Source organism: Momordica charantia, assembly GCF_013281855.1.
Source record: "Momordica charantia cultivar OHB3-1 chromosome 9 unlocalized genomic scaffold, Mcharantia_2.0 BLBB01000009.1, whole genome shotgun sequence".
NCBI classification, from domain to species: Eukaryota; Viridiplantae; Streptophyta; class Magnoliopsida; order Cucurbitales; family Cucurbitaceae; genus Momordica; species Momordica charantia.
Genome location: NW_028275167.1, coordinates 22,529,363 through 22,601,451, shown reverse-complemented (window position 1 = coordinate 22,601,451; position 72,089 = coordinate 22,529,363). Strand labels below are relative to the sequence as shown.

The window sequence follows — 72,089 nt, the reverse complement described above, 5'->3', positions numbered from 1 at the left end:
AAAAAATATATATATTTTTACTCTACTTCAGTTTTCGTGCAGTTGCACATTGAACCCCTAAAATCTTTTCACATCACACCTTGCATTTTCGTTCACATTCCCCAATGTTTCATCTTTTCATTTTCCTTCACATTCCACTATCTCCTCTTCTTCTCCTTCCTTTTTCTTCTTCTTTCTTCTTTCTTCTACCTCTTCTTTTTCTTTTTTCAAGTTTCACCCCATCCAGTCCATTTCCTTCTCTGATTTCGTTTCATCCACAACACTGCACCGCACCGGCCACCTCTCAACTTTTCTTTTGTGCGGATCGTCGGTACTTTTTTCCATTCACAACACCTCACCGCACCGGCCACCTCTAAACTTCTCTTTTGTGTGCAATGCGGAGTAGCATCATCGCGGCCTCATCCCTTACCTTCTCTGTCTTCTGCAACAATGAGTAGAAAAAGTTGATAAAAAAGGTCGATTTTCTGACCATACCGACCGATCGAACTGACAGGTGGTCGGTCGATGCTAGATATCTTAGAAAAAAAGTCGGTTTCCATTAGATCGGTTTTCGGTGTCATGGTTGGCCAGAAACATACCGCGACCGACCTATGCTCACCCCTATCAATATTATATTATCAATACTATATTAAAAAGGGAGGATCTAGTAAAAACATTTTTTTGACACTCATGTCATTTTTTAGTTTATTGATTTACAAAATATACCATTAACAATTAATAATAAATAATTTTTTAAAAAATTAATTATTAAATCGTAAATTCATTAATTAAAAATGGTCACTTATAATAAATATATGAATTTTTGTAACATAAATATATATAATTTAAAGAAGGCTGTGATGAAAAAAAAAATTTTTACTACAATTTAAAATTTACCTTTAATTATAATTCATAATAACTATTATATAAATTTATTAATTAATAATTAATTGTCAATAATAATAAATATATAGAATTGAAAGGTAGTTCGCAAAAAGTTTTTCCTACCACGTAAATAGTTTTTCCCTTTGCTTTTTAATTTATTGATTTAAAAAATATATGTCATTTATAATTAATTATAAATATACATCAGAAACATTATAAATAGTGTTTAAAAAAATAATTATAAATAAAAAATTAATTAATTTAATAATTAATTATTGATATTAATAAATATATGAAATTTAAAAGAAATTGAAATGCAAAAAGTTTTTCCTACCACCTAAATACTTTTTCCTTTAATCATAATCTGTAATAATAATAATTATGAATAGTTCATTTCAAATAATAATAATTATTATTATGAATAATAAATTGATTAATTAATAATCAATTGTCCATGATAATAAAAATATTTATATCTATACTACGTTAAAAAGGTAGTATATTGAAAAAAAATTTTTGGACTATTATACCCTTTCTTTAATTTATAAATTTACAAAACATATCATAAAAAATTAATTATAAATATTAAATTAATTAATTTTTTTGTCAATAATAATTAATTAATTAACTGTCAACAATAACAATTATATGGAATGAGTTATTTCACAAATAATGTAATTTAAAAAAGAAATTACAAATTTAAAGTAGATAACAAACTAAAATTTTAAAAAATGTAAATAAAATAATATAACATTGGAACAAGGTACATTCCAACTATGTAGCGAGGGAACTCCTCTGTTTTTAACTTGACGAGCTACTTGAGTTTTAAAAAAAAAAACGCATAAACTCCGGGATTTTCGTAAAAAAAAAGAGGAACGAGTGCCAAGGGACTTGAGTGACTCGCCCTAATCAATAAGCGGCAGAGGGACGAAGAAACTCAATCGGCTATGTTAGATGAGTAAGAGCCAAGGACACACTCGACGAGCAGACGAGGGACGAGTGATAGAAACCGACAAAAACTAGGATGGTTGTAGTCAAAGTCGAGAATCGTAGGCAACATACACAAGTTACATGTGTCCCAACTTAAATATGATTTGGCGGGTGGAATGTGAGTTGGACTAGTAAATTGTGTACAACGTACACGTTTTCACTCGTAAAATATTTAGGTTTTTTTTTGGGTAATTGTATTTGATAGCAAAACTATTTTATACATTTCAAAATATGTCACATTCCTTTTAAAATTTCAAATATAGCACAATATTATAATTTTGGTTTTGTAATTTTCATAATTCTAAATTTGTCCTTTTTTCCAGATCTCTCGTGTGAAGGATCCATGATATCCTCAAAGCCTTCGCTGGCAAGAACACTGTCAAAGTCTCGAGAAAATTCTGATTGCACTTGGAAATCGTCCTTGTTCCAGCGTTTAAGAGCAGTGATGTTCATTTTGTTTGGTCGGCCTTCACAAACCACCTTCTGCCCGACCGTTTCTTCGAGGCAGCCTATGTCATGGGGATTGGGATGGAAGCAACATATTACTGTATGATGAAGGTAATATAGACCGAAAGCAGAACCGACGCGCACCGGAGATGAAGAAGATGACGGAGAAACAGTCGAATTCGGTGGCGGTGGTGGATCATCAAGAATCGGCTCCATCGGTACAGTTGGTCTCAGTGCGGTTGGAGGAGTGATATGAGGCTCCGTGAAGTCAAAATCAATTGATGTTGACACGGAGGGTCAAAATCAAGAATTTTGGAGAAAAAAAATATTATCTGATTCCATATTAGAGTATGAGAAGAAATAATGAATGTATAACTGTTTCGGTTAATTGATGTCACTGAATGTGAAACTGCTCTTTTCTTCCACCTTCTGAGTTTATTCAAAACATATTTTATATATTGTTCACCATGCGCCAATGCTTCACTAAGCTCTTCTCCGCGTTTCTCAAAATATGCAATCGTTCGATAAAACGTTGACTTAACCAATGTAGTGATTGACAACATTCTAGCTCATTTGAAAACACCATTAATATACTACACTAGATTAGTTGTTATCAAACCATATTAAAACCCTTTGTCATGCGACTGTGTCCATTTTTTTACATTTGTATGAAAGAAAAATTCAAGGCAATCTGGACTTAGTTCTTACAACTCTTTCATATATTTTTCAAATTTACGCTTCTTATGTTGACACCCTAGCACAATACACTAAATCTTTTAGATGCTTAGATTTATACTTCTTATTGAAGTTACTTGCCACATGACCAAGACAATAGCGATGATATGCTCTCGATTTACTCCAACTATTTTCCTCATTTTTCACGATCGCCAAAATACCTTTATGTATATCATAAATTAAACAAATATTATCCCGTTGGGTAATCAATGTTCTTAAAATACACAAAAATCACGACAACTAGAAGGATTTTTCCTCTTCAACACTAGCAAAAGCAAGAGGAAACATATGCCCAATAGCATCAATTGATGTGGCTATAAGTAACTTCCTTTTATACTGGCTATACAAGTATCTACCATCTATTTGAATTAATGGTCTACAGTATTTGAACCCTTCAATTGCAAAACTGAAGGACCAAAAAACAAACAAAAAAATAATATTACCAGGATCATCCAATGATATCAAATCCCATACAACAGTCGAGTATCTACGTTGTAATTATTTCAACAATAACAAACAATTATACAATCAACAAAAGAAGATTTATCAAGAAGAATTATTGAACAAAATATTTAACAAACATATATGCAATATGGCAAAAAACTCAAATTAGATAAGTAATGAATTTAAAAGAGAGAAGACAAGAGAGTGAGTGACACCGAGAATTTTTATAGTGGTTCGGAAATTCCTACTCCACTCCCCAAGTCTCCTTCTTGGGTATTTTACTGCAATGACCCTCTTACCGGTGAATCGACCCTATTTTTGTCCTAGGCTAGGCTAAAGAGAAACTCACGATTCTTTTTACTGGCTTAGGACCCAACCAATTTACTTTTCTCACAACCCAAGGTATACCCACACCTTAATACAAAACCAAATTTATGAATAAAGAATGCAAACACACAAGTAGATTAAACAAAAATTTGCACCAAAGTAATGGCTAAAGAGCCAAACTCTAATGTATCTCTCACAAAAAATGAACAAGTTATGTGTAGGAGAGAATGAAGATTTTGCAAACAAATTGAGAGAAGAATTTGAAGAGCGAAAGATTTTGTTTGACAAGTGGTGTGGAGGATGGTGGAATTTGGTGCCTTGAAATAGAATTATGAAGATGAATTATGGTCATTGGATTTAGGGCAACAAGGATGAACGGTGTAGATTAAGATGAAGAATAAGGATAAAGGAATAAAAATAATTATGGTGATTGAAAGAAATTGGTGGAGATTGAGAGTGATTGAGGAGATATAGAGTGATTGAAGAGATTGAGAGAAATTTGTGGAAATGGATGTGTAGAGATTGAAAACGCCACATGTCGTCTTCTCATTTGTTTAATTGTTGGATGTCACGTCAACATAAGTATGTCATCTTGATGCCACATGTCAACTTCTAAGTGGTCCACTTATCCATGTCACCCGCCATGTAGGATTGGTCAAATTGTCCATGTCACTCCCCACAAAGGATTTTTTTTTCCTAACTTGTCTTGAACATAACTCATTCGTTTGAACTCCGATTTTAGTGATTCGAAAGATGTTGATTTTATTTTTTTGAGGTCTACGCTATGGACACTTTGAAATACTTAAATTATTAGTTTGTACTTAGTTTATGATCATCAAAATATTTGGTTTGATTGAAGCCATAAAGCTAACAATCTCCCCTTTTTTATGATGACAAACCACTCAAGAAAACATATTATCAAAGTGACTATATTCTCCCCCTTTGGTTATTATAAAAAAAAAAATTCCATGAAATTTAGCTCCCCCTTAATAAGATAATTATTACAAGGTAAAAAAAAATCTTCCCTTCAACCACACATACAAAAAAAGTTTTCTCCATAACAAACACATTCATACAATTAAATGTGAATGATGTCAAGTGCAAGTCTATTCCTACAAAATGCTTCTTCATTTAATGGCTTAGTAAGAATATCTGCTACTTGTTTTCAGTGTGAACATAATTAAGCACAATATTTCTATTTTGCACATGTTGTCTAAGAAAATGATGTCGGATATCTACATGCTTTGTCCTAGAATGCTGAATGAGATTATTTGTTAAATTAATTGAACTGGTATTATCACAAAAGATAGGAGCATGTTCAAAATTTAAACCACAATCACACAATGTTTGTTTCATCCATAAAACTTGAGAGCAACAGCTAACAATTGCAATATTTTCAGCCCCATTAGTAGATAATGCAATACAATTTTGCTTTTTTACTAAACCAGGATACTAGAGAGCTACCCAAAAACTGGCAAGTTCCACTAGTACTCTTCTTATCAGTTAAGCTACTAGCAAAATCAACATCAGAGTAAGCAATCAATTTAAGAGACACATTATTAGAATATCATAAACCGAAGTCAACAGTTCCAAGCAATTATTTTTTTAAAAAAAAAAAATTAACAGCATGCAAGTGTGATTCTTTAGGACATGATTAAAATCTAGCACACATGTATACACTAAACATAATATCTGGTCTACTTGGAGTTAAGTAAAACAAGGATCCGATCATACCTCTATAAGCTTTTATATCTACATATTTACCTTTTTCATCTTAATCAAGCTCTGTGGTAGTGCTCATCAGAGTCTTTGCTACTTTGACATTATTGAACTTGAATCTCTTGAGTAGATCTTTAGTATACTTTTCTTGATTGATGAAGATTCCCTCTTTAAGTTGTTTGATTTAAAGCCGAAAGAAGAACTTTAGTTCTCCCATCATGCTTATCTCAACTCAGTGTGCATACACTTAGACAATTCTTCACATAATAAAAAGTTAGTGGCACAAAAAATAATGTCATCTACATAAATTTGCACTAACAAAATATCTTTTTATTTTGTTTTAATAAAAAGTGTAGTATCAATAAGTCCTATTTTAAAACCTTGTTCAAGCAAAAATTTACTCAAACGGTCATACCAATCTCTAGGAGCTTGTTTAAGACCATGAAAAAGCTTTCTTTCCTCATAATCTACTCCTTATTAGCTATATCCTTGTACAACTAACCTAGCTTTATTTCTAACAATATTACTAGACTCGTCCATTTTATTTTTAAAAACTCATTTAGTACCAATAACAGGATGATCATTAGGACGAGGGACTAATTTCCCTATTTCTTTCAAACAGATTTAACTCATCTTGCATAGCAATTAACTAGAATTCATCAACTTCAGCTTCGTTAAAAGACATTGGTTCGATTTGAGATACAAAAGCAACATTATTTAATGCATTCAAAGAAGAATGAGTTCTTACCCCTTGGGATACATCACCTATTAACTCCTTTGGATGGTGAGTTGAGAAACTCCAACTGTAAGATGAGTTATGCACTAATTTAAACTACTGAGGCTGAATATATTGATGTTGTTAGCTGTTCCTCTCAAGTTTTATGGATGAAATAAACATTGCATGATTTTTGTTTAAATTTTGAACATGCTTCTATCTTTTGTGATAATACCAGTTCAATTAATTTAACAAATAATCTCATTCAACATTCGAGGACAAAGCATGTAGATATCCGACATCATTTTGTTAGAGAACATGTGCAAAATAGAAATATTATGCTTAATTATGTTCACACTGAAAAAAAAAGTAGCAAATATTCTTACTAAGCCATTAAACGAATAAGTATTTTGTAGAAATAGACTTGCACTTGGCATCATTCACATTTAATTGTATTAATGTGTTTGTTAGGGAGAAAACTTTTTTGTATGTATGTGTGGTTGAGGGGAGGATTTTTTTTTTACCTTGCAATATCTTATTAAGGGGGAGCTAAATTTCATGGATTTTTTTTTTTATAATACCCAAAAAGGGAGAATATAGCCACTTTGAGAATATGTTTTCTTGAGTGGTTTGTCATCATAATGAAAGGGAAGATTGTTAGCTTTATGGCTTCAATCAAATCAAATATTTTGATGATTACAAACCAAGTATAAACTAACAATTTGAGTATTTCAAAGTATCCACAGCATAGATCTCGAAAAGACAAAACCAACGCCTTTCAAATAACTCAAATCGAAGTTCAAACGAACGAGTTATGGTCAAGACAAGTTAGGTGAAAAATCCTATATGGCGAGTGACATAGACAAGTTGACCAATCCTACGTGTCGGGTGACATGGACAAGTGAACCACTCAAAAGTTGGCATGTGGCATCCAGATTATGTACTTATGTTGACGTGGCATCCAATAATCTAACAAATGAGAAGACGACATGTGGCATTTTCAATCTCTACAAATCTATTTCCACAAATTTCTCTCAATCTCTTCAATCACTCTAAATCTCCTCAATCACTCCCAATCTCCACCAATTTCTTTCTCACCATAATTATTTTTTATTCATTTTTCGTTATTTTTCACCTTATTCTACATCGTTAATCCTTGTTGCCCTAAATCCAATGACCATAATTCATCTTCAAAATTCTATTTAAAGGCACAAAATTCCATCACCCTCCACACCACTTATCAAAGCAAAATATTTCTCTCTTCAAATTTTTCTCTCAATTTTTTTTTTTTTTGTAAAATCTTCATTCTCTCATAGACATAACTTGTTCATTTTTGTAAAAGATGCATTAGCGTGTGGCTCTTTAGCCACTACTTTGGTGAAATTTTTTTTGTAATCCACTTGTATTTTTGCATTCTTTATTTTCAAATTGGGTTTTGTATTAAGGTGTGGGTACACCTTAGGTTGTGAGAAAAGTAAATTGGTTGGATCCTGAACTAGTAAAAAGGATCGTGAGTTTCTCTTCAGCATAAGACAAAAAGAGGGTCGATTGGTTTGGTTCTCAATCACAGGAGGGTTGTTGCAGTAAAATACCCAAGAAGGAGACTTGGGGAGTTGAGTAGGAATTTTCGAACCACTATAAAAATTCTCGGTAACACTCAATCTCTTCTCTTCTCCCTTTTAAGTTAAGTACTTATCTAATTTGAATTATTTTGCTATATTCCATATATGTTTGCTTAAATATTTTGTTCAATAATTCTTCTTCTTGATAAATCTTCTTATGTTGATTGTATAATTGTTTGTTATCCTTGAATTTATTTTTGAAGTTTGAAAAAGTGGTAGGCAACCCTATTCACCCCCCGCTAGCGTTAGCATTCGATCCTACCAATTGGTATCAGAGCAGGTAGCTCATTTTTTTCTAAAAAGTTTCATTCTTAAAAAGTCCATCTTTTTCTAAAAGCAGAGAGGAAGTAACTAATCTTTTTTTCATGGCTTTTGGAGATGAAAATGACAACGATGAGGTATGTTTTGAAAATCCTTCATTTGACGAGCTTTTGGATTCTTATAATGAGATTAAAGAAGAATTTGAAAAATCAAGTAGTACATATTTAGCTCTTAAAAAGAAGACTTATGAGAATCATGATTTATTAGTCGAGCATGATAGGTTAAATAAAGAAAATGAGATGTTTAGAAAAGATCTTGCTATGTCTAAGTCAAATTTGCATGCTTTAAAAAAGAAGTATAAATTATTAGAAGTGAAAAATAAAGATATATCATCTACCCTTTTAAAGTTTACAAACAATAAAAAGAACTTAGATATGATGATCGGAAAACAACAAACTATGTTTCATAAAAGTGGTTTAGGCTATAAACCTCATAAAAAACAAAAAATATTTGTAAACTACTTTGTTAAAGAAAGTTCAATGTCTACTATTGTTTGCAACGGATGCAGAAAACTTAGTCATAAAATTTATGCTTGTAAGTTGAGGAAAAATGATGCGTTAAATGAAAAGAGATGGATTCCTGAATTTTTGCTTACTAACCCTTAAGGACCGAAACAGGCTTGGGTACCTAAAGTTATATCTTGATCTTTCTTCTAGGTATGTTTGAGATCAATAAAGAACAAGTGGGTACTTGGATAGTGGGTGTTCAAAGTACATGACGGGAGACCACACAAAATTCACACACCTAGAACAGAAAGATGGAGGATACGTTACCTTTGGTGATAATAAAGGAAGTAAAATCATTGGGCAAAGGTAATATAGGTAATATGGTTCAAACTTTTTGATTGAGAATGTGTTGCTTATTGATGGTTTAAAGCATGATCTTTTAAGCATTAGTCATGTGATAAAAGCTATAAAGTAGTATTCAATGATAGGAATTGCATAATTGAAAATGCTTGTGACGGAAAAATACTGTTTGTAGGAAATAGGGATAGTTTATACTATTGAATTGAATGACTACCCTGTTGTTAATAATAAAGGCTTGTCTGTTATGCATGATGATTTTGGGTTGTGGCATATAAGATTAGGTCATGCTAGCATGTATTTGATTTAAAATATTTCCAAAAAATCTCTTGTTTGAGGTCTTCCAAAATTTAATTTTGAAAAAGACAAAGTTCGAGATGCATGTCAAATGGGTAAACAAACTAAGTCCTCCTATAAACCAAAGAAAATAGTTTCTACTTCTAGGCCTTTGCAACGATTACATATAGATCTATTTTGACCTACTAGAGTTGCAAGTCTAAGTGGAAAACATTATGCTTCCGTTATAATTGATGATTTTTCAAGATTTACTTTGGGTTTTATTTTTATCTCAAAATCTTCATTAGTTTTTCAAAGAAAATTCAGAATGAAAATGGTTTTATGATTTAAAAAATTAAAAGTGATCATGGAGGAGATTGACAATGCAGCTTTTGAAAAGTTTTGTGATGAAAATGGTTTTTCAAACGATTTTTCTTCTCGAAGAACACAGTAACAAAATGATGTTGTAGAAAGGAAAAATTGTTATTTGCAAGAATTAGCTACTTCTTTGTTAAATGAGTATAATTTACCAAAATATTTTTGGGATGAAGATGTTAATACTGCCTCTTATGTGATGAACCGTGTTTTAATAAGGCCAATTTTGATAAAACCCCTTATGAGCTTTTTAATGATAAAACTCCTAATATCAGCTATTTTAAAGTTTTTTGTTGCAAATGTTTTATTTTGAAAAATAAAGAGAAACTTAGAAAGTTTGAGTAAAAAACGGACATTGGCATGTTTTTAGGATATTCTGCATGTAGTAAAGCATATAGAGTTTTTAATAAAAGAACCCTTATAGTTGAGGAGTCCATGAATGTTGTTTTTTATGAATCTCATATTTACGATTCATACAAATCTAGACGTTAAGGGCAAAACATATATTTGTCATAATTGTAAATATGGTATTTAAAAAAATATTAGTCATTGAATATCTACAATATTGACTAATTATAATACTATGCATCAGTGATCATGTACCTACCTTTTTATTAAATGTAATCATTGATATATGCATACACATTAACTGGTTGTAATCACTAATATAAAATTTTGATAAACTGATAAACACAACTTTCACTGCCAACGTAAGCTTAGCTCAATGGTAATTAACAATTATCTCTAATCAAAAGGTTATGAGTTCGAATCCCCCCATCTCACTTATTGTATTAAAAAAACGTAACTTCTATGTATTTGTTGGGAAATTAGACATTCCACACAATTGAGAATAGGTTACTGTGCTGCCACGCCTCTATATCACTGCACCAACATTGTTTTGATCCCCCTGTGATGTCGTTGAGACACTACCCTTGGTGTCTCAACCCTACAGACGCTGTGGCGTTCAACTAGCATGCGAACGCCTCGTTTTTTTCTTTTAATTACAACAGTGTCGAGATATTATGTACAGCATCGAGACGTTGTCCTCTCGGCCATCTTGGCTCCTTCAGCGCCCAAACACGTTTTTCATCCTATCTTCAATTATTCCATTGTCCCAATTCGTCCCGACTCGATCCTAACTTGTTCCGACGTCGATTCGACTCTACCAATTCTAAGAGTATTGTGTTTATTTGTTATTGTTATCAACTTTTAAAATAATGCTTCCAAAGCTAATTCAAAATTTGAAAATTAAAAAGTAGTTAAAAAAAAGCCTTTTGTTGAAAATTTTGGCTAAAATTTCAAATGTATTTTTAATAAATGAGAAAAAATATCGAATTTGGAGAAAATATGCACAATTTTTTAAAATATAAAACGTAACTAATAACAAACTGGTTATTAAACAATGTATAATATATATTGGTTAACTATAATCATTTATATACCTTGATTAAGTATAATCATTAATTAGCTATATAATCAATCATATATCACATGTTATAATTTTTGCTATATTTGCAAATTTGTTGATTTTAATTTGTATCATTTAAAGTAGATTATACTAGAATTTTATTGATACTCAAGTATATTAGGGCTACTTGGCAATACAGCAGTTAATTATAAATATATAACACATTATTATGATTTGCAAATATAGTAAAAAATGGAAGGCCCCATGAAAATGAAAAAATGGCAAAGGTTATACTCTTGAAACTGGCGATTTTCTTACCCTTGCATTTGAAGGATAATACTCATTTATCGAAATATTATGTCACAAATACGCCTCAATATGTTATATCAGTAAAGAGATCAAAGTCATTAATACATTATTTCACTGTCAAAGCGATCATGGCTTAGTACTATTTGATATATATCTTAAGAGGTCGTGAGTTCGATCTTCCATTCTCAGGTGTTGTACTCTAAAAAAATACACTATTTAACTTATATACTTGATAAAATAATTTGCATGTTAATACAAATATTGATATATAAATGATATACTTGATCTATTATATCATTGATATACCTCATATATTATATCACTGATATACCTTATAGGAAAATAATATACACGTTAATATTAATGTTTTTTTAGTACAACATATGAATGTTGATATGCCATTGATATAACTGACTTATTATATACATACATCGTCAATATACCTCATATGTTATATCACTAATGTATTATTTCAATACACGACTATCACACGAACAAATCATTCTTCATCGCATAAGCCCATGACAAGTCATTTCCAGGCCCAATCGTGATATTAATGGATCAGACCTTTTCTCGAAAATAATAAGTATGTTAATATGAATATATGTTGATATACTACCAATATATTTATGATCTATTATATTATTGATATACCGAATATATTATTTATGATTTCAAGATATAAAGATATAGTTACTTCTGAAGATAATATTGAATCATAGAATATGGTTAAAATTATAAATCATTAATTATAGTTAAGCAAAAGTAGTTTATCATATTGTAGGACATCTTCAAAGATTCCCTCTCAATTATCATTTGTTTTTTAGCTCAATTTCTTCCCACCTTTTCTAACAGCTTCTCCACTCTCGTCTTACTTTATTCAATCCATATATTCTTTTATGATCAATTTATTTTCCAATACCTTCTATTTTTCATTTTGTCCCCTTCTGAACAGAGCTAATATAATATGAAAAGATTGTAATAATAATGTCAAAAGTTTTTAACACTAAGCTTAAAATATAAGAATATCTCAAAAGAAGAAAAAAAAAAAAAAAAAGAAAAAGACTAGCTAAAATATAAGAAAACTGATTTTTTTTTTTTAATATAGAAAACTGAGTTCTATATATATTGATTATACCTTTCTAGACTTCCACTAATATATGAAAAATAAAGGATAAAGTTACAAATTTAGCACTCGAAATTCTTTTAGAAGTTATTTTTAATAAATCATTGAACTTTAAAAACTGTCAAATAAATTTTTAAACTTTCAATTTTGTGCTAATAAATCGATTCTCGAATTTTAATAATGTCTAATAGGTCATTTTACTTTTATATGTCTAGAATTGTAGCCTATTCTAGAATCGTGGACTATTCAACGGTGTTTTTAAAATTCACGGACCTATTATATACAAAATTAGGATCCTAATCTTTAAATTTTTTTGTCTAAAGGTTCGTGTATTTAAAAGAAATATATAATAGATTAAGAATTTGTTAGACACAAAATTCAAAGCTCAAAGATTAGTAAGATACTTTTAAATTTAGGAGCTTCCTAGACAAAAATTTAGAGTTTTTTGGACTTTTTTAAATACTTTTTAAAGTTTGGACACCTTGTCTAAACTAATATGGGAAAACAAACAATTTCGATCTTACCACAAAATTGGAGAAGATTATGTAGAGAAAAAAAAAAGTTAATATCGTCTGGGAGAATGAATTAAGTGAATCATGTAAATAGAAATCTTGGATTTGGTCGTTTTATCATGGGTGTTATTGATCCTCGAGGTGGTGCAATGACAAGGACCTTGAACCTTGTGGTATCACCTATCATGAGATCTTGGATTAAATCCTCGATTGATGGTTGTATTACTCGGCCCAACCAACCAGCCCTAATTCATAGGATAAGCCGCACATGATATCAGTTTTGAGAAATTAAAAAAAAAATCATAGGTGTTTATGGTTCTTTGGTTTACATTTTGTACATCACTAATAGATTATTATAAATGTAATGCAATTTATTTGTCATTTTCTGATCAACCAATTAAAATTAAAGGAGAAAACATGACTTTGGGAGAAACTATATCAAACTTGAGAAGACAAAGTAGCCAAAAACTGTGAATCATATTCAAATGTAACTTATTTTATATTAAAGCAAGCATAATAATCTAACGTCGTCATAGTTTTACATGAGAGTCATTATTTATTTTTTACAAATCCCACAAGCCTAAGTAGCACAATAATAATTAAGCAGACACATATATCAGCCCCTGGAAAGATGACTCCAAAATGCAAGACACAACTCTCAAACAACATATGAAATAGGACGTATCAAAATGAAAGCGATGGACGACAACGCTCGAATCGAGACATGAAAGGCTATTTATTTAAGGTGGGATTCGATGTCCTTGGTAATATTATTCATGAGGTCAAGGTACTTGTAAGGATAAGGAGAACCATCGTCAAGTTTCTCATATTCCAAAGTCAAAACTGCCAAGCTATGCTCGGGATCCTTCGGTACAACTTGATATATTCCCTTAAAAGTTTTGTAATGGTTGAACACATCTCCTTCCAGTCCAACTAGAGTTACTGCAAATTTCTCATCATCAAATTCCACTCGCTCTTTGAAAACCTCCGTCTTACCATCTAAACAAGTCACGTTCAAAAACAAAAAGAGATCAAGATTAGGTCATCGTTTGTTAAGACAACTGAAAAGAAAAAAACGATATCGTAACGTGAACGGTAGTCGTTTAAATACATACCGATGGTATAATTCCAGATCTTGATGGAACCATGACCATGACTGTCCCAATCACCTTCATGAACTTGAATTTGTTGGATAATATTTGGGGAAATATTGGGAACATGAAAAGCTTGATCTTTGAAGATTTTGTAGTATTTCTCAGCAGGAGCATTTATTTCTAATTCACTCACAAACTTCCCACAAAGAGACATGCTTTCAACAAAATTACTCTCTCAGATTTTGCTTCACACAAGACACACAACAATACCCAATGCCTTCCCCTTTTTATACACCTCTAATGATATGTGAACTCTTTTAATATATTTTATTATGGTTTTAGAAATTTTGCCATCTTTACAAAGCAAAAAAACTCGGGTAATATATTTACAAATAAGACACATATTTTTGCTCGGAATCGATGTCGTGTGACTTGCACTATAAATCTTTATAAACGATGCTCGTTGCCTCGCTGAGCATGAGTGACTAACAAGACCCTTGCCACTGCACCATCCTCAAGAGACATATTTTTTCTACACATTAAAAATACTCGATATGTTATTTGGGTTTCATCTCAAAATATATTATTTGAGTCCATCCTAGCATACTAATCTATATTATTGTGCATTATATAGAATTATACAAAACTCTTTCCATATCTAAAACAATAATTTTTGCCTATCCATGATTGCTTTATTTCATAATTCAGTGGTATCCATGAGTTGTAAATAGACAAGAAAGCCCAAGGAATTAAATATAATTTAAAAATGAAATCTACACTTCTAAAAATTATTATTTTTAGATAGCTTGAAACATAATTTTATAACTAGTCTCCCTTTAAAATAAATTTGTGTGAATAAAATATTTAATTATTAAAAACATTAATTGTAGTGTTAAGGTGAATGAAAAAATTAAAACACAAACAGAATCCACACACACTTAAAGCTCTAGTGAGTTAAATAATAAATTTAATGATACAGTTTCAAAGATTCATTCTTATAACTTTAATGGATTAATTCATTAATCCACCAACCAATTAGGCTACACACCGCTCTCAACGGTAATTGGCATAATCTTCAACCAAGAGTTTGTGAGTTCAATCCCCCACCCCTATACGTTGTATTAAAAAAAATATAATTTTTTTTTACAATATGGGGTGGAGATTCAAACTCACGATCTTCTAATTGAACATAGCTGGTTTATTTCACCTAGCTACTCTCAAGTTGGTTTTTTTTAATTTTACATCATCAAATATGGTTAAAGATTGAAAGAAAAATTTAAATAATAATTAAAATATATCTAATATTTCCAATAGTTTGTAATAATAGTATGAAACCTTCAAAAGATTCCCTCTCAATTTTCTTTTGTTCTTTTAGCTCAATTTCTCTGCACTTTTCTCTAATTACTTTCCTCACTCTCTACTTGCTTTATTCCATCTGTACATATATATATATATATATATATATATATATTCTTTTATCAATTTGGTTTATTTTACTGTCTGTTTCTCATTTTGTTCCCTTTTGTTACATTCTATTGTGAGGAAGATATAAGATCTAAATAGAGAAGCTATACTAAACCAGCGAAAATAGAAGCAATCAGATTAGGAAAATAAAAATGTAACCTAGAAAAAGAAAACTATAATTCAATGACAAAGGCAATAATATTGGAGTACATCAAAACTGAAGTCGAAATTTTCTATGCTTTGGAATAGCAATTTCCTGACCCCAGTAAGTCATGGAATGACTAAACATCAGTTTCTTTTGTAGCCCACGTGACATCTCGTTCTTTAATTAAATTATATTTCTCTCTTTACCTAACAAAGAAAAAGAAGGACAAGAAAAAAAAATCAAATCAAATTAAAAAATTTAAGTCATCAAATATTATTAAAATAAATCAATAAGCATGCAAAAATAAAATATATAATAAAATAATCTTAGTTCATTCCAAATGTCTGTTAGAAAAAAGGGAGATAGATTAGTGGCATGGAAATTTTAAGGGCCGTTTGGTAACGTTCTTATTTTTTATAAAGAAAAATGAATTGCATGGTTCCAATATATATGAATTCAAATATGATAAAATAATTTTTTTATTTATGTTTTGGAACAAATTGAAAAGGGGAACAAAAAAGAAAATTTTGATTGGATTGTTTTCAAAATTTTATCACAAGTATGAAAATATTACTAAAAGATGAGAACAAAAAATAAAGTTAGTTGCAAAATGTTTAGATTTTTTAAGAAACTTGAAAACGAGAAACAAAAAATAAAAACGTTATCAAATGAGGCCCTAAAATATCGATGGAATACCTGAATTAACATGTTTGAATTGTGATAATATGTAAACAATTTGACATTTAAGATGTGGGGCATCTTACAAAGCCCATCTTGATTCTGGTTTAAAAGATGATTTTCTATATTCTGTTTTACCATGCATTCATAAAATGTTGAGATTTACTTCAAATTTTTTTTCCCAAGTTCTCTGACTTTTTCTTTATAATTTTGTTTTTCAAGAAAATATTTCCACATAATCTAGTCTATTCTTTCTCTTCCCTTGATATTTTCACACCCCCTTTCTTACTAGTTTCTCTATTATGCTTTCTTTTTGTATCTTCCACAATTTTTTTCATCATGTGTTTCTACTTAATTTTAGTAATATTTTTATATGAAATTTATGCCTAGCCACTAACCTTATTGTCTTGTTTGTTTCTATTTTCATGTTCTACATTTTTCTGTATATTTTTGTACTTCTCACCAATTTTTTGTAAAATAATTTATGCATTTTCACATTTTTGCAATTAAGGGGTATGGTGTTGGATCTAAAACTTGAAAATAATTTTTGTTTTCAGAAGCATTGAAAAGCCCATGCACGTGAAAAATGGTCGTTTGATGGAGAAAATTTTGAAAAAACAATCTAAGTAAAATTCTAACAAAATTTTGAAAAACATCGTAACAGTTTTCTGTGTTTCCAAAATTATATTCAAAATTATTTGTATCATTTGTATCTTAACTTTTAATAAACCACCACTCAACCTAGAAACTTTCATCGATGGGATAAATTTAATTCATTTATGGATATCTAACATTTCATAATAGCAACCATGGAAATAAGAATAATCCAATAATAATAATATAATAAATTTATAACAAAATCATGTCAATAATGTTTGGGGGTGGAGTCAAAACAAGAAATGAGCCAAAAATAGACAAGGCCCATTAAGTAATGTGGCATCCTTTTATTTATACCAGTAAGAAACACGTGCCTTGCACGTAGAATGTTGTAGTTCTAAATTAAAGTAAAATAAATAGTGTTTTTTAAGTTTATAATATTATCATTTTAAAGAGAGAAAGTGATTATATATAAATATAAATTCAAGGTATGAAATTGTTATAATAAAAGAAGATGATGAAAGATTAGCATGGAAAGTAAGTACAAATTTGAAGTGTAAGAAAGATGAAAAAGCACCAACGTGTAAGTTTTTTTTTTTCAATGAGTGAACTTTCTTAATTTACCTCTAATTTTCTTGATTATAAATTATTATCATTTTATCTTTGTTAAATTGTGTGACGTTAAATCATTAAGTTTGTTTATTCTAGAATGAAAAATAAAGGTAAGAATGAGAGAAAGAGTAAACTTTAAAAAGTCCAACCTTATGATATTGAGAGGGATAAAAATTGTTTTTTGCCCTAACTTTGTAAAAATAATTACAACATTTCACATATATAAATCAAAAGCATCACTTTAAAAAAAAATAAATAAAAATCAAACTCATAAGCATTCTTGTTATCCAAATTATGAGAATGATCGAATTTTGCTTGCTCTCGATTCCATCGACCATCATCTCGACACATCGTACTCTAGAATTTCTTTCAATCTGAACAATGATAAATTTGGAGAAAGCGAACTGATGTCATCAACTCAGCTTTAATTTGGCTTCTCTTCACTATCAATTATCTTCTCGATCACCCATATGTGCATTGTTGTTGTCGTTGCTAAAGTAAGAGAGTAATCTTCATACCATCACACCACTTAGAAAATTTTCTACTTTGTTCCATCCACCACCTCTTGATTTTTGGTTGACATGAGAAAGAGAGGACACATATTTATATACGGATTGGAAGGGGGTTAGGAAGATGGAAGGATTGGGAGAGGGTATGTGATAATTGGAAGGGGGTTGGGAAGATGAAAGGATTGGGGGAGGGTATGTGGTAGATGAAATGAGTGAAAAAAAAAATAAAGATAAAAATAATGAAAGAATAATTAAGAGAGAGAAGATTAGTAAGAGAAAATAGGGGAATTTAGAGGGGTGAGATAAAATATTTTCAAAGAAAAAAAAAAGAGATAAATGAGGAAGTGGTCGTGGGAATGAGAGAGAAGAAGAAAGTAGGGGAGGTAAATGACAAATTTGCCATCAAACTTTTATAAAAATGAGTTATTGAAGAAGGGTAAAATTGACCTAAAAAGTTTCTCCTCATCCCACATTTTATATATACTATAGATATACCTTTTGTTTTAGGCTTAGCCGTAAGTTAAAGAAACCAAAAAAGGGATGGCGGCACTTTGTGGCATCTAGAGAGAGGTAGAAACTGTTGAGAAAAATGCAGTAGACACTTAAAATGATTAGATAAAATAATCTAAAACTTCTAAGTAACAAGAACGAAAAATAAAGATTAGAGAGGAGAAAATTAAATGCCGGATTTATACTGGTTCACCCAGTGTGGGCTACGTCCAGTTCCTTACTACCGTTACAGGTTCTACTAAAATGTCAGGAAGAATCTCCCAAGAGTTTACAAGCCCCTTAAAATGATTTCTCTTAGTTTTCCCTCATACGGAGAACGCTCACGAATCACTCTATAAGTCTTTCATACTCTCGAACGGATACACAAGTATTTAGCTCTCGAACTCTCTCTTCTTGGAGAATTTCTCACAACTCTCTATTTGTGCACACCAATCAAATGACCCATCTATCTCTATTTATAATAAATGGTCTGACAAAAACTAAAAGGGAAAGGGAAAATAAAAAGATCCAAACTAAATAGGACAAGGAAAAATTTAAATGAATATTTTCTTAATAGGAAAAAGATTTTCTCTTTGGTTTGGCTTTATAATCCCAACAATCTCCCACTTGAGACAAAGCAAGCAATATATATCCTCTGCAATAGTAGCGACTCCTCCCTAGTCGTGGAGAAGTTCAATTGAAGTTGCACACAACTTCAGTTTATCAACAGGGACGACCTTGGTAAACATATCCGCTGGATTCTGACAATTTGAAATCTTTTCAAGCAACAATATTCCATCTTCCAAAGTTGATCTTATAAAATAGTATTTTATCTATGTGTGTTTCGTTCTCGAAAGAAGTACTGGATTCTTTGCTAAATGAATAGCGCTCTGACCGTCACAATGCAAAGTCCATTTTCCCAATCTCCAGCCAAGTAGCCATATCATCTCTTTTCTTGCTTCTGTAACTGCAACGTACTCAGCTTCTATAGTAGAAACTGCTACTATCTTATGCAGTTTGGAGACCAAACTAATTGTAGTATTACCCAACGTAAAAACATACCCTGTTGTACTCTTTCTGCCATCTGTATCCCCTGCCATATCTGCATCTACATATCCCTGTAGTTTAAAATCTGATCTTTTAAAGTGCATATCATAATCAGTCATCTTCCTAAAGTATCTGAATATCTACCTTACAGCCTCTCAATGTTGCTTTCCTGGGTTACTCATATACTGTTGACAACTCCCACTGCATGTGCAATATCAAGTCTTGTGCAAAGCATGACATACATCAAGCTTCCTATAGCTGAAGCATATGGCACTCTAGCCATATGATCTCTCTCCTGCTCAGTAGTCAGTGAGTGCTCTTTAGATAATTTAAAATGACTAGCTAAAGGAGTACTCTCAGGTTTTCCATTTCTCATGTTAAACTTGTTCAACACTTTATTAACATACTCTTTCTATGACAGTGTCAAAATATCATCTTTTCTCTCTCTCCTCATCCCTTATTTGTTTGGCAGCTTGCAAATCTTTCATGTCAAATTCTATAGATAATTCAACTTTTATCTTCAGAATTTCCTCTTTGTTTGGTCCTGCTATCAACATGTCATCAACATATAGCAATAAAATGATGAATGAGTTACCCTGAGTTCTTATGTAACGACAATGATCTGCCTGACACCTCTGAAATCCACTACTACACATAAAACTATTAAACTTCTTATTACCATTGTCTGGGTGCCTGTTTGAGACCATACAGATTTCTTTGAAGTTTGCATACCATTTTCTCTTGCCCCTGTACTGTAAATCTTTGTGGCTGCACCATCTAAATTTATTCCTCCAAATCACCATAAGAAAAAGTTGTTTTTACATCCATTTGTTGTAGAAACAAATCTTTTTCTACAACTATCAATAGAACAGTCCGAATGGTAGTTAGTTTAACTATGGGAGAGAAAATCTCATTAAATTCAATACCTTCATTTTGTTGAAAGCCTTTGACTACAAGTCTTGCCTTGTACCTTTTGCTGCGGTCGGGCTCCTGTTTGATTCTATATACCAATTTATTCTGCAAAGCTTTCTTACCTCTTGGAAACTCAACAAGTTGCCATGTCTGATTAATCATTAGAGAATTCATTTCGTCTTTCATGGCTAACTCCCATTTAATAGAGTCTTCCAGCTGAACCGCCTCTTCATAACATTCAGGTTCACCTCTGTTAGCAAGTAAAATGTAATTCAATGTAGGGGAACACCTCTAAGGTGTCTGATCGTTCTGCTAGATCTTCAAACTGTTGTTGGTGGTGTTCTCTGAACCTCATCAGTTTCCACAACTAGTTTATCAGATTCCACAACCTGTTCATCAGATGCCACAACTGTTTCTTCAGGAGTAATTGTATCATGATCTTCAATTTCTGTTGTTTTAGTCTCATCCTCAGGAGGATTTATATACTGAGTCTTCTCTGTGCTTCCATCTAACTCTGTCTTTCTTAAATCAACTTTATTTTTGTCTTTGTATAAGACGTTCTCATTGAAGATCACGTTCTTGCTTCTTATAACCTTCTTGTTTTGGTCATCCCAAAGTCTATAACATATCTCAACTCCACCATACCTAATAAAGAAACATTTCTTGGATTTGACATCAATTTACTCCTGTCTGCAGCATCAATGTGAAGGTAAGATAAAAAGCCAAAAATCTTTAGATGGGAAATGTTTACCTGTTTACCAATTAAGACTTCTTTTGGCAATTTGAAATCTAGTGATGTGGTCAGGCTCCTATTGATAAGATAGGTCGCACAATTGATTGCCTCTGCCCAGAACATCCTAAGTAATTATGCATGTATTCTCATGCTCCTAGCACGCTCATTAAATTTCCTGTACTTTCTCTCCGCCACACCATTCTATTGTGGTGTTCTTGGAAGAGTCTTTACCATCACAATTTCACTATCTTCACAATATTTCTTGAATTCCCTACTAACGTATTCACCACCATTATTTGACCTCAAGCTTTTGATTTTCAGGCTTGTCTCATTCTCTACCATAGCCTTCCATGTTTTGAAAACAAGAAAACACATCAGACATATGTTTGATAAAATAAGTCCATATTGTCCCTTCGGGGACATCCGATAAAATAAGTCCATACCTTCCTGCTTAAGTCATCTATGAAGGTTACATAGTATCTATAGCCTCCAATGGAAGAAACTTCAGAAGGCCCCCACACATCAGTGCGAACCAACTCCAATTTTGTAGACTTTGGCATTGAACCTGTTTTTGAGAAACTGATACGACTCTGTTTCCCAAATATGCATCCTTCGCAAAACTTGTGTTTCACTGCCTTAAGTCTTTCTAGCTTCCCTATAGAGTGAAGAATATTCATACCTTTTTCACTCATATGTCCCAACCTACTGTGCCACAATTGGGTCTGACTCGAATGATTTACAACAACTATCATATCATTGTTGTTGTCGTTGACATACAAAGTTCCTAACTTTCTTCCTCGAGCGATCACCATGGAACCCTTTGTAACTTTCTAGTTTCCTTGACCGGAGGATACTAGACATCCTTCATTATCCAGCTGCGCCACGGAAATCAGGTTCTTCATCATATTCTGAATGTGACGTAGCTTACGAATCTTCCATATTGAACTGTTCGCCATTTTTTAATTAACGTCACCAATCCCAATGATATCCAAAGGCTCTCTATCAACAAGATACAAATTTCCATGATTTCCTATAACATAGTTCTCAAGAATACCATGTTGTCCTGTAGCGTGAAAATACGCACCCGGATCCACCACTCATGTGTTATGAGTGCCTTCAACTGTAAGAACTAGAGCATCATGTATTTCTTCATCAACAACATTTGCACCAGCTTCTTTCCCCTCAGCTTTCTTTGGGGCTTTGCAGTTCCTCCTCAGATATCCTATCTTACCACAATTCCAACATTCTAGTTTGCTGTTTCTAGACTTGCTTATGTTGTTTCTTGACTTTCCACGTTTGTCGTGGTCTCTGTTATTATTTCTTCCCCTGTCCACATTCAATGTTGTAACAGGGGTAGATGCAATACCAGAATCCTTTATGGGAATCTCATCTCCAAATGCTGCATTTATGATATATGCGAATTTCAATTTCTTTTTTCCACAAGATTTTGAAATAGCTACCTTCATAGGCTCCCAACTGTAAGGTAAGGATCTCAATAACAAGATAGCATTTAATTCATCCGTAAATGTTAAATCGATAGCAACCAATTTGTTAACCAACGTATGAAATTCATTTATATGGACAGCCACAGATGTACCTTCATCCATCTTCAAATTAAAAAATTTAGTTACGAGATACACCTTATTATTTACCAAGGGCTTCTCATATATGTGGAACAGTGCACTCATCAGCCCCATTGTGGTAGTCTCTTTAGCTACGCTGCTCTGCACATTTTTTTGTTAATTTTAGGCAAATCGTACCCAATACCTCTCTGTCCAACTTTTTCCATTTGACTTCTTCCATGTCGATCCCGTTCTGTCGCTTCGTCCGTTATCTATTTTTTTTTCCATAACGGTGGCCCCCACTCACAAAATAAATAGAAGCCAATAAGTGTAAGTAAAATTCTAAGACTTCTATATTTAGAGTACTTGTCGCTTGGTCGTTCCATGGGTGGCTGTTTTTGTGGAATAGCCCCTATACCCTTTTATCGTAGTTGGCTGTAGTCAAGTCTTGTGGCTCTACTATATGGTTAATTTTAACTGTTAAATTTTGGCCTTGGGATATTACTTTTAGTTGGGCCAGTGGAATGATTCTTAGGTTTCTAACCTATTTGGCTTTTGTCCATGGTTCTATACCTCAGGGTTTACTCTTGGGTTTCTAACCTATTTGGCTTTCACCAATGGTTTTATACCCTAAGTTTAGTCGACACCTTTAGGTTTCTAACCTATTTGGCTTCTATCAGTTTTACACCTCGAGTTCAATCAATATCCTTGGGTTTCTAACCTATTTTAGCTTTAGCCAAATGGTTTTATACCCTGGGTTTCATTGATTGGTTTTGTTTGCCTGCTTTCTGTTTTAACCTTGCTGGGCTTGTACGCATGCCTTTCAGCACCTTTGGGATTCTCTCACCCCGGTTTGACTGAATGGGTTCTAGCTTATCGACTTGCTTTTAGGTCTGTCCCAGTTCGAGTTCCTTGACCAGCTGTTAATTAACTTACCCATGCCACCACTTGAGGAGTTTTTTGTTTATAATAAAAATAAATGCTCAAGTAGTAAAAAATAATTAAACCTCATATGTTAAAACTAATCAGAAGCAAGTAATCGTCCTTGGAAACATGAAATCATATGTAATCTGAAACAAATGATATATGCTACCTAACATTTAAGCAATTGTAAAAGATTTAGCCTTAGATTTGTTCAATCATTAAAGAGAAAGAAAAATTGATACTGTCTTGTAATGCGTGTTTGTCGGGTTGTCCTATGATTCCTCAAGATGATGTAGTTGTATTCCCGCGATACTCGTTGCTCTCCTCTGACTCTTGTTCGAGCAGGACTATCATTGGGGTATATTTTTTTAGAGGGTCTTGTTGATCTGATCGGTCTTGAGTTTTGTTGAGATCCCATTTTGAATTGAATAGCTTTTTTGCGCTCATATACTTTTGGGCTCGATTCAATGCTTCTGAGAAAGTTGTGGGGGCCATTTTTCTAAAAGAGAATAATAACTATTTTTCTCTTACACCAAATACGAAAGCAAGTAATGATATTTCATCGGTAAGATCTCTGATTAGTAATATTTCCTCGTTGAAGCGAGCCACATATTCTCCAAGGCTCTCTGTTGATTTTCGTTTTACAGTAAGGAGGTAGGTCATAGATCGATTCCTATTCTGCCCTCCAATGAATTGCGTGATAAATGTCCTGGCCAGTTCTTTGGAGGAGAAGATTGACTTTCTATTAATTGTCGAAACTATATGCAAGTTGTGCTGGTTAATGTGAAAGAGAATATTCTGCACCTGATTGCCTCTGTTATTCCGTAGAGGTCCATCCATTCCCTATATGTGCACAGATGATCGATAAGATCTGTTGAGCTGTTGTATTGCCTTATAGTAGGGAGTTTGAATTTTGGAGGGATCTTTCCTCTCATTATCTCCTACACGATTGGCGAATCTGCCTAATCTATAGTTTCTTCGAGATCACATTCCCTATTCTTCTGTTTTCCATTATGCTTATGTGATTCTTCTGCATGTTGGCTTAGTTGTTTTTCTTTGTCGATCATGGTGTTCCCGAGGCCTGGTCGAGTTTTTTGTGTCGTTAACTTCTACGATTGTGTGATTTTCAGATCCTGTTGGCGAAGAACTTTGTTTTATTGTTTGTCGTTGCCTCATATTATCAATTTACTTTGTGTGAATGGGCTATTTGTGAATTTTACACTTCTTCAAATGCGGGAGCTTTGCCCTTCCGTGGATCCCGAATGAATGTAGGTGGCATCTCTTCTTGTTGCTTATGCCTTTTGAGAAGAGGGATATGCTCTGGTCTATTCCTGCAACTTTCTCTTCTAAAGCGGCCAATCTGCTCTTACGCTGTTCAGGAATTTTCGTCAGTTGCTTTCCTATCCTGGAATATGTGGTCTTGTGTCACCCAAGACCTACTGGGGAAGTTGTCGATATCCTTCACCGTCAATCGTTTCGAGCAAAGGTATCCTCCGAGTCGTACGACATTCGTCGTCGGAATGTTGTGATTTATCTTCAGAATTCATGTTGATTTGTTTATCCTTTGGATTCTGCCTTACACCTTGTTTATTTGCTTTTCCACAGACCTCCTCAGACCCGAGTAGTTCTCGGTCAATTTGATCGTCCTGACTTTTAAATCTTAGTCGTCCCCACAAACGATGCCAATTGTTGATGCAGAAATTTGGTCTCCTGAGATATTGTCAAATTTGCACCAATCTTCTAATTACAAAAGGGATCGACGTGACCTGCAAAACAGAACAGCACTAGGATCGGCGTGGCATTTGCCACACGGGCTCCGATGCTTAAGTTAGTATTGATAAGTCAAGTGTGGAGAGTAGGGTGTATAGTAGTAACTTTAGGGTTTTATTCACCCTCTTATTTATAGAAGTCAAATCCTAATCCCTTTAGGATTTACAAAAGTCGAACCCTAGAATCTTTAGGAGATCTAGGCCTCTAGGCCCATGTATTTCGTCATGGGCCTAAATGTCGGATCAAGGGTTGAGATCGGGAGGGGGTTCGGATTGGGCTGCACAAGAATCAAGGGAACCGAATGAGGGTTTTCGGCCATTTGGCCGATGGTCTTCGGTGCTTACCAGCACGCTTCTTTCTCGTCCTTTACTCCCCTTCTGTCGCTTCGTCCATTCTCTATTTTTCTTCCCACAACAAGAATGATCAGTTATATATGAATGATGACAATTATTTCTATTTATACGAAGTCTTTTCGTAAAATCAATTTGTTAGGATAATGCCCAGAGCAGAGAAAAGAAATACTTGGTGGTAAAGTAAGGAAATTATAACGTCCACCTAATTTACGAGGTTGGGTTAACCAAATTTTTGTATCTTTAGGCCTAACATTGAAATTTATGTAACCATTTAAGTCTTGTCGAAGCATTATTAAAAGAAATGATTAACAAATATATCCATCCTTAATTCCTCCGATCCCCAATAATCAACTCTGAAAAATTAGAGTGCAAATTAAAACAATAATGAAGTTCCCATTCGCCTCTTTTAACCTTGACCCAATATGCATCCCAATGCTGTTGATTTTACTCTTTATCCCATAATTTGTTTTGAAAATGGCATCGGCTGAACTATTATCAAACCTACGATGGCGATACTATGTCTATTTAATACGTTTGTGCTTTATATATTGTCTAACTTGAAAATCTAGATCAAGTTTGAAAGAAAAGCTAGCTCAGTTCAAATTACAAAATGCTAAAACAATTAGCTTAAGAAGGTTGCACAAAACACAATAAATAAAAGGAAGGTTGGTAAATCATCCATTACTAATATGTAGAGGCTTTTACATAATATTCACAACAAAAGGAATAAGCGTAATAGCATAAACAAGGAAGAAAAAGACAGAACAAAGATTTTCTCTTTTGCCGTGGGATATGCTACTGACTGTCATGGGCAATAAGTTTCTGCTAATTTCAGCAATGATCTACTCCTTTCTTTTTCTCCACTTGTGTCAACAAGGAAAGTTCTAGCTGTGATACAAAAATAGCAAGAGATGTTGATCATTGAAGATTGAAGTTTGTGGGCTAGTGAAGCTTGACAGTAGAGGATCCTAACAGCCCTATCAAGATTGAAGTAGTGAGGACTGTTATGTTTTAACACTAACGTCTCTAAACTTTCAATCTATTGCTCACTTATATGACTGTTGAAACCAATCACTTCACAAACAACTAAATACCAAAATCCAAGCTTCAATCAACATGCGGATCAGAACAACACATTACTTGAAATAATCACAGAAGCACTAATTGGAATAAAACAAGTAAAGAATTGAGAAAAGAGGAAGACACCCAACGTTTATAGTGGTTCGATCAATTTGATCTACATCCACTTTAGTCCATCCACTAATTAAATCAAAGTAATCACAATACAGAGGAATTCCCTCTCATACAACCAACATTAGTGAATTTATAGAATCTATCAAAGAGACCCAAAATACAATGCACTCCGAAAAACAGAGCATAAAACTCTATCACCAACTCTACCTCAACCTCATTCAATCTCACTCATAGAGAAAAACAGATAAGAGATATATCCCCAAGAAAAAATATCCTTAGCTCTCAAGAAGAAGACGCACTTCAAAATCCAGAAGCTTCTTCCTTTCAAACAAATTGGGGCTAGATAACTAACTTGTCAAAAGAATAATCCATACCTTTCTGACCTGATCCATAATCAACTGGGTATTTCTCGAGATGAGCTGGTGTAACAAAAACATGTTGAGCTGGCATTATTAGAAGTCTCGTAGGCTGAACACATCATCAAAGAAGTAGTCAAACATTTAATTAGCTATCAATGATCAATAACAATTCTTCACCTTGAGTGCTAATTAACAATTCATTACTCAAATTTAGTGGACAGAACTTTCCTGTTACAGATCTTAATCACAACCAACTTTGAGAGTTTTTAAGCAACTCTCAAGTTTATTAACTAGTAGTGCTTTTGTGAAGGCATCAGCAGTGTTTGGGAGTAAAAATACCTTGGACACGTGGAAGACGCTCATTGGTATTCAAGGAATAAAATATCTCAGGCCCACCTCAAACCTGCCAAGGAGATTGAGTTCGCTCGTCGTGGGGGTTAAGTGTAAAGAGCCCCGGTTCGACCTGGACGGGTTTGATCTGCTCAAACCCGACAGGTTCGACATGAAAAAGGACAAAGGTAACCACCGGTCATGAATACTGTCGGACCCGCCACCTATAAATAGAGGGCCTCATTTCACGTTCAGGTATCGAATCTTACCTTGAACTTAATATTGAGTCCGACCTATACTGACTTGAGCGTCGGAGAGTTTGCCCTCCTGTGCAGGTTCGCTCTTGAGTTTAGGTCGAGCCGGGGACAGGGTTCGAGCTTGGTTCGTTAAACAGCGTGGTGCAATTCTTTGCATAAACATTTGACACCGTCTGTGGGAAAGACAGTCTAAGTCATCCCGATCTAAAAAACGTGGACAAAGATGGTTCAACCAGCAAACTCAACTAACACAGCCGACCGAAGAGCTCTGGCTGCCAATGATGGCCACCAGAGGGAGGTCAGAGCAGAAGTGGTAGGGGACAGATTCATGAAGGCCTTGGGACCGAGCCTCTCTGCAGGTCGGTACGCATCACCACGCCCGTCCTACCACCGGCACATCCAAAACCGTCTAAGGCCAATCGCGGCCGAGGTGGAGCCTCGAGGAGAACCACTCATGGACCAGCCCCAGCTCCTACTAGGGAGAATTTCGATGCACTCCAGAAAGAAATGGAGGCAATGCGTACTCATATGCGCACTATGGAAGAGATAGAAGGGACCATTTGAATGGACGGCAGAGTGCGAGCAAGCACTAGAACAATTGAAAAACTACCTCTGCTCGGCGCCTTTGCTCGTCAAGCCCTTACTGGGAGACAAGCTCCACTTATACCTGGCGGGGTCCGAAAGCGCTGTCAGCTCTGCCCTAATCAAGCAGGAGGGAGTACGCCAAAGCCCTATTTATTACACGAGTAAAGCCATGACCGAGGTCGAGACTAGATATCCCCAAATGGAGAAGCTGGCCCTCGCCTTAGTCACTTCGGCCCGAAGACTTAGGCCGTACTTCCAAGCGCATACCGTCGTAGTACTTACCAACTTGCCCCTGAAGAGCATCTTCCACAGGCCAGAAACATCAGGGCTTCTGATGAAGTGGGCAATGAAGTTGAGTGAATACGACATCTAGTTCGAGCCCAGAACTGCGTTGAAAGGGCAAGCAGTGGAAGATTTCATCGCGGAGCTCACCCCACCGACTCAGTCGGCTGAGTTCGACCTCCCTTGGACGATCTACGTTTACGGATCTTCCAACGAGAGAGGGTGCGGAGCAGGAATCCTCTTGCTCGCACTAGGTGGTGGACGGTTCGAGTATGCTCTGAGGTTCAATTTTTGAACTTCAAATAATGAGGCTGAGTACAAAGCGCTTCTGACAGGCCTAGGCGTTGCCAGAGGACTAAGGGCCATCCACATCAAGGTCTTTAATGACTCCCAGCTGGTCGTAAATCAGATTAAGGAGGAATATCAAACAGAGGACTCCCGGATGGAAAAATATCTAAGCAAAGTCAGATCCCACCTCGCCCAGTTTGAGACTTACGAGGTAAATCAAGTTCCAAGATCAGAAAATTCCAACGCAGATGCCTTAGCCAAATTGGCATCAGCATATGAGATCGACCTGGCCAGGTCGGTCCCGGTTGAGATCTGGACAACCCTTCAATCTTGGAGCCAGATTTGATGGAGGTTGACACTCCGGAGTACTCATGGATGGATCCAATCGTGGAGTTCATTAAAGGAAATCCACCGCAAGATTCAAAGGATCATAAGAAGATGGCGCGAAAAGCAGCTCAGTTTATACTCTCAGATGGAGTATTGTATCGACAAGGATTTTCCCTGCCTCTTCTTAAGTGTGTAACTCCTGAAGATGGGAATTACATCCTCAGAGAAGTTTACGAAGGAGTATGCGGCAACCATTCAGGAGCCAGGTCGCTATCGGCCAAGGTGGTCCGACAAGGGTATTACTGGCCCACTGTCGAGCGGGATGCGAAGCAGTTTGTGAAAACCTGCGACAACTGCCAGCACTTTGCAAATATTATCCATCAGCCTCCCGAGCTGCTAACCCCCATCTCGACCCCATGGCCATTCGCACAATGGGGAGTAGATATCATAGGTTCTTTTCCTCTAGGCAAAAGGCAAACAAAGTTCGCCGTTGTTCCTGTGGACTACTTCACCAAGTGGGCCGAGGCCGAGGCGCTCACCCACATCACGGAGTCCAGAGTCACATCTTTCATATGGACAAACATTGTATTCCGTTTCGGTATACCAAACGCTATTGTGACGGACAATGGAAAGCAGTTCGACAATGCAAAGTTCAAGGACTTTTGCAGGAAGCTGGACATAAGCCATCTCAGTTCGTCCCCTGCGCATCCGAAAGCAAATGGGCAGGTTGAGACGATAAATAAAATTATAAAACGAGGGCTCAAGTTGAGATTGGACTCCAGAAATGGGAGATGGGCCGAGGAGCTACCCGAAGTATTATGGTCATATCAGACCACACCAAGAAAGTCAACTGGAGAAACCCCATTCTCGCTGGCCTTTGGCTCTGAGGCTGCCTTCCAGTTGAGATCGGCATGCCGACCGACAGGGTAGAGCAGTACGAACCGCTCAGAAACGAGGCCGAACTGCTCCTTAACCTCGATCTACTGGAAGAAAAAAGGGAAATGGATCAGCTACAATTAGCGGAGTATCAAAACAGAATGGCCATACATTACAATGCCCGAGTTCAACCTCGAACCTTTCAAGTTGGACATCTGGTCCTAAGGAGCATTCAGAGTCATGTGGGCACCCTTGACCCAAGTTGGGAGGGACCATTCGAGGTCAAAGGCATAGTCCGACCTGGAACATACATGTTGGCCGACCTGGAAGGAAATGTACTTGCGCATCCATGGAACGTAGAGTAGCTAAAGCGCTATTACCCTTGAAAAGTCAAAATGGTCCTAAAATGGACTTGTAAAAATTTTCAAGGGGAGAACTTTTAATAAGCAGAGTTATTTAATTTCATGACTCTGAGTTCGATCAGAAATTAAATGGGGGCCACGGACTCCCATAAGACTTAAAACTGGCAAGGTAGATGTAAAAATTGATTAAATTCAAACCTCAAAACCCACGGGTTCGAGGTACGTTGTTAAAATCAATTATGAACCAAAATTCAATCCTCTGAACGCTTAAGTTAAAGGTGTGATGTGGAAGGTTCAAGAAATTCAATCCTCCAAACCCACGGGTTCGAAGTGCGATGTCAATATTAATTATGGGCTCAAAATTCAACCCTTTGAGTGTTTGAGTCAAAGGTGCGATGTAGAAAGTTCAAAAAAGTTCAAATTGTGTAATATTCTTTTGGACTTCCGAGTTCGAGAAATATTAAAGACCAGTAAAAGAAACTCTCAAATTCGAACGTTTTAAATAAGCGTAAGTAAGAGGTGCGATGTGAAAAGAGTTCATCCCACACTCAATCCTTTAAACCTACGATTTAGATGTACGAGATGAAATTAATCATACATGAGTTCGAATTTACAAAAGCAAGTTTAAAAGCTTAAGGAAAAAGCAATAAAGAACAGACAGAGCTCGATGTGCAGAAGTGAAAAAACGAAGATTTCATTGAATAAAGGACAGAGCCAAGGCTTATATACCTTGTAGCTCTGCCCAAAGACTTACACAAAAAAAAAACAAACAACAACACAAAACAAGCAAAATAGGCAGGAAACCTCAGCTACTTTCGAGGTGGGAGGACAGCTCGCCTTGGGAGCCCAGAAGGTTGACCTCCTGGGACCCGTCCTGCTGCGAAGGGACCTCCTTTTCGGTGGTGCCGGCCTCGACCTGCTGTTGACTAGGAGCATCTTCTTCCTCGAGATCGGAGTAATTAAAGTCCAGCTCTCTGACGTACTTTTCCACCAAAGACTGGGGGCCCGAAGTGCTGTTAGGCCTAGAGGCCCATTTTTCAGCGTACTTCTTCTTCAGTTCGCTGAGGTCGATCTGAAGATGGGGCATGTCGGCAGCGATACCCTTCATTAAAAATTTGAAGCCTGCGTCGCTGAAGTCCTTAGCAAACCCATCAAAGTCTGGGTGTTGCCTGAAGCTGCTTCCAGAAGAGCTCCGTCGGAGAGACGTTCCTTCTCCACCTTGAGCTCAGCAGTGAGACGCCCTATCACAGCGTCCTTTGCCTCGAGGGCCTGGAGCATGTCGTCCTTTTCCTTTAGGAATTGGAACTTCTCCTTCTCCAGCCTTTTAGTGATGGCATGGGCAGCTCGGAGGTAGGCCTTATGCCTCTCGTCCTCCCTCTTCAGTAGCTCGGCCTTCGCTTCCACCTCGACCCTCAGGATATCTACCTCGGAGAGAGCCTTCAGTAACTCTCCCTTCATTGTGGTGGCAGCCTCTAAGGCAGCAGAGGAGTTCTCCTTCTCCTTTGTTGCTAAAGCCTCCCTTCCATCCAACTCGGCCTTTATCATAACCGCAGAGTGAATGGAAGCAATGAACGCCTGCGAAGACCAAGCACACGAGAGTTAGACTGAATTATAAGTTGTCAAAATAAAAGCTGATATAGAAGCACGTCTTACCTCGGCGGCGTGGTCAATGGTCCTTTGCAGCACGGACCCAGGGTCACTTACAAACTTGGACGCCCTTCTAAGGCAGCGGTCCAAGCAAGCAGCCGAGATGCGGGACACCTGGTCATTTACCCCGAAGCTCGACGGTTCCATTCTGAATCGCATCTTCACGTCGGATGTCCCCCCTCATCCGAGCTTCGAGGTCGTCCACCAAATCGCCATGGCTAGTGGGCAGAGGCCCACGAGGTCCAACCTCCAAGGAGGAGATGGTTTTCTTCTTCTTCTTTCTCCTCTTCAAAGGAGAGTCTTCCCTCACTTCGCGCAGAGGAGATACGTCTAGCGCCTCGGGCTCGTTCCTTAAGCGTTTTTCTCTGGAGTGTTCCCCAGCAGAGTCCAACTCGATCACCGGAGTTGGAACTTCAGAAGATGGCCCAGCCTTGTCCTGAACCGCAGGCTGAGCCACAGTAGGAGTCAATGGCTCCGTGCTCTGGACAGCCTTAAGGGCGTGAGCACGGCCCTTAGACTTGCGCTTCACACTGCCAGTGAACCCGCACACCATCGCTGCAAGGCAATTAAAGCGAAATGTCAGAAATAAAACTCGAGGTAAAAAACTTGGAGTGAAGCTGAGCTCAAGTTACCAAGTTCGGAGTTTGGCCTTGAAGCTTTGACTGGACACACCAAGGGGTTGTAGTCTAACAACCCAGATTCCAAGAGCAGCTTGTCAATCACCAAGGTTTCGATCTTCTGACCCCTTGGAAAGTGATCCTTGTAATACTTGAGGGTGTCGAAGGAAGCTTGAGTGAGCTCGGGAATCGGTCTGATCGATACTGCACAAGACAAAGAGGAATTCAAGTTAGATATGAAAAAGTTAGAACAGAAAGGTTTAAAGAAGCGATAGGTAATTATAATGACCTCATACCTAGGTTCCCAAACCTAACAAGCACGTCAAAGAAGGGACGACCTGATTCATTCTTTGCCAGCCACTCTCCGGAGGTAAAGAACCATTTCCCCACCCATCCTTTGATGGAGGTCGGTCCTCTGACTATACCATCCTTTGATGGAGGTCGGTCCCAACATTACTTACATGCTATAGTTCAAGAAACGATGTGGATGTACCTAATAGGGCCTCTATTGCGTCCCTGCGAGTTCTGTAAGGATTGCGTTGTGACTAGTTATTTTATTCCTAAAGATATTCAGCTGATTTTAAATATCGAAGATCTAAATTGATCCCTAGATTTGGCATGACCCATTTGAGTTCAAGCCAGGGCGATTCTTGATGACCCACAAGGATGTGGATTTGAAAGGCAATTCAAGTTGTTTTCGTTTGGGGTGCGGACGGAGGGTGTGTCCTAGAGTTTCGTTTGGGCTTTACATGCTGCATTTTACTCTTGCTGAACTTTTACACCCATTTAATGTGAAGAATCCAACCGGAGATCCGATTGATACTTTGGAGAGTTTTGGAATGGCAAATGGGAAAGTGGTGCCCCTCAATGTTTTGGTCACCCCACGGTTACATTCTCAGCTTCACGACCCAAATTGGTTACTTCCATGTTGATTTGGATTTTTATGGTCTCTATTCTAAATATTGCTATTGGTTGTCCATTCTTAGTGCATGTAATTTTAACATGGGTTCATTTTAACATCTGTACTTTTAAAAAATTTGTTTTAGATCCTGTACTTTTAATAGTGAACATTTTGGTCCCTTAATTTTATTGTTGATCTATTTTTCTATCACAATTTCAACGTGTCACTACACTCAATATATTTATTGAAATGGAACTATGACTTTATATTAAAGGGTCTCTATTATTCGTAGAATTTGTGTTAAAAGTTTGTAAATAGAGACCAAAATGGTTACTTTTTATAAGTATACGAACTAAAACAAACATTTTCAAATTACAAAAGACTAGAGTGAACTAAAGTTAAAAGTACAGGACTAAAATAAACAAAAAGTAAAAGTAAAGGGATCAAAATAATATTTTAACCTAATATTTTTACATCCTTAGACTCCACAATTTTTAAAAATACGATAAATATGTGGCAAGGGTATAATATGCTTCGTTGCATCCTCCCCAATTTGCATCACAAAAACCATATAGAGTTAGTGGACTATTTTTATGAAAAAGTATTTCATACTCGGTTGTCCCCTTGATATATCTCAAAATACGCTTAACAGATTGGAGGTGTTGTTGTATAGGTTTTTGGAGGTGTTTACAAACTTTGTTGACTGCTAGGGTGATATCAGGTCGTGACAAGGCCAAATATTGCAGTGAGCCAACTATACTCCTATATTGTATGGCATCAATAGGTTCTTGGTCATTTGGAAGTTCAGTTGAGGTTATGCCATTGGAGTGTTGAAATGTGAGGCAGGTACATGTCGGTTTTTTGGAGGATTTCTTTGGTGTATTTAGTTTTAGAGAGAAAGAGTCCTTGTTTAGTGTTTTGAACCTCTATTCCAAGGAAGTAGTGAAAGTTTCCTAGATCTTTGATGGTGAACTCATCACTGAGCTTGGTAATTAAGTGTTGGATTACACTGTTACCGTTTCCTGTTAGGATGATGTCATCAACATATATAAGCATGACTAACATAATAGAATGTTGTTTGAGTATAAACATGGAGGAATCAGATCTACAACATATAAATCCAAGATGTAGGAGGTATTGGGAGAGTCTTTCATACTAGGCGTGTGGGGCTTGTTTTAGGCCATATAAGGATATGTTAACACACACTAGTGAGGGCTGTTTTGGTCTTGGAAGCCTCATGGTTGTTACATGTACACAATTTCTTTAAGCGTTCCATGGAAGAATACATTCTTCACATCTAGTTGTCTTAAGGTCTAGTTTGAGCTAGTAACAGTGGCAAGTATGATTCTTATTGTGGGGGCCTTAACTACGGGACTGAATGTTTCTTCATAGTCAAGTCCTTCAACTTGTGAGTATCCTTGAGCTACTAAGTGGGCTTTATACCTATCTATGGTTTCATCCTCCTTGAGTTTGGTCTTGAATATCCATTTGGATCCGATGATGTTCGTGTTGGTAGTTTAGGAACTAGTTCTCAAGTGTTGTTTTGAATGAGTGCTTGCATTTCTTCTTCCATTGCCACTTTCCAATGAGGAATATGAAGTCTTATCCTATAGGATTTTGGTTCTGAGATGTTATTAGTCGTGAGGAGAGATTGGTTTTGTTTGTTGTAGACTTTGTGTTGTGAATGGATTCGTATAGGTCAGGATCAAGGCTTGGATTTTGAGTTAACTTTCTTCTTGTGACCATGTGGTGGTTTTAGGGATGTTGACTTATGTTTTCAGAATGTGAAGCTCTTGACATTTCCTCACTATGTGTTCATGCAGAAGATAAATTTAAATCAACATACAATTGGTGACTAATGTCAGGAAGATAAAAAGAGAAAGATATTGCTCATTATGTGTTTCTTGAACATTTTGAGCTTCAATTGAGACATCATTTTCTGTATTAGTTGTTGTAGTGTTTTCTTGCTCAGCTTGAGCTACCTCTTGTAGTGTGTTGATCACTTCTTTGGTACTCTTTTTTGCAGTATGGTTGGGAAGTATCTCTACATCACAGTAGCGCCTATTATTTACTGATATTTCATTATCGGTTACTGCTCATCTTATATTTCCATGTTGTAGTTGTGTTCTCTCATGCGTGGTTGCTTGTTTATCTCCATTCGTTGAGGTATTTTCCCACACTTCAAAATCTGCAAACTCATTGGCTACAAGTGGTGTGTAATTTTTGTGGTGAGTATTGTTCATCAAATATTACATGACGAGAGATGTAAACTCTATTATTGTGTGGATTTAAACATCTATATCTGATAGCACACTTTGTGAGCTACATTTCATGAGATTTATATTGAAATTATTTGTTAGTTTCGTTTCTTTATGACAAATTTAAGCACATAAGATATATTTTACAGGAATAAAGTATCGGGAGAAAACAAGGCTTATTTGGATCAAAATGAGAGAAAAATCGGAATCAAAGTGACCAAGATGGAATAACAACAAGAATTGAAGCCAAAAACCCGAGAATATAGCCGCGGCGCTCCGAAGTTTAAATTTCGCGTTTTGTGAATAGTGTAGCGCCATGGCGCTGCTACGATAACTTTTTTTATAAAAATAGGGTTGTGCAGCCGCTAAGATGGAGGAGTTTGGGAGAGGTTTTTTGGCAATTTGCCTTTTCGGCCAATTTGGAGGGCAAGGAGACCATTGGAGAGCATAGAAAAGTTCTTTTCAAGGCTCGGGATCGTGGAGGTCGCTTCGGGAACAGACGATTGACACGTGGAACATAGTTTCTTCTCCTTTCCCTTAGTTTTTCTAGTTTTGTTATGGACTTCTCATTGTGATTTTATTGTTTTCCATTGAATATGAGAAGCTAAACCTCTTATCTTAGGGATTGATGTAGCCATTGAACTTTATGCATTGATTGTTTAGTTTTCTTGATTGAATGTTTATGAATGTGCTACTTATGCTTCTCTATGCTTAATGCCTTGAATCTACTGGCCATAGATTGATTGATTTTAGACTTGAAATCTTATGCTCGGGAGAGGTGGTTTAGAGTTAGAACTGGGATGCATAACTAAAGGGGTTTTAAGATCAGGGATTTAGAAGTCCTTTAGAGGACGTTAAAAGACTTGTTTATTAACGCTTTTACTTATTATAGAAACTAGATAGGATACTGGTTTCTCAATTGGTAAGGAGAATTTGCTTGCGCTCGGGATAGGTAGTTGAGATTTGAGAGTTCTTGGCCTATAGAATTAATAACTCGTTCAATCTTGAGTAATAGGTGAAATCAATTCCGTATGACCTTTCTCCTCATTGTTTTTATCTTTATTATTGCATGTTTATTTTCTTTAATTATATTCTCCCATTTGATTTTGATTCTCTAAATAAAACTGAGCGATTGTATCTGTGGTACTTGAGTGATCTAGAAACCCAATCCAGATGACGATATCGTTATTGACTTACCACTTTATTAAAGCTTGACACGTACACTTGCGGTAAGCAATTTCTGCTACAATAACTTTTGTGTATAGGGCTATATCCAATTAACACACATGGATGAGTTCTTTTTGAGAACTTATTTCTACCATAGTCTTAAAGATAAGGAAAACATTTTCACCCAAAAACCTTAATACTATTATACTTAGGAGCTTTTTTTAAAATTATTTTTGAGAAGGGATTTGGTCATTGAGGGACTTAGAACACATTCTATTGATCAGATAAATAGCAGTAAGAAAAAAATCTACCCAATATTTTAATAGAACATTAGATTGGAATAAAAGTGTCCAATAACGTGCCATATTCTATTATATGACGATGTTTTCTTTCGACCATCCCATTTTGTTAAGGTGTATAAAGGCAACAGAATTGATGGTGGATTCCACTTTCTACTATGAGGTTCTTAAATGCAAAGGATGTGAATTCTCCTCCTCCATCACTTTGAAAGACTTTGATTTTCGTGCCAAATTGGTTCTCAACTAACATTTTGAACTTTTTAAAGCAAGAGAAAAAATCTGACTTTCATTTGAGTGGGTATAATAAGTAAATCTTGAAAAATCATCAACAAAAAATGCATAATATTTAAAGTTTTGACAAGATATAATAGGGTCTAAGCCCCATAAGTCACAATAAATCTTATCCAAAGTAAATAAACTAAAATCATTTATAGAATTGAAAGGTAGTATGCAGCTTTTCCCTATTTGACAACTCTCACAAATCTTCTCTGATTTCTTCCAGCAGCCTACATTTATCCGACTTTGTTCACACAAAGTTTTGAGGGATTTCTCATTGACATGACATATCCGTTTATGCCATAGAGAAACATCATAACTTTTCTGTGTTGTTGCTATTACAAAGGCTTCCAGTTGCTATTTTGTTCATCCAATGCATACAGTCTCTCCTTTTTACTTCCTTTAGCAAGTATCTGACCATGCTTGTTCTTTATAACAAATTTATTAGCATGGAAAGTAATTGTGCAATAATTATCTTTTGTAAGCTTGCTAATGGAGAGTAAATTTTTTTCCATTCTAGGAACAGTCAAAACATTTTTTAGTTTTAGATCTTTAAACTTATTTGTTATTAGTTATTGTTCCTTGTCCTATGAGATATATCAAGCTGATTGTCATTTCCTACAAAAATCTTCTCATGTCTTTTATAAGGTTGATAGTTGAGGATCTTTCTTGGGTTATTTAAGATGTGAGATGTGGCCCCAGAGTCAGCATACAACAATGGATCGACTCCTTCGTTGAGATTCAATACGGCTAGAGCTTTTGGAACATTCTCTGATTGGAATGAGTGGTCAAATCTATTCCAACATTCTAGTGTTGTATAGTTTCCTTTGCCACAAATCTGACACATTATTTTGTCCATTTTATAACATGAGGAGTTAACAAACCTGAGTCAGCATTTCTCTTTAGGAAGATGTGTTTTTCCATGGGCTTGTGTAGTTGGTAGATTTTCCTTGTGGAGATCTTCTTCCTCTAGAACAGAATATTCTTCCTCTGCCTCTTCCGTTGTGAGCACAAAACGCTTGGTTGTGGTCTAGTTATGATGCCTTTTCTTCCTCTATATCGGCATTGACCATTACCTGATGTGCCTTTAAGAGCTAGAATGAATTCATTGTAGGTTGGGTATGGAGCTCTGGATAGCATTGCTCTCTTCAATCCTTGGCATTTTGTCCCCAAGCCTCTAGCTACATGGAATACTTTTATGAGGTCATCCATCGGTTTCTTCATAGCTGCAAGTTGATCACATTGAGATTTAATTTTCTCTAAGTATTCATCGAATGAGAGACTTTCCTTTTTCAGACTAAGAATAGCTTCATTTAAGTGGATTTCATTCAATTTTGTCACAGTAAGGAGTTGTTCTTCTGGTGATTTCCACATTTTGTAAGTTGATTTCGTTCCTTCAATTGTCGCCAACACTTCCTCAGTTATGATGCCTAGAAGCCATGAGGTTAGAAGGTCAGCATTATTGAGCCAAATGTCGTATCGAGGATTTGGAGTAGTTTCTCCATCTTGTCTGTCAAGAGAATTTCTCGTTCACTGCTTTCCTTGAGATGATGTTCAATCCCAAGACTTCTCACCAATGGTATAACTTGTGACTTCTACGATAGGTAATTGGAGGCACTCAACTTTATGGAGATTAAACTTGAGCATTAGTGGGAGGATTGGATTGTGAGTGCTGTCTCTGATTTTGTCATAGTGAAACGTTGCGAATTCGATCGGTGTTATACTCTTGCTTGATACCATGAAAAAATGGATGATAAACTAAGCTAGGATTTCTTGAAGCCTTAACAATCAGTATGTAAAAAAGACAGCAAAAAAAATGCTTTTGTTGTAGACTAGCTAGTTTCAATTATCAAAATGAAAACAAATATGTTTCCAAAAAAGTTGTCACTGCTCGAAAGAGAAAAAAAGTGTAAATATACAATATGACAACACACTTGCTTGAGCTAAGTAAGGTAAATTTCCAACGGCTAGGGGTAAATTAAAAAGTACATAAATGATGTATCAAGGGGGACTTGACTTGTCGTGGCTTGATCACTCAATACTTATTTTCGATCTTACATTGCTTCACCCATGACAATGCTTTTAAATATTCGGCAACATTCATTTGTTTTACGTTATTTATATATTGCCTTCGGAGTAAATTAGTATTCAACAATGAACATTCTAGAAATTAAATCATGAGACTTACAGTAAATCTAAGAAAATGAGTTATCATTTTTTTTTCTCAAAGGAAAAATGAATTATATGTTGATTACCCCTTTCTTGACTTCAATAGCTTGAAAAAAGTAAAGAAAAAAAAACAAAAACATTCAATGGAAAGGAGAACATAATAGAAGGTTAAATTTTAAACTTTGAGGAATGGGTTAAATTTTCAGTAAAATTATAGAAGGTTGCGTGAGAGAAGGGAATTAAGTTGGTTGGAGAGAGAGGTTAATCGCACATATATTCATAGTATATATATTTGAATTAATCGTAGGTGTTTGGAAGATTTTAATCGTGGATATCGATCATAATCACAAAAAGATTTTAATTGTGGTAACCACAGAAATCTGTCTATGAAAATATCAAATGTCAATATAGGTATAGATAAAAAATTCGTAAGATAATTTCTATCTAAAAATATCGATAAAATGTCAATGTAGATATAGATAAAAAAATTCGTAAGATATATTTAAATTAATAGATAAGCATTTTACTTTATTCTAAATAAGTTTAAAATATTTAATATTAATATTATGTATATATTGGTGATATTTTGTTGATATATTTCATAGTTTGACGATTTTTTTTTCACAATACTATGAAAATATCAATTTATCTCTCATATCAATGTCAACCTCATGAAAATGTCGACATCTGTGTTAGTTATTTTTTATTTACTTTTTGTAAATAAAATTTAAATTAAAATTTAGGTTGTTATAAATGTAATATAATTTAAGTTTAAAAATACGTAAGTCACGTTTAGTTTTTTAATGTCAATTTTAGTTTCTTACTTTTTAATTTTTGTTTTTTCATTTCCTCATCTTTCATTTTCATTTTTATTTTTTTATTTCATTAATTTCTTTCGATGTTGCTACACTTCACTCACTACATTTATTGAAATGTAGTCGGGGTTGTCAAAATAGGGATGATCCTTTCCTAACTGAAGATGAAAGAGAACGCATTCTTTTGTCAATCTTTGAAGACAAATTGAGTGAGATGGAACCTATAATAAGATTAAAAGAGATCAGAAATAGTAAGCGCAGTATCTATCCATGCCATATTAGAGCACTCAAAGCCTTGAATCGGCAAAAATCCTTGAATCTTCGTTTCAGTTCCGTAAAGGGGTAAATATCCGGATTCATAGCCCATTGAATACCCGGTTCCCCCAGCGGAAGGAGTATACGCGGGCCTTTCGATACAATCAAATAGAAAGCCCCAAGGGCACCATATTCTAGGAGCCAACTTTTTTTTTCTCAAGATCAAGAGGTGATTTCGGAGAATCCACCAACCGACAAATCCGTAGCCCAGGTGACTCACAGCCTCCCTCTCGCCCAAATGAAATGGGATGAATTAAATCAATAAGCTTTTTGATTGATTCAGGGCGCTGCGAAACCTAATTCAATCAAGGCTAGGGGGGCTTACTTTTCCTGACGTTCGTATCTCTTTTTCCAATTTCGGTCTCGATTAGTTTACAAGATTGAATGGCTAATTTTCCTCCGGACCCTCGATTCGATTGTTTTCCAAGAATGTTGAGCCGGGTATGTAAGCCGTGTATCTGGGAGGAAGTTAAAAGAAGGGCTTTCGCTTTTTTGCACCATGTTTTGGTCTTGCAGCTATTTAAATTAAATAATAATAGAAAAAAAATTATAAATTTGTGTAAACTTGTGTTAAAGGGTTATGTATGAAATTTGTGTTAAAAATATAGAAACACCTTCAAGAGTTATGTATAAAACTTGTGTTAAAATATAGAGACAAAATAAACATTTTAAAGTAGAACAATCAAAATAAACCAAAATCAAAATAAACCAAAATAAAAAACCAAATGACGAAATTAGTATTTAAACTTATTATTTATTTATAATTCTCTTTTAAGAAACACATGACCTTATCAGAAAACTGCATCAAACTTCTACCATAAAAAGTATGAATCACATAATTAAAACATATTATACAAACATAATCATCGAGCTTCATCAATTTATTTACTTTTTACAAATTCAACAAAAGCCTAGTTAACAAGATGATTTCAAAAGGAAAAGAAAAAATTCGACACAACTAATCAACCATATTAGAAAGAGATGGAGCTCCAATCACACCATACAAGGTTCTTATTTAAGGTGAGACTCAATGTCTTTGGCGATGCCATTCATGAGATCGAGATATTGATAAGGATAAGGAGAACCATCGTCGAGTTTCTCATATTCTAAGGTTAGAACTACTAAACTATGTCTAGGACTCTTTGGTAGAACTTTATGTATTGCGTTGAAGGTTTTGTAATGCTTGAACACATCTCCTCCCAATCCGATTAGGGATACTGAGAGATTTTTGTCATCAAATTCCACTCGTTCTTTGAAAAGTTCATCCTTACCATCTTATCAAATTTTATCAAATTAAATGCAAAAACAAAGAGGGGTCAATTGCTTAGAATAAAAGAGGGTGTTCATGAAAATAAATAAATAAATAAATAAGGTCTCGTTTGATAACAATTTGGATTTTAGTCTACCGTTTTAAAAAGTTAAAATTTCATAAAAACACACCAAAAGTTCAAAAACAAAAACAAGTTTTTCAAAACTATTTTTCTTCCTTTGGTTTAAATTTTGAAAAAGTTTTTAACAAGTATATACCAAAACAAAAAATACATAGCTAAAAATAGTATTTACGAGCTTTAATATTTCAAAAATATAATAGAAAACCAAAAACGATATAGTTATCAAATATGACTTAACAAATCAGCATTGTTGTTATATATACCGATCTATACTTCGAGATCTTGATGTAGTGCCATGGCTATGGGTGTACCAAACACCCCATGAACTTCAACTTCTTGAATGATTTTGGAGAAAATCTTTGGGACATGGAAAGTTTCATTGTTGAAGACTTCGTGGTACTTCTCTGCCGGAGCATTTATTTCTAATTCACTAACTGACTTCCAACAAGAGACATGGTTTCAACTTCAACACTCTTAAATTGCTTCACACATACAATAAATACACAAGAGTGGCTTTCCTTATTGTGCAGCTCCAACATTGAATTTATATCATTATTATTTATAATTATTTTGATATAATTACTTGCTGAGGGATTGGATAACATGTCAATCGAAAACGGATCCACGTAGGGATCAAAGGCACGTGCCCTCTCTATTTAATAAAATTATATTATTGACTCTTTACAAGAATATGATGACTTTTTTGTCTGGTGGCTTACACGTGCGCCTCTGGTAAAATCCATGCCATGTAACTCTGTCCTTGGTTCAAATCTCAAAGCTTTAAAAACTTGAATTTCTATTATGAAAAATGGAACATGTATTTTTCATTTAAAGCAAATAATTTAGAATTCTGTATCTCGGTAGTTATTGGATGAGAATACATTATATTTTTTTAATGAATTCAAATTTATTGAATAAATTACGAAATAATGACAAATTTATAATGTTGTACTCGTTAACTTTGTTTCTTATTCGGTCCCTATCAATCGATAAAGACCCGACAAAATTTGTTTGGGCAGTGATAGATTAGTTTATCAAATGGGTTGAGGCTAAGCTATTAGAAACTAAATCAGAAGTTAAAATTAGAAATTTTGTTTGCTAGAACATAATATGTGAATTCGGAATTCTGTATATGTCAATTATATGTCCATTATAGATAATGGACGATAGTTAGACAATGCAAAATTTAAGGAATTTTATTTGGAACTTGGCATTAAATATGTGAGTTCGTCACGAATTTATCCCCAGGCAAATAGGTAGGTGGAAGCCATTAATACAATTTAGAGATAGGACTGAGCTAACGCCCGAAAACCTAAAGGGTCAAAAAGGAGGAAAAGTTGTCAAGTGTCTTGTAGTCCTATCGAACTAGACCCTGGGGTTTGAGAAATGAAATCCTCATGTGATAGCATTCAACTCAAAAGCAATGGTTCCTATTGATATCGGCATACCAACTGAGCGGGTAGAAAGACTCTTTGATGAAGAGCAGAACAGCGAGGCTCTATTTTTAAATTTAGCTTTGCTTGAAGAATGGAGGAATGCCTAACAATGACGAGTTTCGATTGTTCAAATTTGGCTTGGTTCTGTTTTAGTTGGTATATTGGCCCTCTCGTGTTTCTTTTAGCTTGGCAGAATAGGTTGCAGCCCGTTTTGCAGCTTCTAACAGTCGAATCTCATCTTGAAAACATTTGACATTGCACCTCAGCAGTCCCGAAGCTCACAACAGCAGCTCCATGACATGTGAGAGGAAAGGCCTGTCAAAGAAAAGCACAGACAATATGACTCGACTTAAACAAAAAAAATAATAATAATAATACAATGTTAGAGTGTAGATTTACTCCATCGACTCCACTAAGCATCTGGTTGAGGTAATTTGTCATTGAGGTGTGTTCAACACCTTGAATCCGACTAGTGGCTTTTCTTCTGAATGTTCAGGAAACTTTATCTACCGCTTTGAGGACTTCTTCTCTGAGCACTTTCGTGACAAAAGGGAGATTGAGATGAAGGCTATTGTTCGCAAGAGAGCCCGATTCATGGCAGTCTTCCTCTGTAATACTTTTACCCTTGTCTTTTTCAGGAGTCTTCGATTGAGTCTCATTAATTCCATGTGGGATGCTGGGGGCTGTCAGTGAAATGTCATACCGAACGGTCCCTGACTGGACTATAATGGCAGGAGATGGAGTGATAACACAACTTTTATCTCGGTCTTTTGTTCCCTCCTATAAAGACTGACTTACTATGGCCTGATGCACTTTGTCTGGTTGTTGCAGCCACGTGTTGTTCGGTCTGAGTAGTCATATTTTGTTTGGTCACTACATTAAATATGCTCGACTATTCGGCTTGAGGGCGAGAAGTAAGGGGTTGAGAACCCATTTCACCAGTTTTGCAGAGATGTTTACGTTTGTTGGCAAATCTGGAAGCCGGACGAGATGACATGTCTACTAACATGAGAGAGATGAGAAAATAACTCAAAAGAAAAAAAAAACAACAGAATACAAGTTACAGTTGAAGAATAAGAAGATAGTGGTTTACCTCTTTCGATTGTGGGTGAAGCCCATAATTTCTCAAATTTTCGTTGGTCAGGAGAAGTTCTTTGTAGTAATCTTTGACTGATAGTGTTGCACACCCAGCCAATATTGACCTTGACTCTTTGATCAGAGCAGGCGGAGGGTCAATTAGGGTTACAAAACCGAATACGCAATCAATAGTGAGATAAAATCTGTAATTCATATGCAATATAGAAACTTACTCAATGTGCTACATTCAGTTGGAACTTCACATAATGGGGCACCGTCGGAGTTTAGAGCCAACCATTCCAAAAAAATGTCGAACTATTTTTCCTTCCAATTTTAATGGAAGTTGGTCCATTTACAATGAAAGTGAACACCTTCTTCGTATTAAGTCTGTACAATAGGGTGGCTATCTCCTTTTGACACCACATAGATAAAATCGATTGGGTGCCCTAGAATACTTCTCGACAATGTGGGTCACCAACAATTGTTCTATGGAGAGAATATCAAATCCAACTTTACTGAACCTCCACCATAAATACCAAAACCCTATTAAAGTACTCCATTCATTTACTAGGAAGGGGCTATATTGTTGATATTGTAGAGAAATAGTTGAGCTAAAAGATGTAGAGGAAGACGAACCCCATATTCTAAAATTTGTGGGTAGAAGTTAATCCATCCCGTAGGAGGTTTCTCAAATTGTTTCACCCTCAAGTGGCACCCAAGTTCGATATTGTCTGGGATGGAATAGGTAAAGGAAATTCCTCACGACAGGTCGATGGACTACAGTTCAAGCTAGGGTTACGACTACGATCGAAATAAAAGCAAGAAGGGGCTCTAGACCTAGGGGCGTTAGTGTCAAAAACATTCATCCTAGCCATCTAACCCACATAATTCTAGAAAAAGAAGCAAAAGACAAAAGGAATTTGGGTTAGAAATTACCTAGAAGGAGGGAAAGTGCAAAGAGATTCGAGCAAGAAGAAAACACCCTCGACGAACTTTGGGGATGATTTGAGAAGTGAGGAGTCAATTTATTTATGAATCTAGTAAACTATGTGATGGCAAGCGAAATGATCGGTTGAGATTTAACCCTAATGGAGTGCGTTTTGAATATGTTGCTTATTGAGCATTTGTTGTCCGTAGACACGCAGTTGTCAATCTCGAAGAGGGTCCTACATGAATTGATGACATAGATAATTTGACTAACGTGTAGTGATCAACTTTCAAAAAATTGAAATAATTTAAATATCCCAAAATGAGGGCTAATGATGGAGGTCAAATTCCAAACAAAGTACACGTCATCATTAGAGAGATAGTTCAACTCTACTCGTATTAAGCAAAGGGATATATAGTTCGGCTCTACACGTATTAAGTAATCAACTAAAATATATCGAACAATCACAATCCCTATTAGTATTTGCCGAACAATACTTATGTCCATGAATAATAACTGCTCAATTGCACCTCTTGTCGCTTTGCATAATTGTTGCTTGAGATCTTGCTGTAATCGTTGAGTGCGTACGATCTTCATAAGACGTCCAAATCGTCGTCTCTTTCAAATAAAAATCGCCTTCTCTTTCAAATAAATATCAAAATAATTGGGCAGAAAGGTACCCGAACATTGAATTACAAATCCGAATTCTCCTTAGTTATTCCATTACAGACAAACGCATCAAAGTCATAATTCTTGTTTGTTTTGCAGGATTTCGAGAACTTTTGAAGATTTTGATGCTTTAATAACTTTTTAGCTAAAACAGATACCGTAAGTTTGACTTTTTTTTTAAGTATGTTTTACATTATATTTAAGTTCAATTTTAATTTGAATGGTGCTATTTTTATAAAATTTCCTTCAAAGGAAAAATTAGTTTTTTTAAACAATAAATGAGTTACCTTGTTTACCCCTAGACTTCAATAGCTTGATAAATAATAAAAATATTCGATGGGAAGGATGGAACATTAACTTTAGAGGTTGGAGAGATAGGTTAAGGTCATGTTTACTAGGAGGAAATGAGAATCAATTTTTTCATTTTTTAACGGTGTTTACTAAATTATAGGATTGGAATCATACCGTGGGTCTCACCTCAAACTTGACAATGTCATTCCCTAAAAAGGGATCTCATTCCTCCCCTGCATCTTAATCAATCTCATTTACATTCTTTTATTTCGTACACCACACACATTTATTAAAGTTATTTTATTAGTTTTATCCTTTCTCTCATACATTTTTTAATTCATTATTTTATATACTTTTATTACTTATTTTTATTTATATTACTGATAACTTTTCTTCTCATGAAAACTTATGCATTTTATTATAAAAGGTTATAAATTTACATTTAATTTTTAAAATTTTAAATTTTACTTTGTTATTATTAATTAATATGAATGAATTTTTTAAAATAGAATTCACTGTTATTGAATATTAAAAGAATGAAATTTAATAATATTTTATATTAAATGACGATTCTTCTGATAAAAAAGTATTTTAGTTGATGTAATTTTACAAAATAAATTAAAATTTATTATTATTTTAATTAAAAAGGATGAGCATGTTTGTAGTTATCAATAAATAACAAAAGGGTACACTAGTAACTTTTATAAATTTGATTTTGACGATTTTAGGCAATTTTAGTAAACAATATGAAAGGAATTCTGATTCCGGTTTCATAAAATTTTTGATAAATAACATCAAAAGAATACCATTTTAAGGATCCCATAGATAAAATAAGAGATCTAACAAGGGTTTGTAATATAGATGGGTTGCTCCTCTTATTCCCAATTAGTTTTGAAATGTAACCCTATAAATATTAATATAACATTATCATTTCGATTGATTTTTATTCCCATTCATTCTCATTGTGATTGTTGGTAAATAAACATGGACTAAATCTTTCAATAAAATTATAAAAGATTGTGTGAGAGAAAGGAAATTAATTTGGTTCGAGAGAGGAAGTCAATCACATATATATTCATAGTATATTGGAACTTATTTTTTAGTAAAACATGTAGGAGTGAGGATTCTAACTCACGAACTCCCGGTCGAAATTAGATATTGTAAAAATAAATCACTGTAGAAAACAAATCGTAAGATGAGATCAAGAAGAAAGAACACAATAGTTTATAGTGGTTCCACCAAGTTGGTGTACATCCACTCTTCAATCAATATCTCAAGCTTCTATTAAGAAATGGTGTAAAAATACACCCTCCAGCACACATTGGAAGAACACCCTCCCCTTCTCTCAAAGGCTCAAAAATTCTCTGTAATTTTTCACTCTCTCACTCAGTAAATGGGCTCAAGGGATAATGGGCCCAAGCAAAAACATAAAGGGCCAAGAGTTAATTCTTAAACAAATTTGCTCAAGTGTCATTTGCATCACAGATATCTTTTAACTGGTTGACACTCATAGTTTATCTAAATTAATTGTAGGTGTTAGTTATTTTTTATTTTACTTTTTGTAAATTAAAATTTAGGTTGTTATGAATGTAATATAATTTAGCTTTAAATACTATGGTCACTGTACCTTCAGTTTTAGTTTATTAGTCTATATACTTTCGGTTTTAGTTTATTTGTCTATGTATGTACTCTCAAAATGTCAATTTTAGTTTCTTACTTTCAAATTTTTTTCAACCATTTTAATCTTGTACTTTTGATTTGGTGTTTGAACTTTTGAAAAATGATCATTTTTTGTTCTTTCATTTTTATTTTTTTATCTCATTTATTTCCATCATAGTTCGTGACACTTCACTTCTGGAAATGTAATAATATTAAAGAGTTTCCTTGAATATAGAATTTGTGTGTTAAAATTTTCAAATAGAAAGCTAAATGATCCCTTTTTAAAAGTGCGTGCACCACAGTAAATTTTTTGACATTACAACGACTAAGATGTAAAACATCTAAAACTAGATTGATCAAAATGAATATTTTAAAATTATAGAGATCAAAATAAACAAAATAAATGGTACAAAGACTAAAATAGTATTTATACTTGTAACTACCTTTTAAAAAACACAAGATCCTATGAGAAGAGTATATCAAACTTCTATCGTAGAAACTATGAATCAGATAAAATAAAACATATTACATAAACATAATCATCGAGCTTCATCAATTTATTTACTTTTTACAAATTGAACAATTAAAAGCTAACAGATGACTTCAAAAGGAAAAGAAAAACTTCGACACAACATAATCAACCGTATTAGAAAGAGATGGAGCTCGAACCGTGCCATACAAGGTTATTATCTAACCTTCTTTTTTAAGGTGAGACACAATGTCCTTGGTGATACCATTCATGAGGTCGAGATATTGGTAAGGATAAGGAGAACCATCATCGAGTTTCTCGTATTCTAAGGTCAGAACCGCCAAACTATGTTGAGGACTCTTTGGTACAACTTTATATGTTCCGTTGAAGGTTTTATAATGCTTGAACACGTCTCCTTCCAATCCGATTAAAGTTACTGAGAGATTTTTGTCATCAAATTCCACTCGCTCTTTGAAAACTTCATCCTTACCATCTTATCAAATTACATGCACAAACAAAGAGAGGTGAATTGCTTGGAATAAAAAGAGGGTCCTTAATGAAAATAAATAAATCAATAAAGCCCCATTGTTTTTAATTTTTTGTTTTTTTAAAAATTAACGTTTTTTAAAAACAGATCTTAACTCTCAGCCAAAATAAAAAAAAAACAAGTTTTTCAAAATTACTTTTCTTAATTTTTAAGATTTTGCTTGAAAGTTTTTAAAAGACATATATCAAAACAAAGAAATACATAGGTGAAACTTGAGAATATTATTTATAAGCGTTATTTTCACAAACAGAAAATCAAAACAAAATAATTTTCAAACGGAACTTAATAAATCTATCGTTGTTGTTATACGAACCGACGCGATACTTCCAGATCTTGATGGAGCCATGGCCATGGGTGTCCCAGTCACCTTCATGAACCTCAACTTGTTGGATGAATTTGGGTGAGATCTTGGGAACATGGAAAGTTTCATCTTTGAAGAGTCTGTAGTACTTCTCTGCAGGAGCATTTATTTCCAATTCACTCACCAACTTCCCAACAAGAGACATGGTTTCAACTTCAACACTCTCTTAGATTGCTTCACACACACCACAAATACACAATAATTAATAGTGGCTTCTCCCCTTTTTATACACATCCAGCATTGAATTTATTTAATAATAATTTTTATAATTTTTTTTTACATAACTATGTGTTGATATAAAGATACAATACAATGTCAATCGAGGAATAGATCCACGTAGGAACCAAGGTTACGTGTCATCCCGACTTTGATTTAATTAAGATATATTATGAACTCTTTACAAGAATTTGAATTTTTGTCTGATGGCTTACACGTGCGCTCCGTAATATCCATGCAACCTTTATCCTTGGTTCAAATCTCAAAGCTTACATGTTTCAAAAAAAAAAAAAAAAGTTTCTCAAAGCTGACAAAAACTTGAATTTCTATTATAAAAAATGGAGAATACATTATATTTTTTTAATGAATTCGAATTTATTGAATAAAAATACAAAATAGTGACACATTTATAATATTATAGTCATGATCTTTTTTCTTATTTAAATTATTTATATTAAAAAATTTTAATTTTGTAATTTTGTTGTACTCAACGTAAAAAAGTAAAGAAATTTACTTTTATTAAAAAAAATTTACTAAATATTTCAAGTTTTATTATCTTTTTTCTATATTTAAATTGGTAATTCAATCATATTTTATTTTGAATAAGTCATATTTGTTTTACAACATTTTTTAGTATTTATACTAAACAAACAAATATCATACATAAAATTTATAATAGTTTATTTTTCAATATTACCTAATTTGAATGTTCATGATAAGTGTGTCATCCAAAATTATATTTGGAAAAAAAATTATTTTTTACCTCTAAACTAAATAAGTTGTATATCAATTTTGAGCCTAAACTTTCAATTTTATCCTTTGAACCCCGAACTTAGATAAGTATGGTAATTTTTACTCTATTAATTTCCGCTCATATTTGTCAGATTAATACAAACAAAGAAAAATAAGTTAAAAATTCATTGATTTAATAAAAATCAATATTTGTCCAAATTAAGTTGATTAATGGACAAAATCAACAATTAAATAATTACGCCAAAATTTACGGCTTAAAAATAAAAAAAATAACTCTAATTTAGTTTTTGTTTGAATCCTATTAACTTCGTACCAAATATATGTTTTATAATTTATTTGACACATATGAGAGTAACTTTTTTTAACAATAAAATTGCAACACTTTTAAAGTTTAGGTGATTACCAAAGTTTAATGTGTAATTTGATGAAATTGAAAGTCCAGGGAAAATTGAGATGTATTGCCAAGTTCAGCATTAAGGTTAATTTTTTTCCCATTTCATTTGTATTAATTTGTACCCCAAGTTTGTTATAATAAAAAATGTTAATATATATTTGCTAATTGTAATAATAATAATTGCCAACCTAACTATAAGTCAACTAATTAAGACATATAGCTTCGATTTAATATAAATTTTTCAAGTTTGTCACATGAAATTTTGTCTCTTTTGACCTACAAATTTGTCACATTCACAGCCTAAAATGTCTCCTCTCTTCTTAATTATTTTGGTTCCCTCTTTATTACCCCTACCTTATCTCGATGATATGAAGTGAAATAGTTGGATAAACTCAATGTTGCTTATGTCAAGGTGAGCATAGCTTAGTGGTAATTGACATATATTTCTAATTAAGAGGTTGTGAGTTCGATCCCCCACTCCTACATATTGTACTAAAAAAAATGTAATTTTATTTCTTCTTACATGATCTACCAGGTATTTATGGATTCGACATCAACATGAGGAATAAAATGACATTTCCATAATATTACAGAATCGACAAAATATGAAAAATATCAACAAAATTTCACTAATATAGATATATAATATTAATATTAATATTTTAAACATTTTTATAAATAGTAAAAGAATTATTTGTTAATTAAAATATTATTTTCGAATTTTTATTTTTATAATTTTTTTTAGAAATATTCACTGACATCGATATCTTATGGATATTGTTTGGGGATGAAAATATCGTGGACACGTGGAGGACGCTCAGTGGTGTTTAGAAATAAAAGAATATTCTAGGTCCACCTCGAACTTGCCGACGAGACACGATTTGTCCATATACAAGGCTAAGTGTAAAGGCAAGGGTTCGACCTGAACGGGTTCGATCTGCTCAAACCCGACAGGTTCGACGTGACGAAAGACAGGGATAACCGCCGGTCGTGAGTGCTGTCGGACCCACCACCTATAAATAGAGGGCCTTATTACACGCTCAGGTATCGAATCTCGCCTCGAACTTAATATTGAGTCCGACCTATACTGACTTAAGCGTTGGAGAGTTTGCCCCCCTTGTGCAGGTTCACTCCAAGATTCAGGTTGGGTCGGAGACCGGGTCCGAGCTAGATTCGTGAATTGCGTTGTGCAACTCCTTGCATAAACATTTGGCACCGTTTGTAGGAAAGTACAATTTAAGTCATCCCGATCTAAGAAACATAAACAAAGATGGTTCAACCGGCGAGCTCAACCAACACAGCAGACCGAAGATCTCTGGCTGATAATAGTGGCCAAAGAGAGATGGAGGCGAAAGTGGCAGAGGATCAAATTCCGGAAGGCCTAGGAACCGAACAGCTCCGTAGGTCGGCACGCATCACCACACTAGTCTTGCCACCAGCACATCTAAAACCTACTAAGACCAACCGTGGCCGAGGTGGTGCCTCCAGAAGAGCCACTCGAGGAGCAACACCAGCTCCTAGTAGGGAGAATTTTGATGCCCTCCAGAAAGAAATGGAGGCAATGCGCGCCCAGATACGCACCATGGAAGAGATGTACAATGAAATGGTGCAAGCTGCTGGTGCTACGTCTCGATTTGAAGACCAAGTGGTGCATGAGGAAGTGCACGTGCAAAGGGATCTGCACCTCAATCCAATCGACGAAGAATACCCGAGGGGCGATGAAAATGTGGAGTATAGTCGCCAGAAGAACGATCTTCGCGACCATCTTAACAGAAAGAGAAGCTCGTCCCACCGAGGTGGACGAACCCCAACATGCTCGCACAAGAACTCCAACCAGCAGGTCGAATCCTCCTATAACCCAATAGTTCCTGAAGGAATGATTACAAAGGAGGAGTTCGACCAGCTCAAGAGCAAATTTGATGCTCAAGTTGAAGCCTTAAAGGCAAGGTGCAAGGTGAAAGAAAGTGCATTTGATGATGGCGACTTGGGAGAATCGCCATTCACCTCGGATATCTTGGAGGCTCCAATCCCCCCAAAGTTCAAAACTCCCACTATGAAGCCATATGATGGGTCTAAGGACCCAAAAGATTACGTTGAGGTCTTTGAAGGCCTCATGGATTTCCAAGCGGCAACAGACGCCATAAAGTGTCGCGCCTTCCAGATCGCGCTAACCGGCAGCGCGCTCCTGTGGTATAGAAGACTGCCGGCTAGGTCGATCTCGACCTACTCATAGCTGAGGAAAGAGTTTATTAGTCAATTCTCTTATCGGCACTACGACAGAAAAACAACGACTCACCTTACCACCATCAGACAGAAGGAGGGTGAGACGCTTAGAGAATATGTCACCAGGTTCCAGGAGGAGCAGCTGAAAGTCGTGCACTGCTCCGATGACTCAGCCATGTGCTACTTCATCACCGGCTTGGCCGATGAGACCCTCACTGTGAAACTTGGAGAGGAGGCTCCAACTACCTTCGTCGAGGTCCTGTAAAAGGTGAAAAAAGTTATTGATGGGCAAGAGCTTCTCCAGACCAAGACTGGCCGATCAGAGAAGAAGATCGACCAGAAAAAGTCCGGCCAAGACAAAGGAAAGGCCGATTCCAAGTCCAAAGACAAGGGGTCATTCTCATCTAGCAACAAGACGGATTATCGCAAGTCAGACAGCGGTTCCAACAGAGGCAGACCTTACGAACGATATACTCCAACCACAATTCCCATCTCGGAAATACTTACAAACATTGAAGAAACTGGGATGGAGAAACTCCTCAAGTGACCTGAGAAACTTCGAGGAGACCTAGAAAAGCGTAACAAAGATAAATACTGCCGTTTTCATCGTGACCACAGCCATAATACATTGATTTGCTGGGAACTCAAACGCCAGATTGAAGACCTCATTCAAGATGGCTATTTCAAAAAATTTCTTGGCAAACTAAGGTCTAACTCGGTAAAGAAAAAAGATGAAAAAAAGTGTTCAAGGACGCCACCTCGCCGAGATGACCGACCAGCGGTCATTAATACTATCTTTGGAGGCCCAAGTGGGAGCCAGTCTGAAAACAAAAGGAAAGAATTAGCTCGAGAAGCTAGGCGCGAGGTGTGCGTCATTAGGGAGCAGAAACCGACCTGCTTCATCACCTTCAATGATTCCGACCTGGAGGGGGTCCACTTGCCCGATAATGATGCACTTGTGATTGCACCTCTCATCGATCACGTCTTGGTTCGGAGAGTATTGGTAGATGGGGGTGCATCTTCCAATATTCTGTCTCTTACAACGTATCTTGCCTTGGGATGGATCAGGGCACAATTGAAGAAGAGTCCAACACCATTGGTTGGATTTTTGGGAGAATCAGTCTCCCCAGAAGGGTGTATTGACTTGCCGGTTACAATTGGGCAAGACAATACACAAGTCACGCAGATGGCCGAGTTCGTTGTGATCGACGGCAGGTCGGCCTATAATGCTATCTTTGGGAGACCTATCATCCATTCATTCTGGGTTGTTCCTTCAACGCTTCACCAAGTTCTGAAGTACTCAACTCCCGTTGGAGTGGGCACTGTCCGAGGAGAGTAGAAGACATCAAGGGAGTGTTATGCCTCTGTACTCAAAGGGTCATCAGTATGCGCCCTCGAAGAACAAACCAAACGGGCTGAAAAGCAAGAGTCAGAGGCCGACCTACCCAGACAAGGCAAGAGGGAGTTCTCTGCACCAACAGAGGAGCTCCAGCTTGTTCCTTTGCTCAGTCCTGAAAAACAAGTAAGCATAGGAACCAAACTGAGGGCCGCTGATAGGGAAGAATTGATCAACTTCCTCAGGTCCAACTCAGATATTTTTGCATGGTCCCACGAGGACATGCCTGGCATAGACCCAAAGATCATGGTGCATCGCCTCAACATAGATCCATCATTCCGACCTGTAAAGCAAAAGAGAAGATCTGTAAATAAAGAGAGGAGTGATGTAATTGTTGAGGAAGTAAACAAACTTTTGAAAGCTGAATATATAAGAGAAATTATGTATCCCGAGTGGCTCTCGAATGTTGTATTAGTTAAAAAACCTAACAGGAAGTGGAGAATGTGCGTAGATTTTACGAATTTAAACAAGACAAGTCCAAAAGATTGCTTCCCGCTGCCAAGGATCGACCAGCTCGTAGATGCAACAACCGGGCACGAGCTACTCATCTTCATGGATGCCTACTTCGGATACAACCAAATTAAAATGCATATGCCAGATCAAGATCATACCGCGTTCATAACAGACCAATGTCTGTACTGCTATAAGGTTATGCCCTTTGGCCTAAAGATCGCAGGTGCGACCTACCAAAGAATTGTCAATAAGATGTTCGCGAAGCAGATCGGTTGGAACATGGAAGTGTATGTGGACGACATGCTTGTCAAGAGCAAGCAGTCAAAGTCGCATCTCTCCGATCTGACTGAGGCCTTTGAAGTTCTACGGAAATATCAAATGAAGCTTAATCCAGCTAAGTGTGCCTTTAGAGTCTCCTCGGGTAAGTTCTTGGCTTCATGGTAAACAACCGTGGAATCGAAGATAACCCAGAGAAGATAAAGGCCGTGCTTGAGATGGAAGCACCCAAAACTATTAAGCAGCTTCAATGCCTCAATGGAAGGATTGCAGCCCTAAATAGATTCGTCTCGAGGTCAACTGATAAGTGCCTTCCTTTCTTCAAAGTTTTAAGAAAGAAAGGACCATTTGAATGGACGACAGAGTGCGAGCAAGCCCTGGATCAATTGAAGACTTACCTCTGCTTGGCACCGTTGCTAGCCATGCCTTTGCCCAGCGACAAGCTCCACTTGTATCTGGTGGTATCTGACAGTGCCGTCAGCTCGGCTTTAATCAAGCAGGAGGGAATACATCAAAGTCCAGTGTATTACACGAGTAAGGCCATGACCGAGGCCGAGACCAGATATCCACAAATGGAAAAGCTAGTTTTCGCCTTGGTTACCTCGGCCCGTAGACTTAGGTCGTATTTCCAAGCACACCCCATTGTGGTGCTCACTAATCTGCCCCTGAAGAATATCTTTCACAAGCCAGAGACATCAGGACGCTTGATGAAGTGGGCAATGGAATTGAGCGAGTACGATATCCAGTTCGAGCCCTGAACTGTGTTGAAAGGGCAAGTAGCTGCAGATTTCATTGCGGAGCTCACTCCACCATCCCTGTCCGCCAAGTCCGATCTCTCGTGGATGATCTACGTAGATGGATCTTCCAACAAGAGAGGGTGTGGAGCAGGAATTCTCTTGCTCGCACCAGACGGCTGCGGTTCGAGTAAGCCTTGCGTTTCAACTTCCGGACTTCAAATAACGAGGCCGAGTATGAAGCGCTTCTGGCAGGACTCCGTGTTGCCAAATGACTGGGGGCCACCCACATCAAGGTCTTCAGCGACTCCCAGTTGGTGGTAAACCAAGTTAAGAAGGAGTATCAAGCAAAAGACTCCCGGATGGAGAAATATTTGAGTAAAGTCAGATCGCACCTGGCTCAGTTCAAAACTTACGAGGTGAATCAAGTCCCAAGATCAGAGAATTCAAACGCAGATGCCTTAGCTAAATTGGCGTCAGCATACGAGAACGATCTGGCAAGATCGGTCCCGGTCGAGATCTTGGATAACCCGTCAATTCTGGAGCCGGACATGATGGATGTTGACACACCAACACCCTCATGGATGGATCCAATTGTAGAATTCATTAAAGGAAACCCACCGCAAGACTCAAAAGAATACAAGGACATGGCACGAAAAGCAGCTCGGTTCATACTCTGAGATGGAGCACTGTACCGACGCGGATTCTCCCTGCCTCTACTCAAGTGTGTAACTCCTGAAGAAGGGGATTACATTCTCAGAGAAATTCATGAAGGAGTGCGGCAACCATTCAGGAGCCAGGTCGTTATCGGCTAAGGTGGTTCAACAAGGGTATTATTGGCCCACCGTTGATCAGGATGCCAAACAGTTTGTGAAGACTTGCGATAACTGTCAACGTCTCGCAAACATTACTCACCAGTCTCCTGAACTACTCACCCCCATCTCGGCCCCTTGGCCATTCGCACAATGGGGAGTGGACATTATAGGTCCTTTTCCTCTAGGCAAAGGATAAACCAAATTCTTCGTTGTCGCTGTGGATTAATTCGCGAAATGGGCCGAGGTCGAGGCGCTCACCCACATCATAGAGTCCAAGGTCACATCATTCATATGGAAAAACATTGTATGCCGTTTTGGTATACCGAATGCCATCGTGACAGACAACAGGAAACAGTTTGATAATGCAAAGTTCAAGGACTTCTACAGGAAGCTGAGCATAAGCCATCTCAGTTCGCCCCCTGCCCATCCAAAAGCTAATGGGCAAGTTAAAGCAATAAACAAAATCATAAAGCGTGGACTCAAATTGAGATTGGATTCCAGAAAAGGGAGGTGGTCCGAGGAGCTCCCCGAAGTACTGTGGTCATATCGGACTACCCCAAGAGAATCAATCGGTGAAACTCCATTCTCATTGGCCTTTGGCTCTGAAGTCGTTGTTCCAGTCGAGATCGGCATGCCAACAGACAGGGTAGAGCAGTACGAACCAACAAGGAACGAGGAAGAGCTGCTCCTCAACCTTGACTTATTAGAAGAAAAGAGGGAAATGGCTCAGCTGCGCTTAGTGGAGTATCAAAACAGAATGGCCAGACATTACAACGCCCGAGTTCGACCTCAAAGTTTTCAAGTCGGACATCTGGTCTTAAGGAAGATTCAGAGGCATGTGGACACCCTTGATCCAAGTTGGGAGGGGCCATTCGAGGTTAAAGGTGTAGTCCGACCAGGAACATACATGCTGGCTGATCTGGAAGGAAACGTACTTGCGCATCCATGGAACGCAGAACACTTAAAGCGTTATTACCCTTGAAATGTTAAAATGGTCCTAAAATGGACTTGTAAAAATTTTCAAGGGGAGGGAATTTTAATAAGCCGAGGAGCTATTTAATTTCTTGACTCCGAGTTCAATAAAAAATTAAATGGGGGCCAAGGACTCTCATAAGGCTTAAACATGGCAAAGTAATTGTCGCCAAAGTAAATTTTATAAAAATTCAATCCTCTAAGCCTACGAGTTCGAGGTGCGATGTCAAAATTATTTGTGAATTTAAAATTCAATCCTTTGAACTTCAAAGTTAAAGGGGCGATGTGGAAAGTTTAATTGTTTAAATGTTATCCTTTGGACTTCCGAGTTCGAGGTGAAATGTTGAAATCAATAAAGGAAACTCTCAAATTCAAAACCTTTAAAAAAGGTGCGATGTGACAGAGTTCCTCCCAAACTCAATCCTTCCTCTAAACTTACGAGTTGGAGGGGCGAGATATTAGTATGTGATCAATTCTACAAAAGAAAGTTCATAAGCTCAAGGGAAAGGTAAAAGAAAAACCGAAACACAATGGACAGAGTTGAAGAATTGGAAATTTCATTAATAAAAAGGATAGAGCCAAGGCTTGTGTACCTTGTAGCTTTGCCCAAAGACTTGTACAAAACAAAAAAAGAGAGAACAAAAGCTCAGAAGCGTTAGCCACTCCCGAGGTGAGAGGACAATTCCCCTTGGGAGCCCAGAAGGTTGACCTCCTAGGACCCACCTTGCTGTGAAGGGGCTTCTTCTTGAGTGGTGCCGACCTCAACCTGCTCCTGACTAGAAGCTGAAGAGATGTGATTCCCGGAGCGGAAGCAGATCTTTGTTGCTGATTTTCAGGATACAAAATCCAAATGGAAAGAAGGAAATACAGGGGAAAAATCAAACATTTGAAGAACGTTTCTTCAGTGAGTTCCCCTCAAACACCACCACCGGATCTTCCTCGCTATCCTCTTGGGTCTCGGGATCGTGCTTCTGGTAGCACCTTGATCGAAGAGAGGGAGAGATTGAGAGAATTTGAGTGAAAAATGATGGGAGTTTCCTTTTTTTTTTTTGTTCTGTAACATCTCTCCTCTCATTCTCCAACACTTGGAGAAGAAGAAGGGTGACGTGGGGTAACTCCCCACGTTATAAAACCTCCAATTGCAGGGGAGTTTAATAATAATATTATTACTAATAAATAATAATATAATATATATATATATATATATATATAATTAATTAATCAAATTAATTAATTAATAAATATAATTAACTATTAATCCAATTAATAATTAATAAATATATATATACATAAATAATTAACACTTAATTATTTATTATAAAATTAGAATCATGTTCTAAAGCATTTCTCTCGCATAACCTATAGTTTTAATGTACATCTTATGCACATTATTTTTAACCTATAGTTTTAATATGAATCTTATTCATATTAATTTTATTTGAATCTCATTCAAATAATATATCTCATAATATATAGTTTTAATTTACAATTAACTATATATTATAATGTATCAATATACATATAATCCTTTAAGTAATTTGAACAATTCAAATTCTTCCAAAAACTTGATCCTCGTTTTACCCGTTATGAGCTAGCAAGGGGACCTAATGGACCTACAGATCCGAAGCTCCAACGATGCAAGATTAATCGGTCAAACTCATTGACCGAGTTAATCTAGATTCGTTAACTACGGGTCATTCCACTAAAGACCAGCAGTTGCACTCTTCTCACTGCAGAATGTTTTCGTGTCCATGGATATACGACCATTAATGACGAGTCAATCCTTCACGAGTGTTCGTAACTCAAGTTGGGTCAAATTACCGTTTTACCCCTGAGTTACATCTTACTCCTTAAACACCACTGCTCCTCTAATGAACAACCCGGTTATGGTCCAACCAATAACTGGAAGTCCCTCTCGGCCAATGAGAGGGTGGGGCCCCTTGTTCAAGTCCCGGAGTCAGCATTTAAGAGAACACTCGTCTACTCCCCTAAAGTCGGGGAGGAGTGAATTCCATCTTGTGAAGTTATGTTCCCAGCTCCCCACTTGGTGTCGTCCCCAAAATGGTAGGAATGTTGAGTCGGCGACTCGAGCCACTCTCACCCATACAGATCAAAGGACGAGCCCTCAAGAGCAGGAGTCCATAACTCACTCAGGATTGAGAATGAGTTGTCTGGTCATCCTAAGAAATATCAACCTATTAGTTAACGGTGTTACATCTAAAGATTTTCTATTTCGTGGTCCGGTCTTATACAAACTCGTTGTATAGGATACCCCCACTCGCATGTCTCCACACGAACGACCTGGATCGAGTCGTCTGTAACCTTTACAGAGCGGGCCGTATCCATAGTATTGCCAGGATAAGGTACCCAGCTTTATCCATATACTATAGACCCTTTAGGTTATTCACGGGACATTATCCATTCATATATCAGGGGTATATCAAATATATACCCCGTATATCAACTATATACCCAGTATATATACTGTCCCGATTACATCATAAATAACCTTGGATGTTTAGTTTATTGGATTTTGGACAATGCAAAGCTATGATTCAACAACAAATTTATTGAATAAAACTTTATTAAATAGACATTTGTTTTTACAAAATACAAACTACGAGTTTAGGACAACACACCCAACAGGAGCATCTTCCTCTTCCATGTCGGAGTAGTCAGAGTCCAACTCTCTGACGTACTTATCCACCAAGGATTGAAGGCCCAGGGTGCTATTAGGCCCAGAGGCCCACTTCTCAGCATACTTCTTCTTCAGATCGCTGAGGTCGATCTGAAGATGAGGCATGTCGACAACAATTCCCTTCATCAGAAATTTGAAGCCCACGTCGCTGAAGTCTTTGGCAAACCCGTCAAAGTCTGTATGTTTCCTGAACGCTGCCTCTAGGAGAACTCCATTGCTAAGGCGCTTCTTCTCCACCTCGAGCTCGGCAGTGAGGCGTTTGATTGAAGCGTCATTCTCCTCAAGAACTTGAAGCATATCATCTTTTTGCTTCAAGAGTTGGAACTTCTCCTTCTCCAGCCCTTTGGTGATGGCGTGGGCAGCTCGGAGGTGGGCCTTGTGCTTCTCATCCTCTTTCTTAGTATTGAGCCTTGACCTCCACCTCAGCTCTTAGAATTTCCACTTCGGAACGAGCCTTCAATAGCTCGCCCTTCATCGTGGTGGCAGCTTCTAAGGCAGCAGAGGAGTTCTCATCCTCCTTTGCTGCTAAAATTTCCCTTTCGTTCAGCTCGGCCTTCATCATGATGGCTGAGTGAATGGAAGCAATGAACGCCTACAAAGAAAAATCACGCAAGGGTTAGACTAAGCTGCGAGTTGTAAAAACAAAAGTAATTGCGGAAGCAGGTCTTACCTCAGCGGCGTGGTTGATGGTCCTTTGTAGACGGACCCACAGTCACTTACAAACTTGGACGCCCTACGAAGGCAGCGGTCAAAGCATGATGTCGAGATGCGAGACACCTGGTCCTTCACCCCGGAGCTCGAAGGTTCAACTCGGAACCGTATTGTCATGTCAGACGTCCCCCCCATCCTGGCTTCGGGGTCGTCCACTAGATCAACATGGCTCATGGGCAGGGGCCCACGAGGTCCAACCTCCGAGGAGAAGGTGGCTTTCTTCTTCTTCCTTCTCCTCTTCAGATGAGACTCTTCTCTCACCTCGCGCAGAGGTGACACGTCCAGCGCCTCGGACTCGTTCCTCGGACGCTTTTCTCTGGAGTGCTCCCCAGTAGAATCCAACTCTATCACTGAAGTTGGAGCTTCGGTAGATGGCCCAGCTTTGCCCTGAGCCGCAAACTGAGCATCATCAGGAGTCAATGGCTCCATGCTCTGAATAGCCTTAAGGGCATGAGCACGACCCTTGGACTTGCGCTTCACGCTGCTGGAGAATCCGCACACTATCGCTGCAGAGCAAATAAGCGCAAGGTCAGAATTCGAAATTGAAATACAAGTTCAAAATTGAGGTCGAGCTCGACTTACCGAGCTCAGAATTTGGCCTTGAAGCTTCGATTGGACGTACTAAGAGGTTGTAATCTAATAACCCAGATTCAAGTAACAACCGGTCAGTCACCAAGGTCCCGACCTTCCTACCACTTGGGAAGCGATCCTTGTAATACTTAAGGGTATTCTAGGATGCTTGGTTCAGCTCAGGAATTGGTTTGATCGACACTGCACAAAGCAGAGAAGAAATGAAGTTAGCAAGAGAGCTGTAAGATTTAAAGCTGCAAAAATGGTTAAAATAACTTCATACCTAAATTCCCAAACCTAACGGGAACGTCAAAAAAGGACAACCAGACTCGTTCTTTGCCAGCCAATCTCCAGAGGCAAAGAACCACTTATTCATCCATCCTTTGATGGAGGTCGGCCCTTTGACTATACCACCTACGCCCTTCCTTGCGCACATGTAGTATCGACCTGGCTTCTTAGCTATTCTTTTTGTTTCGAAGCACCTTAGAAGCTGGTCAACGTCTAGCAGCTCGGTCTTGTCCTCTTCTCGAGCTCGTAACAAGAAAAGGATGGCTAAAGCAAAAATGATACCCCATCCATTGGGGGCCACTTGAGCAGGAGCCAATCCAGTTTGATTTAAGAACCCTTGAACAAGAGGGTGAAGGGGAAGTCTGAGGCCGTACTCAAACATTTTTAAGTAAAGAGTGACTCACCCCTCTTGAGGGTTGTCAGCTCTTTCCCCTTCCTTCGGGATCCTAAGGAGGATATCATCAGGAATACTGAACCCCCTACGGAAGGGTCCGAGATAGTGTTCGGGCATTTTAGAAGGGTATTCCAGACCCTGGCCCGAGGTGGAAGTGTCACTATATTCCCCGTCATCAGAGAACCTAAAGTTATCTATCTCTTCCAGCTCGGACTCTAACCTATGAGCTAAGTCCTCCCCAGAATCAGTTGGATTAGGGGGAGAACTGCTTATAGTCCGACCTGCGCTACCTAGGCTATCACTACTAGAGGAAGATGACATGAAAACCACCATATTCGAAATAAAGATTGAAGATTAAAACAATGAGAGCGACTGACCTACGGAGGGTTCGAGCTGATTTTAAATCGAACTCCAAGAATTCAGGAAGCGTGAGGTTTGACCTGAAGTCCCAAAACTATTTATAGCCAATCGAAAAGGTCTCTACACCGTACATGTGTAACGAGCGAACGGTTGGGATTGTCTCGAAATTCATAACGTCGGAATACTTGAGTGCTCCGACAGCCTGACAGGTTGAAACATCTTCCACCTCCACAACGGTCATATTTGCTCTACGAATCAGAAGTCGCCACGTGTCCTAAATTGAACCAGGTAACTTCTCTGCCAGATCGAGATCGAATCTGACAGAGAGGGGGCCAATGTTTGGGGATGAAAATATCGTGGAAACGTGGAGGACGCTCAGTGGTGTTTAGAAATAAAAGAATATTCCAGGTCCACCTCGAACTTGCTGAGGAGACCCGATTTGTCCATATACAAGGCTAAGTGTAAAGGCAAGGGTTCGACCTGAACGGGTTCGATCTGCTCAAACCCGACAGGTTCGACGTGACGAAAGACAGGGATTCGTGAATTGCGTTGTGCAACTCCTTGCATAAACAGATATTTTCATCAACATTTTCATAAAATTGATACCTCAACATTTCTATGGAACATAGACATTTTGAAACATTGAATATTTTCTTAGATATTTCCTTGGATAGTTTTCTTTTTTATTTCCTTAGATATTTTTGTTTTGAAGCATATCCCAATTGTTATTTATTAAGGAGGAATTATGGGTCAAATTAGGGACATACTTATGTCCGCCCATATCAATAAAATTAGGATTTGGTTGACAGGTGTAGACACCGTATTTGGTCCGGCTTCATTTTAATTTTAATTTTTACTATTTAATTTTTTTTATTAAGTTTTATTTTGATTATTTTGGTTTAAAATACTATAAGATTACTTTATTATTACTTTATTATTGGTTCTAAGCTAAAGTTAAAATTAAATTAAAAAAAATAGATTTTGTTTTAAAGAATTTGATTTATTATTAAAATAAAAGAAATAAAAAGATTTGATTTTAAATAAAGAATTTTGCTTTAAATAAAATTTTTTTTTAATGAAAAAAATAGACTATGTTTTGGTTAAAAATAAAAATTTGGTTTCTCCTCCCGTTTTTCCTTGGTCATAGCCGAACGCGTGTGATCCTTCCCTTCTTCTTCTCCCTCCTTTTTTCTCTTTCTTTTCACTCTTCTTCTTTTACTGTTATTTTTTATGTATTTAAAGGACAGTGCATACACGGTAGAGAGTGAGAAATTCACACCCTTACATTTTCTTCTTCTCTCCCTCTATAAAACTCGTAACCACCACTCCATATCTTCTCCTTACCTCCGACGACACAAGCGAATTACAGGACCTCCAATCACAAACTCCAACGACCTCCGGTGACGCATGCACTCCGGTGACCTCCCTCCCAGTAATGTGAGTAAATAAGTTGGAAAAAACCTTTATTTTTAATAAGAAACCATTTTTTTTAGATAAAGGAAATTTTAAATAAGTTTTGAAAAGAAAATAAAGATTTTGATATTTTAAAAATAAAAACGTTTTCTTTCTCTAATTTTGTTTAAATAAGAGATTTTATTTTAAAATTTTGGTTAAAATAAGTTGAAAAAAAGGAGTTTTTTATGAAATAAATCTTGTTTAAAAAAATAAATTAGATTCTTTTAATTCAAAATTTAAAAGTTAGTTTTTATTTACAAAGGAAAAGCTTTTAACAAGGTTTAATTTTTTTTATTTTAAAAGTCTTCTCCTGCAGTATTTTTTTTAATTTTGTTTTTTTTTTCTCTTCAAATTTTGTTTTTTTACGAGTCTTTTAAAAAAAATTTTAAGTGAGTTTTGTTTTTTTTCCCCTTTTATTTTTTGTAGTTTTTCTATATGGAAGATTTTTTTTTGTTAGATCTGCCGGTTTTTTTTTTAAATTGATTTAAAAAAGTATTTAAAGAAAATCTTTTGGAAAGTTCTTTTAGAATATATTTTTTCCCTTTTAAACAGTTATTCTTTGGAAATGAATCTTAAAAAAAAATCAGTTTTTTAGCAAATAAATTTTGTTTAAAGTAAATTTGACTTTATTTTTAAATAAAAGTTTTTTTTTACTTTTAAATAATCTCGTTAATGTCCAAATAAATAAAAAAAAATTTGTTTTAATTTAACAAAATTCGTAGTTGTTTTTTAGTTTAAAAAAATAAATTAAAACTTTTGTTTGTGTAAAAGAATATAAGGTTTACATCTTAAGATGTTGGTATAGTGGTAAGATATTTGATTTTTAATGCATATGACCCAAGTTCGAGTCTTTGAATGTCTCATTTTATCATTGTTTTTACTAAATAATTATTTTAAAAGATTTCATTTAGAGTTTTTTTTTAAAACAAAATTCAAAAATACAAAATATGTATTTTAAAAAGGAGCATAGCTTATATCTCAAAGTGGTGTCACATTGGTGTGATGTTTTAGTGTCACCACTCATGTTGCAAGTTCAAGTCTTGATGTTCCCTAAAATTAAAATGATTTTTTATTATTTTTTTTCTACATAATTATTTCAAAAACTCCAATGACGGGAATTGGAACCTTCAGTATTCTCGAGGTGTCAAAATTTTTCTAATGGCCTTCGTGCCACTCATACCTAGACATTCATATTTTATTACAAAATGTGAATTAATATAATATGAGACATTTAAAATAAAATAAAAATATTTTTTTTTGGACCAAATAAAATAATAGGATAATTTTTGATAAAATGTGGAATCTTTTTCGAACCGGTGTCGTAGGGTGCTAATACCTTCCTTACGCTTAGTCGACTCCCGAACCAAAAATCTGTTTTCGCAGACCAAGTCTTTTAAATAGGTGACCAATCACACCTCGTAGATGATTGGTGGCGACTCCAAACCCTTATCTCGAAAGAGACCCTTTAGGGGATGACGTCGGCCGTTCCGCATCGCGATGACGTTGCGACAACAGGTATCTATTAAAGTCTCTGTTCGACGAGAAATTCAACGGAAGAAAAAAACTCGAATTAATGAACTTGTATTTGTATTTATGTATGTGGGTGTTAAAATCTCTAATGTATAATCCTCTTATTAATTCTCTCAAATGTAAACTTTAATTCAATGGCTCGTGAGCTTGTATTTGTATGGTTGATGCTTTCAGCTTCTCGCTTGACGAAGGATCTTTGAAGTCTTCAGCTTTGAGTTTGTTTGAGGACTTTGACTTGTTGATGAAGTTCTTTGACTTGTAGCTTGATGAAGACTTTGTGCAGTCTTTGGCTTTGCGCTGGTGAAGTTCTTGACTTTGCAGCTTGTGAAGTGTTTCGACTTTGCAGCTTGTGAAGTGCTTCGACTTTGCAGCTTGTTGAAGTTCTTCGGCTTTGTAGCTTGTGAAGTTCTTCAGCTTTGCAGATTGTGAAGTGCTTCGGCTTTGCGCTGCTTGTTGAAGTTCTTCAGTCAGTTTGATGAAGACTTTGCAGTTTGATGAAGTCTTCAAGTATTGTTGCTTGTTGGCTTTGGATGCTTCACTTGACTCCGAAGGATTGTAGACGATTATGAGTGCTCTTAATCTCCAATTCTTCTAGACCTCTTCCAATTCTTCTTCCTCTTGGCTTCCTGCCCCCTATCAAATGAGAGGTGACCATCTATTTATAGAGTCTTGGTGGGTCTTTTATGGGCAATCGGCTTAATGGGCCATCAGCTTGGGCCCAGTCTCTTCATGGGTTTGGATCCAATTAGTTGATTTCATCAGACGACCATAAGAGAGACACATAGCACAATTTGATTTCTTGATTTAAAAATTAATTTAGGACACGTGTAAATTTGTGATTGGTCCTAAATATAATTTTAATTTTGTGACGTGACATTTAGTGATTAGCCGAAATTTCTCCGTCAACAGTTTCGTTTACTTACCTGCAATTATAATTATGCCATAAACTCGTGGTTTGTAAACATAAAACAAATATTTATTCAATAAAGTTGTTATTGATGTTTCCTTAGAATTGCATTAACCCAAATCCAATAAACTAACATCCAAGGTTATGTCATGTAACTGGAACATATATAACAGATACACAATATATATTTGATATACAGTGTATATATATACAGTATATATTCGATATACAGGTGGATAATGTTCCAGTAGTAACATAACAGGTGTATAGTATATGGATAAGGTTGGATAATGACTCCCAGACTTGAACAAGGGGTCACACACTCTCACTGGTCCGAGTGGGACTTCCGGTTATAGGTCGGACCATAACCGGGTTGTTCATTAAAGGATCAACGGTACTTAAGGTACAAGATGTAATACAGGGGTAAAACAATAATTTGACCCAGTTGGTTAAATTAAATTAGATTTTTAATTCAAGTTAATTATTAATTATTTTTGTAATTAATTAAATTAGGTTTAATTAATTATTAATTTAATTTAAATTGTTTTAAATAAATGAAATAAAAAGAAATCAAACAAAAAAAAAAAAGGGAAAGAAATGGGAGGAAACCTCCCACTTCAATTGGTGTGAAGTGGGGAAGTGAGTGGACAAGTGGTGACTTCCCCCTCACTATAAAAGGGAGGAAGTTCGCTACGGGATTTGATCCCTTAAAAAAGACCACATACTAATGGAGATAAGTGTCCTTTCTTATATACTATGGATCACCCCTTTCCCTAACCAATGTGGGATTTTGTTTGCACTCTTTACAAACCCAACAATTCTCCCCTCGAACAAAGTGCCTCGAACAAAGCTACACTATTCTTCCTATCAATGTACCTGACTGTGATAGGCTTCCTATCAATCTACCCTACGCCCGAGCATAGAGCATATCATTGCTCCACACTACAAGCACTTTTTGTTCGATCTAGAGATTCACATCCACAAGTTCCGTAATGACTATTATGCTCACCAATCACTCTTGTTCGACCCCCTAGGATCCCTCCCACACAGCTAGGTTTCCATGACTCTGATACCACTTGTTAAGGACAGCGGTACCCCTTGTACTCCGAGTATCTCCACAATAGTATGATATTGTCCGATTTGGGCATAACCCTCACGACTTTGCTTTTGGTTCCACCCAAAAGGCCTCATACTAATGGAGATAATCATCCTTCCTTATATACCATGGATCACCCCTTTCCCTAATCAATGTTGGACTTTGTTTGCAGTCCTTAAAAACCCAACAACTTTTTGCTTATGATCTTAAGAAAGTGAATCTCTCTAGTTTGATTCATGTAGATATCCTCTATAAGATTCCATCTGATAAAATAAATCTTAACATCTTTTTGTCAAATCTCATATTCAACAAAAATATTAGAGGATTTTTGTAGACTTCTAGACATATGACAATATAGGAGAAAATTTACTCATAGTCTACTTTATCCCATTAGGCTTAATCATCTGCCATAAGTCTGACTTTGAAGGTCTGCACCTTCTCATATACCCATCCTTTTATTTTTCTTGATATATATATTTTTTAATGTAATCATGAAGATCTACAAGTTCCAAACAAAAGATAGAGTATACAAACTATATCTAATTACTTCTTGAAAAATATTTTTCGAGATGTCCTTTCTTCATTAAGGGAACGATGTGACTTATTTTCATGATGTGACACATTTTTTTCTTTTGTTAGTACATGGTTTAGATAATAGCTTGAACGGTAAGAATGTACTATCATGCAACACATATATATTTTTGTTTGTCTGATAGAGGTAGAAATATGGAAGATAATAAAAGAAAAAAGCCCAAACTTTAAGTATGGTGTAAAAAGCAAAAAAAAAAAAAAAAAAAAAAAGAAAACTAAGCTCAAAAGTGGCTTTGTAAAGGAAAATATAAAAAGGAGGGCTTTTTAGAAGTCTGGCTAACCCTAAATTGCCCTTGTTATATTAAAAGATCACTTCAAACATGTGGTCACAAGATGTATTCATAAGCAAGTTCTAGAATAATCATGCTAAGTTTGATCACACTCATCAAGAAAAACAAATAGAGCAAGATGCAATGTGTTGCTCATAGGCTCAAAAAGCTCTCGAAGGTGTGTAAATTGCATCAAATCTATTGCATTTTTCAATCAACAAATTAATGAAATACTATCACGTAATTTTGAAAGAAAAACACTAATCATGCATAAAAAATTCAAACTAAAGATGTAATCTTAACATACAAAGTATTCAAGGGTATTAATCAAAATATAAAGGTTTCAAAAAGGAGAAAACAACATATACGAATCAAGACATACTGAGTCTAAAGCATGAAAAAGATGCAAAAGTTTTTGAAAGATGACAAAAATCTCCCCCACACCTAAGCTATATAGTGTCCTCAACGTATAACTATGTATATATCTTATAAAAGAGAGAAGAAAATTAAAACTTCCCTGATTTGGAACTACTTGGACTGAATAGTTTATGATGTTGCTGGTGGTAAAAATATCTTCTTTTGATACCTAAACAAAAACCAAATAAACCAAGTGAAAGAAAACAGAAAAACAAAACTATAAATAAATAAAAAATAAAATGAAGAAAATAAAATAAAGAAAACATTTGGGTTGCCTCCAAGGCAATTGTTTAACGTTGTTTGCTTGATTGATCTTGAAAATATTTAATCATCCAAATATGTGAGGTGATCTAGAGAGAAGCTAACAGGACAAGGAGAAATTTCACCTTCATGAAACATTTTCAACCTATTACCATTCACTTTGAAGATTTTGTCTGAATCCAAGCTTTCAATTTCCACTACACCATAAGAAAAAACATTAGTATCAACAAATGGGCCGAACCAATAGGAACGAAACTTACTAGACATAAGTTTTGATAGAGAATTATATAACAATACTTTTTGACCAATCTAAAATTGTTTTTTAATTAACATGTTATCATCAAACAACTTAGATTTTTCTTTGTAAATTCTTGAATTCTCATATGCATTTATCCATAACTCCTCGAACTCTTGCAATTGTAGCAATCTTGATTCTCCAACTTTGTCTAATTCCATATTGCATTTCCAAACTGCCCAGTATGCTATCAAAATCTAACCAGTACGGAGACATCCCTATAGGAGTTTTGTAAGTTGTTCGATAAGCTCATAAAGCATCATCTAGGCATAGGCTCCAATCTTTTCTTCCTGGTCGTACTGTCTTTTCTAAAATGATCTTAATTTCTCTATTTGAAACTTCAACATGTCCGTAGTAACTACTCGATAATTCACCCCATACTTTCTCATCAACGCTTCGACCGATCTATTACAAAAGTGAGTTCCTTGATCACTAATAATTGCTTTAAAAACTCCAAACCTGTTAAAGATGTTAGTTTTGATAAAACCACAAAAGCTTAAGGCGTCAATTTAATTAATATAAACTGTTCATAAATAATAAGAACAAGAAACAAAAAATACTTGAAAAAAAAGAAATTCGTATCTAACTCAAGCATCCCAAGCTTACTATTGGACTTGAATCACATTTGAATTAGAAACATTAAAGTCTAGCCACTCATGGTAGAAGAGAAAGCTTGAATTTAGGAGAAGAGAGTTTTTTGTTGGAACTGGAATGATCGATCTTCCAATAAGGCTCTTCTATTTATAGAGATTAATTTTATACTATTCTAAAAAGAAAATATCTTTAATAAAAATTCCAAGATCCTATTTAAAAGAAAATAAATTACATAATTGTTGACGCTGAAATTTGGTTCAATGGGATTCCTCCAAATTTGCATCAATCTTCTAGAATACTAAGGATCAACGTGACCTGCAAAACCAAAATAACACTAAGATCGGTGTGGCCCTGCCACACGGGCTCCGATGCTTAAGTTAGTATCAAAGTACTCGAGAGTAGAGAGTATGGTATTTAGGCGTACCTTTAGGGTTTGACTTACTTCCCTATTTATAAGAGTTGAATATTGATCCTTCTACGGATTGTGGAATTCAAATCCTGATACATCTAGGAAATCTAGTTATATATGCCAACGTATCTCGTTATGGGTCCATCGTCATATCAAGAGTCGGGACGCGATGAGTTCGGGCCGACAGGCATCACGGTCGAGTCGTGTCTTCTGGAGTTCTCGGTCGGGGGGCCGAGAACTACTCGATGCCGAGAAGGTCTTGACATTGAGTCCTGGTCAGCGCCGACCACTAGTCGGCCGGGGGGCTGGCTTGGGTCACCGAGCACCAGCCCTCTTTCTAGTTCGTGCCTTTTCTTGACTCTTCCCAATCTTCTCTCGCTTCGCTAGATCTTCTCTCTCCCTATAACAATAATAAAGAGTTCCTAATCAATTTACGACTATGTTTTCTACTTTGATTATATCTCTTTATTTAAAAAATATTTTAAAAATCCATAATTATCAATTTGAAGCGTCCCGCCATAATAATTGTGTATGTATTTTATCCTTTGAGCTCTCCACAATTTGGTGAAGTCTACATTATCCTCTAAAATTGCGCTTTTAAATTATTATTCTTAAATATCTTCAATCTGTCACAAAATAATAAATTATAATTAATTTCAAATATTTAATCATAATAAATTAATAGAATGCAAAATAAATATATAAAATATTGGTACATTTTTCATCTTATCAGATTTCAAAAAGGTAGCCACGATTAAGAACTCTGGGATTGAAATTTATATATGTCTGAGATTAAGATGACTGAGATTGAAATATCTGAAAATAAATTATATATATGTTTATTTTTGTGTGATTACTTTAGAAATATGCATTTTATGTCATTATAAACATTGATAACTAATAACTAATCAAATTTAATTAAAAATAAATTATATAAGTTTAATAATTTTAAGCTACAAATTATTTTATATTAATGTT

At 35.9% G+C, this 72,089-nt stretch overlaps 2 protein-coding genes, 1 long non-coding RNA gene and 1 pseudogene across 3 annotated transcripts; all 4 read right to left on the bottom strand.

Moving 5' to 3' along the window:
- Window positions 1–13,471: 13,471 nt before the first annotated feature.
- LOC111018321 (MLP-like protein 328) lies at window positions 13,472–14,360 on the bottom strand. The gene is made up of 2 exons (XM_022294360.2): window positions 14,109–14,360; window positions 13,472–13,992 (listed from the first exon to the last, which is right to left on the bottom strand). The coding sequence occupies exons 1-2, from the start codon at window positions 14,299–14,301 to the stop codon at window positions 13,730–13,732; spliced, it is 456 nt and encodes a 151-aa protein (XP_022150052.1). The 5' UTR covers window positions 14,302–14,360; the 3' UTR covers window positions 13,472–13,729.
- Window positions 14,361–42,217: 27,857 nt separating this feature from the next.
- On the bottom strand, window positions 42,218–43,340 carry LOC111018301 (MLP-like protein 328; annotated as a pseudogene).
- A 456-nt stretch (window positions 43,341–43,796) lies between these two features.
- On the bottom strand, window positions 43,797–46,114 carry LOC111018327 (uncharacterized). The gene is made up of 4 exons (XR_002602387.2): window positions 45,344–46,114; window positions 45,127–45,242; window positions 44,433–45,032; window positions 43,797–44,348 (listed from the first exon to the last, which is right to left on the bottom strand). It is a non-coding gene; the product is annotated as an uncharacterized LOC111018327 (long non-coding RNA).
- A 3,073-nt stretch (window positions 46,115–49,187) lies between these two features.
- Window positions 49,188–50,248, bottom strand: LOC111018317 (MLP-like protein 328). The gene is made up of 2 exons (XM_022294357.2): window positions 49,987–50,248; window positions 49,188–49,619 (listed from the first exon to the last, which is right to left on the bottom strand). Exons 1-2 carry the CDS (start codon window positions 50,177–50,179, stop codon window positions 49,348–49,350), a joined length of 465 nt encoding a protein of 154 aa, XP_022150049.1. The 5' UTR covers window positions 50,180–50,248; the 3' UTR covers window positions 49,188–49,347.
- Between the last annotated feature and the right edge of the window lie 21,841 nt (window positions 50,249–72,089).

Coding starts and splice junctions, on each gene's coding strand:
- LOC111018321 (XM_022294360.2), bottom strand. CDS start 14,301: ATGTCTCTTTGTGGGAAGTTTGTGAGTGAATTAGAAATAAATGCTCCT. Junction 13,993..14,108: donor GATCTGGAATTATACCATCG/GTATGTATTTAA, acceptor TGACTTGTTTAG/ATGGTAAGACGGAGGTTTTC.
- LOC111018317 (XM_022294357.2), bottom strand. CDS start 50,179: ATGTCTCTTGTTGGGAAGTTGGTGAGTGAATTGGAAATAAATGCTCCT. Junction 49,620..49,986: donor GATCTGGAAGTATCGCGTCG/GTTCGTATAACA, acceptor TAATTTGATAAG/ATGGTAAGGATGAAGTTTTC.